The sequence below is a fragment of the Uloborus diversus genome, chromosome 4 (assembly GCF_026930045.1).
Source record: "Uloborus diversus isolate 005 chromosome 4, Udiv.v.3.1, whole genome shotgun sequence".
In the NCBI taxonomy this organism is placed as follows: Eukaryota; Metazoa; Arthropoda; class Arachnida; order Araneae; family Uloboridae; genus Uloborus; species Uloborus diversus.
The window spans coordinates 42,310,125-42,382,213 of NC_072734.1; the positions used below are offsets into that span (position 1 = coordinate 42,310,125).

Sequence of the window (72,089 nt, forward strand, 5' to 3'; positions counted from 1 at the left end):
CAAAGTAAAAAGATCATTTAGTTAATCTGAGACAGTTCTCTGAAAGGTAATTTTAAAGATTATTCTTTAACCGACGTCAGATCTAGCTTTACAGATTAATGTACACTGGCCTCAAAAAGTTAAAGTACAACATGTTTTGGAAGCACATCATTAAAAAAATGGCAGTAACAATAAAATGCATAGTTTGCATGAATGATAATAACGAACTTTAAAACCATTTATCAAAAAACGATAGCAGCTACTTTTATTTTGTAGAAAAGAACATATCTTAATGAGTGAGAAAAAAAGAAAAAAAAAGGAAAATCAAGCTTTCGTACTTTTGTGTGTAAGTTGTGTTGATTTTCAACAGTTCTTGGCAGTTTCGGTGACAATAGTAGAGTTTAGAAAATGTCTTAGACATTTCTAAGACGTCGTTTGCTTGATTCGTTAAGGTGGCGGTCAGTTGGATGGTTGGCAATGGGAATGTCTCAGGCTGATGCTGCTAGATGTCTCAATGTGTCTCGTAGTGTTGTTCAGCGACTTAGGGATCAATACCAATCAGAAGATTCTGTGTCCAAATGACCTATTCCAGGCCGACCACGAGCTACAACACCTGTAGAAGATCGTTTTCTAGTTCTTTCGGCTCGAAAGAGAAGAACTTTTACTGTACCGCAGCTCGTTTCAAACTACTTTGTAGCATCAGGAAGAAGAATCTCTGTTACTAGGATGCGAAATCGTCTTCACAAAGCAGGTCCCTATTCAAGAAGACCAGTTGTGTGTGTTCTGCTCAACGGACCACAGAGAAGGATCCGCTTATTCTGTGCAAGAGACCATGTTTCCTGGACCAGCAGCAATGGACTTCTATGCTGTTCACAGACGAGTCCCGATTTACATTGGAGAGTGATTCAGGGCGTCTACTGATCTGGAGGCAGTGTTGGGCATCAACTAAAAAAATCAACTAAATTTGCAATTGATTGATTAGTTGACTAAAGTAATCCGACTCCCATTTAGTTCAGACTAATATTTTAAAAATTTAATTCAATTGCAGACGAAGATTAACGTTAGTTTAAACTAACTCGTTAGTTGACTAAAAAAACTAATTTAGTTCAGATTGATTTAGTTCAGATTAAATTAATCAGATTGAATTTAGTCAGACTAAAAGTAATCAGATTAAAAGTAATCAAATTGATTTGATTACTTTTTTAATTCAGATTACATTCGTAAAATATAAATATCACATGAACAGAGGCACATTTGTATTTCTACGTGTATATATATATATTTATGCAAGCATACACGAGTTAATGCATGTACATACGACTACGTGCGGGTATATACGTATATAAACGTGTTATCCCGCGTATGTTCGTGTACGGAGGTATATTTGAAATTTTAAGTAAATATACATATTTATGTGTGCATACACCAGTAAATACGTGTATATACGAGTATGTACGTGTATATACGAGTATGTACGTGTATATAAGAGTATGTACGTGTACACATAAGAATATGCATTTAGATATGTGTTACCCCGAGTATACTCGTGTAAAATGGTACATTTGTATTTCTACGTCATATTCCAGCGTGCGTATACGAGAAAGTACGTGTATGTACAAGTATGTTCGTGCACACATGAGAATATGCTTATAGATATGTGTTACCCCGAATTTACTCGTGTAAAGAGGTACATTTCTATTTAAACGTGTATATACATATTTATGCAGGCATATACGAGAAAATACGTGTATATACGAGTAAGTACGTGCACACACGACAATAGGCTTATAGATACGTGTTTAACCCGAGTATACTCGTGTAAGATGGCACATTTGTATTTCTACGTGTATGTGCATATTTATGCGTTTATAAGCGAGTAAATACGTGTATATACGAGTATGTACGTGTACATACGATTATGCGTATATATACGTGTTACCCCGAGTATACTCGTGTACAGAGGTAAATTTCTATTTAAACGTGTATATACATATTTATGCAGGCATATACGAGAAAATACGTGTATATACGAGTAAGTACGTGCACACATGATAATAGGCTAATAGATACGTGTTTAACCCGAGTATACTCGTGTAACATGGCACATTTGTATTTCTACGTGTATGTGCATATTTATGCGTTTATAAACGAGTAAATACGTGTATATACGAGTATGTACGTGTACACACGATTATGTGTATAGATACGTGTTACCCCGAGTATACTCGTGTACAGAGGTAAATTTGCTTTTAATTGTGTGTTGTTACATCATTTTAAAGTTTCTCCCAAGGTTTTCATGTCACTCTCCTTGCCTAGGAATGAGTTCAATTATTTCTGGTCTTAAAAAAAAAAATGAACCTGTTGTTCTGCAATTGTTTATTCTCGCCATTTTTTTTACAGGGTGGCGACAGGAACGGCGAAAAAAAGTTCCCTGACTTTTCCCTGATTACGTTCACTGAATTTCCCTGATTTACGTTATCATGGATAATGGTTTTCTTCCTTTACCCTACCTGAAAACCATTGCATATTAAATAAAATGCAGTGTTTAAAATGTTTTAAGCTGTTAATTAAAAAATATTTTGAAAATAAGCTTTTTTTTTTAGTAAAAATAGCATATTAAAATATCTACGGAGAAATATTACAGGAAATCTAAAATAAATACTTTACTTCCAATAACCTGTTAACATAAGAATCCTAAGAAATTATTGAAACCACTCTTAAAAACATATCTAATCATGATAAAACTAAAAAACTTTATTTGGAAATAATTTTGAACTGAATTTTCAAGCAGCATAATTGTTGCTGCAAGAATAACAAGTAATTGTGAAAGTATAGAAGTAATGCAGTTTTACTAATGTAAATAATGGACATATTTATGTAAAACAAATTGGAACCTTTTAAACATCCAGTCATATTGAGCTATTCTCTGATCAAGAACTTAGGTTTTAATGACGGAATACAGCATTTTAACTATTAAAAAATAGTAAAAATATTCACCTATGTACACAACTCAACTTCAAATGATTTTATTATTAGTCGAAAAAAAATCTCTTGTAACAAACAACATTAAAATGTAAAAAGCAATAATTAATTTCAAAATCTATAGTGTATAACTTGGTTTTAAAATAAAAACATTTTAAAGTCTGAAAAAAAAAAACCCTTCGTATAATCTAAAGTGACATGGCAAAAAACAAAGTTGCTTTTCATTTAACATTCAATTTTAGCAATTAAATCGAAAATGCCAAGTGAAGTACCTTTTAAGCTCTTAGCAGTATCAATTTAAAAAAAAAAAAGTTTTTTTCTTGAAATTGTGATTACAGGATGCTAGCTACTTCAAGACAATGAGTAAAGGCAATGGAGCAAAGTCTTTAATTGCGGCTTCCTCTTTACCTGTAGGGTTGTTTATTTTGCGCAGCATGGAACGCCTGGCAGAAAAATTCAAACTACGTAAAATAAACAACTTTACAGACACAAAAGCTTAGGAAGTTTATCCTGTGGTTAATAAATCAAGATTCAGTACTTTGACCTTAAGGGGAAAAAATGCACAAACATGTGTCAGTGTATAATCGCACCTCAATAATTTTACTTTTTTTTAACAAATATTTGGTGGAAAATGCATAGGAAACAAAGGTATTTAATTTTGCAATGCAAAAAAAAAAAAAAAATTGTCTTCATTTGATCAATTTTCCCTGAATTTTTTCGAAATTCCCTGATATTTCCCTGATCAATAAAGTTCCCTGACTTTTCCCTGATCTCCCTGATCTGTCGCCACCCTGTTTTACATTCCTAGAGTATTTTGTAGAGAGATGCATACATTTTACCCCTAATCTGCAAAATTTGTTAAGTAGTATGTATGTTCAAGAACTCAAAATCCATGACTCCTTATCTATTTCCATGATTTTTGAACACTTTTTGATGAAAGTCAGTACTTTCCATGATAATTTTTGTAATCCATGACTTTCCACAGGTGCGTGAATACCTTGCATAACTTAAAATTTATGTTAGTATTTGATCTTTGTATTTTCTATAACTGTTTTTTTTTTAACATTCCTGAAGTGTTGGATCTTCGATTTTTCAGACAACGGGCAAAAACTTGAAACGGCCGCCCTTACCAGGGGGTACAGTGAACTCAAGTACAATTTTCTGAAGACTGAAATTTTTTGAAGTTCGACTCCCCCCGCCCATAAAAACTCTTCAAATATGTGTACAAAAATCATTGGAATCATTGAAAAAAGCATTTTTAAGAATATTTTCTTTTTTTTAAATTTAACTTTTCAGTTTTAGAATGTTGCCAGACTAAAATTTTCGGAAACGTTGCAAATTTCGTATCACAATTACTCCTGCCCTTAACTATCTTCCTTTTACATAAAAAGTAGTCGAAAACTTTGTACTGCATAGTGAATAAAATATGACAACGTATATAAAGTACAAATTCAGAATGAAAAAAGGTTAAAAAAAACCAGCAAACAGCTGTTTCGGCACTCTAAAATAGAAGTGCCATCATCAGTGCAATTAAAAACGAAGACAGGTTCAACCCGACTAAAACACAGTCGAGGCGAACATTGGAATGAGAGACAAGTTGTAAAAGATATGAGAGCAGTACCGGAAACGATGACGTCAAGGTTACGTCAGAACTACAGAGGACAGTTGCACTCAGGAGAAAACGTCACAGACAAAAAATAAATCAAATAACAGACTTCCAAACCTTAGGAAAAGGGGGAGGGCTAGACAAATCAATGACGATTAAATTAGCATTTTTCCATATCAGGGTGGCGACAGGAACTGTGAAAAAAAGTTCCCTGACTTTTCCCTGATTTCCCTGATTAGGTTCATCGAATTTCCCTGATTTACGTTACCAATGATAATGGTTTCCTTTCTTTGCTCTACTTGAAATTCATTGTATGTTTGTACAAAACGCAGTATTTTAAACTTTTTAAGTTTTGTAAAGTTGTTGAACTAAAGATATAATTTTAAAAAGATGCTGTTTTTTTAATAAAATGTTTAAAAAAAGCATATCAAGTCAATTTGTTTGGAAAAAACCTTACAAAACAGTACAATAAATTTTTCTATATGGAAATTTATATAAAATTTAAAAAAAAAAAACTTTACTTCCAGTAACCACTTAGCATAAGAATTTTTAGAAACTATAAAAATCACTCTTAAAAACATGTGTATTTATGATAGAACTAAAAAGTAATTGAAATTATTTTGAACTAAGTTTTCAAACAGTATAATAATTGTTGCAAGAATAACAAGTAATAGTGAAAGAATAGAAGTAATGTAGTTATTCTTATATCACTAATTGACATATTTAGGCAAAACAAATGAAACCTTTTGACATCCATTCATAGGGAGTTTTTCTCTAATCAAGAACATAGATTTTAATGAATGGTTACAGCATTTTAACAATAAAAAATAAAGATATTTACTTAAGTGCACAAGTTATTTCAAATGATTTCAGTATGTATCAAAAAAAAAATTTAGGTTGCTTTTGTAACGAACAGCTTTAAAATGTAAGGGGGGAAAAACAATTGGTTAATTTCAAAATATATAAAAGAATGGTTTTAAAATAAAAGAATCATTTAAGCCTGAAAAAGAAAACCTTTCTATTTCTAATCTGTGGTGACAGCAAATAGTATAACGGCAAAAAAACAAAGTTTTTTTGATTCAATGTTCAATTTTAGTAATTACATTGAAAACGAGAAGAAGTAATAACTTTTAAGCTTTTATCAGTATTAATTCTAAAAACAAAGAGTTCTTCTTGAAATCTTGATTACAATACGCTTAAGGCATTAATGACAGTTTCCTCTTTGCCTGTAGGGTTGTTTATTTTACGTAGCATTGAAAGCGTGAAAGCAAACTTCAACCTAGGTAAAATAAACAACTTTACAGACACAGAAGCAATCTTGCATCCTGTGGTTAATAAGTAAGATGCAATACTTTGACATAGAGGAAAAAAGATGCACAAATATGCGGCAGTGTATAATCGCACCTCATTAATTTTAACTTTTTTTTTTTGAACAGATAATTGCCAGAAATTGCGTAGAGAATTAGGAGACTTAATTTTGCAAAGCAAAGAAAAAAATTTTTTTCTTCATAAAATCAATTTTCCCTGATTGTTTGTTATTTTTTCAAAATTCCCTGATATTTCTCTGACTTTTCCCTGATTAATAAAGTTCCCTGACTTTTCCCTGATCTCCCTGATCTGTCGCCACCCTGCATATGTAATATGACTCCCAAAAATCTAAATCATGAATGGACGAACACTCGTGAATAACTTTGGCGGAAGAAAAAATAAAATTATGACCGCAAGACCAAAAATGTTGAGCAATAGAGGAACGTTTGAGATCCTGTTCTTCCTTTTGATTTTATATGGAGGTACAACGGGGAAAAAAAAAGAAACACAGAAGTAGGGTGAATTTGCTGCACCTAGAAGTTGGCAAGGCAACTAAGGAGCAAGCCAGCTTACCCATAGATCTGGCACTGCAACTCCTGTATTCATGCCAAGTAGGTACAAATTAATTTAATAAGCATTTTCTGTTTTCTTATTTCAAAGCATGTATCAATTGCTGAAAATAAAGAATGTCCTTTCGTTTGGTGTCAGCCACTGACCTAAGGTCTCTATGTAATAAGGTAAAATTTTCACATTAATTTTATTAATCTAATTCTTGTTGTATCATAATAGTTGAGAAGTTTCACTTAGGATAAGTTCACGCCAAGCTTAAAAAACAGAAAAAATAAATCTTTGAAGTATCAACTGCTGGTGGTTTTACCTTACAGCCTAATGTAAGCACTTCAAGGTAAGATTTTTTTTTTTTCAGAAAACAGGAAAATGAAATTAAATGGATTTTACCATTATTGTATTACAGTGAAACCTGTGTAAGTTGACCACTTGTGGTGCACTACTTTAGTGGTCAACTTATAGAGGTTGAATTATATGGTATAGATCTAATTCTGTGCCTAAAAACAGCGGTCAACTTAGACAGGTGGTCAACTTTACACGTTTTTCTGTATTAATTATTGATGTTCATTGTTTAGAAATAACTCAACAAACAGGATTTGTGAAGTAGAAAATTGTGAGGGAAACTGGTATATTCTAAGTTAGTATTTCAGCATGAGTAAAATCTTTTAAAGCCACCAGTATTTCTTGAACACTTAATGTACAAGAAGGCTCTGCCATGATTTGAGAATGCTCTGCTTTACAATGGTGTAGGTTCAATGGCATTTGTTCTAGAAAAATAGTTGATTCACAAGTATATCAACATGCATGCAGTATTTATTGATATGTGCTTTTAATACTGATGTTTTGTTAGTGTTAGTAGTATAAGAGTATCTGTGTGTAAGTATCTTGTGCACACATATTTGTAAAAGCTTAAATAAACCATTTTCAAGTACAGCTAACATTTATAAAAGTTAGAATTTTTGCTACTAAATATATTTACTACTTCCTTATTTTTTAGTAGTTTTTGAGCTAACTTTGAAGTTATACATTTTTTTTACATTAATGAGTTATTATATGATAATACATTTAAACTGTTTGAAATACAATGCAATGAATCACAACATTGAGATCTAAAGTTGGCAATGCATCATGATGCAGAAATTCTAACATTGCCCAGTCCTGGTACATATGGCTTTTTCTTTCTCTTTTTTTTTAAAACAAGTGTTTATATAGTGGAAACCCCCTACCATAACATTCCACTGGTCATAGCAAACCTTTTAAATAGTCAAAACTGAAAACATATGTCATACATGAAATTTCTGACGCTTGTAACAATCCTCAAATGTTAGAGAATCGGCTATAGCGATCCAAAATTTTCAAGCTTTTCGTCATCAGTTCTGATCTATAAAGGGAATTTACTCAAGCAAATTTAATTGGACAGAATTTTTTATTTGGAAGATGTACAAAGAAAATTTTCTACTTTTAATAGCTTTGATATTTTTTGATCAATTCAGAAACCTTTCATGAGAACAACTTCACTGTTGACTCAAACTCTGATATTGATGAAGAAAAAGAATTTGTTAGTCAAGGATTTTCAATTTCAGCTCCAAAGGATGCTGTCAATGTTTTGAAGTTTTTTTTTTTTTTAACAGATTGTGGATTTGTTTACAATAGTAATAGTTGACTAAAAAGTTGGCGAAATGCATATAAAATCCAAAAGCTTGCAACCGAAAACTTTGTTCTTCCAAAAAAAAAGGTAAATTTTTGCTAATTATTGAGTACAATATAGTTAAAACATCTCACTTTGCCCTAAATACTAATAGAAACATCATGTAATTAAGGGGTCACAGTAGCTTTCAAACATTTTTTTTAAATTTAAGTAAATTTTATGTTTCTTTGAAACCATAACATGCATACTTATTTCTTAATCAATAATTTATTTTCAAAATTTAAAAATATTGCCTACTTTTTTAAAAATTCAAAAAATTGAGGAAAATTTCAATTTTTAAAAATTTCTAAGTTTTTTTTATTTTTGCACTAATTAAAACATTTTTTTGCTAAACGATCACTATAATCATCTCTAAAAATCTGTGATTCATTTGCTTATGAGTTTATTAGAAAAGTTTCTGCGATTAATTATGTAAAAAATCAAAATTAAAAAAAACAAAATTGGTTTTTAAAGGTTTAACTTGCTTTAAACATGAGTAGTTTATAAAATGCTTATCCAATGCACAGTTTTGTCAAATATGTTATGCCAATTGCAAAAAGTATTACAGGGTGGCGACAGGAACTGGAAAAAAAAGTTCCCTGACTTTTCCCTGATTAAGTTCACCAATTTCCCTGATTTACGTTATCAATGATAATGGTTTCCTTTCTCTGCCCTACCTGAAAAGCATTGCATATTAAATAAAATGCAGAGTTTAGAACGGTTTAAGCTGTTAAATAAAAATATATTTCGAAAAGATGCTGCTTTTTTTTTTGGTAAAAATAGTGCATTCAATTATCGACAAAGAAATATTGTAGGAAATATAAAACAAATACTTTACTTCCATGAACCAGTTAACATAAGAATTCTAAGAAATTATTAAACCACTCTAAAAGAAATATCTAATCATGATACGACTAAAACATTTAAATGGAAATAATCTTGAACTGAATTTTCAAGCAGTATAATTGTTGCTGCAAGAATAACAAGTGATAGTTAAAGTATAGAAGTTATGTAGTTTTACTAACGTAAATATGGCCGTGTGCAGGTAAACGGCAGTATCTGCAGAAATTAGTTTTCAAGATATTTGAAGAAATGTGTGGTAGATTCAATACCAACAATAAGAAAATGTTGGAATAGGCCTTTTTTTTTTTTTTTTCGCGCCCCTTTTTCAGCGGAAACCAAATAAGCGAGCATGTACAGTAAAGATAACGTACAATAGATGACAAAAATGAAAAAAAAAAAAAAAGAACGAAAAATGTGCTTACTTGCACACGGCAGAATGGACATATTTATGCAAAACAAATTGAAATCTTTCAACAACCAGTCATATTGAGCTATTCTCTAATCAAGAACTTAGGTTTTAATGAATGAATACAGTATTTTAACTATTAAAAAATAATAAAAATATTTACTTATGTACCCAACTCAATTTCAAATGATTTCATTAGTTGTCGAAAAAAAAACCTTACATTACTTTTTAGTAACAAACAACATTGAAATTCAAAAAGGATTATTAATTTCAAAATGTATATGGTTTTAAAATAAGAGTTTTAAAGTCTGAAAAAAAACCCCTTTGCGTAATCTGAAGTAACAGCGAATAATACCATGGCAAAAAAAAAAGATTTTCAGTCAAAATTCAATTTTAGCAATTAAATTATACACGCCAAGTGATAACTTTTAAGATTTTTTCAGCATTAATTTTAAAAACAAAGATTTTTTCTTGAAATCGTGATAACAGTATGCTAATTACTTCAAGACAATGAGTAAAGGCAAGGGAATAAAGTCATTAACGACAACTTCCTCTTTGTCTGTAGGGTTGTTTATTTTACGTAGCTTGGAATGCTTGGAAGGAAAATTCAAGCAAGGTAAAATAAACAACTTTACAGACACAAATGCAATCTTAGGAAGCTCATCCAAAGATTGAATACTTTGACCTTGAAGAAAAAAGATGTTCAAATGTGCAGCACTGTATAATTGCACCTCATTAATTTTACTTTTTTAAAACAAATAATTGGCGGAAAATTCGTAGGGAATCAATCAAAGTACTTCATTTTGCAAGGGGAAAAAAATTTTTTTTTTCTTCATTTAATCAATTTTCCCTGAATTTTTGTTATGTTTTCAAAATTCCCTGATATTTCCCTGATTTTTCCCTGAGTGATAAAGTTCCCTGACTTTTCCCTGATCTCCCTGATCTGTCGCCACCCTGTATTACTTTAAACCTGTATCTTTAATAGAAAAAAACCCTTAGGGATTCTAATGACATAAAAACACAAAAAAACCATCATCGAGAAAAAGCAATTTAAAGTTTTTTTTTTTTTTTTTGCATAAGAACACATAGCGAGCATAACCTAAAACCACTCATAACTTTTTATATATTTGAACTAAAGCAATGAAACCTGAATTTTCCATGTGTTCAGAATAGTTTTTAGATTTGAAATAAGCAATAAACATTTTTTTGACCATTTTATCATTTTTGAGGTACTGTAACCCCTTAAGATGTTCATTATGGAAGTATCTTAGCAAATTTAGACTTTTTTATAACTTAAACATCGGATGTAGCAACAAGCGATCTCTCAAGTCGGTCAGTTGAGGGTTCGTAACAGCAGGGTTTGACTGCACTTTCTATTTTTAACCTTAAAGTTTGCTTTGTTCGTTTATGAGATTTTTCTTTTGCATTTTACTAGAACTTTTTTTTGCAAAAAGAATTTAAGGGCTTGGGATTCATTACTTCACATATTTTTCAGTTTTGTTACTTTTATTTTTGCAGTTTTCATAATGCACAAACTGAGTGAAATGATGAAAATGTTGGCTAAGAATTGAACACAGTGAAAGATAAATAAGCAGGTAGCCAACAAAATAACATCAATAAGTTTACACAAACTAGAAAAAAATACAGCTAAATTTATGAAAATTAGAATATTTATTGTTCGAAAAATTATACTGGACAGGAAATACATACAGAAGTTCTCAGAAGCATAGAAGCACATTCAAAAGCCACATTTAGAGCATTGATTTTACAACTAAGTTCATCCAAAATCACAGAATTGGTCTTTTTGTCACCTACATCTTCATTTATAAAATTTGGGCTACTGTCACAAGCTGTATAATTAAAAACTTTCCACATAGTCTGATCAACTGATTCAGCAGAGTATTTACCACACATGCACTTGATATTTCCGTTTGGAAATTCGCCATTTGGCTGTATTTTCCATAAATGCTTAAATTTCATTTCAGTAACAAAATTGAGTAGAGATCCTTGATGATAGGAGAGTGATAAATTGTAAACACTTTGCAAAAATGTTTTGAGTACATGCAGCACTTGTGCAGTACTGCATCTCATCTCTTCAGACAGTTCAATTAATTTTGCTTTTACCTGCAAAAAATTTGCCAAGAATAAGAAAAAGTTTCAAAAGGAAATAGTAGTTTTCGAATTAGCAAAAGAAAATTTTTGAACATATTGCAAGATTGAGATGAATTTTTTTTATTGAAGATCATTGTTCTTAATATAGTAGAATCTGTTACAACGAACTTCATTCGACTTCAAACTTTGTTCGTAGTAGCAGAAATTTCATTGTATCAGTATTTTTTGTAATAGAATTTTATTGTAATAAAATATTGAAGTAAAAAGAAATTCCCTTTGCTTTATAGCTTTGCTCCATAATGAAAACCTCAAATACATTAACTCTATTGGAATCATATGACAAGTTCAAATTTGACTTCATTGGGTGTGAATCTTCAACGCAATGCAAAACTTTACGAATTCGAAATACTTATTCAAAAAGTCTTCAAGTCAAACATTTTCTTAATTCAGAAATATCATGGTTATGTTAAACAAAAGTTGTAAAAAGTTTAAATTTGGATATTAAAAGGACCATTTTTTAAAGAATGAATTTTGTGAAGGGTATATTTTTATAATAGAAGATTGCATGAAAGATCTGTCCTTCCATGGCTTTTATTGGTGATCCAATATTCCAACCAGAGTAAGTTCCTTCTAATCCCTATGAAACAAAAATTCTTTGATTTTTTAGGTTTTGGCACAAATTTATTTTCCCCAACTTTTCTATTACTTTTCATTGATATATATATTTTCGTGACTTTACCAGATTCTCCAGGAGCTTAAGAACCGTGTAAAAGAGTTAACTGATCAGAAACTGAAAAGTTGAATTTTGTTTGTAGCCCAGTCTCATCCCTCTAATAACCTGCCAGATAAAAAAGTTAAAATCTATGCCACTGAAATCTAGATTCATAAATCATCTGATATTGTCACAAGATATCTTCTTGGTGGTGCCCACATACCACCAAATTTGTCACTAAACACTAGAGACGTGCCGAGTAGTACTTTAGTACTTTGGCCAAGTAGCCGAGTACTTGGCCTTTCACTACTCAGACGAGTACCGAGTTCCAATAATGCTTTAAGAAGAACCACCGACACACACATGATGAATTTCGAACTTATTGGAATGGTAGTATAGACTTTCATGTACATATAATAGTTTTTAAAACCAAATTCTAGCTGAAATTTAATTATGCATTATGTAAAAGATTTTGTTTGTGTCAAAAATTTTATAAAAAGGTAATTTTCAAAATTAAAAATACACAAATGAATAATAAGTATGATTAATCAAGTTGGAATTAAAACAAATTATATCAATCTATTTTTGTTTTAGTCGGGGGTATGCACAGAAATTTTGGGGCCCGTCACAAATGACTTTTCTGGTTCCTCCTCCATATTGTTTACCTCTATATTTCATGCATAATTAAAAAAATAATGGGCTCTCTTCAGGCTCAGGTCAACAGGTGTCCCTCCCCCTCCCCTGTGCATGCCTCTGGTTCTAGTTTGCAAAACATAATAATTAAAAAATTTCATATTTTTCACACTGCTTCATTTTTAATAAGTTTTATTAACCTTACAGACAATAAAAAGATTTACTCCATTGAAGAATAACAAACTTCATTATTCTCAAAATTTAAATGTAACTTGTAAATTTGAACTGTTAATGATTGCAGTATATTATACGGTTGCACTCTTTCATTAATTCTAAAATCTGTCTTAACAATATTCCATTTTTTACAACTACTCGGTATTGGCCGAGTATCTGATCAAAATTTGGCCAAGTATCGAGTACTCAGCAAATTGGCTGAATACTTGGTACATCTCTACTAAATACCAGTCAGAAACTAAATTTTGGTCTCCAACAAATTCGTGCGGAGAGAAGAGGCTCTTGAACAACCGTTATTTTTTTAGGTGGTGACCAGAGGCTGCTGTGCAAAAGGGCACAAATCCTCCATTTACCATTAAAAATCATTTACACACACAAAAAAAAAAGAATCATTACCTGCATTTCTACAATGTGACAAATGAAAATTTCTGTACAGCCAGCTCCACAGCAAACTTTTTGACTCTTTAGTAATCGAAACAAAGCGTTAATAATCTGCTTGCAGACAGCCTGGATAATTCAAACAAAGGCTTCATAAGTAAAGTAAAATAACAAACTATGATACAATGTTTTAATTGTGAACTAAACAGGGCTTTAACCATAACACTGCAATTTCTGAAAATAAATTTATTATACCATATATTTTAAATATAACGTAACAAAAACAACTGCAGTACCTTTAAACTGCCGATCTATATCACACACAAATATTCAGAAACAAACAATAAGTTCTAGAGTTAAAAATAAAAACCTATTTCTGTATTGGAAACATAACAGCATTCTTTGCAAATTTGAGATTTTGAAACTGTTCTCATGTTTCCACTATAATTCAAAGCTTTTAAAAGCAAATGAGTCGCTCAGAAGCCAATGCGGTTAAGTCCATTGTTTTTTTTTTAAATTTTTGAAATTTTGATGACATAAATAATAATCTTCTTAGTTATTAAAGGATTTACTCATAGGTTACTTTTTTCTAGGTTAGACAGCTCTTTTTTTAATAGCTTCTGAATATATTGTATAATAATTTCAGAATCCATTGTGAATAAGTCCTCCTTTTATCAATATTTTTTACATAAACTTTGAAATAAAAAATTAATTCTTCTTCTTCTTTCGATATTTGTTGGCAACACTGAAAAACAAGATATTCATTGTAACTGTAACCGTTACCTTCTAATTAGAATCGTTTGAGTTTTATGCATGTGCATCAGAACACAAATATTACGTTGAAGTGTTTGCGAAAATTATTGTGTTATCAAAAAATTAAATAAATTTTCTTTAATAACTGTAAAAACTCTGACTTTTTAAAATAATTAAAAAGATTTATTGTAAGGGTATAAAAACTAAAAATGTCAATGGAAATAGGACACAGTGAAAGTGATACGATATTTCATTCTAATTCAAGGAGAGTTAACCGTTTAGTATGGCTAACATCGTATAGTATGGCTAATGATCGACTAAGAGCTTCAGACGAAATATACGGGTTTAGTTTTGATTTAGAAAAAGCATTACCATTTCCAAAACTATCCACATCAGTAACTTATTAAAAGAGAAACTTATATGTATACAATCTTGGTTGCCATGATTTAAAGACTAACGAGGGCTACATGTATGTTTGGCTATAACCCAAGCATCACAGGGTTCACAAGAAGTGTCATCGTGTTTAATTAAACACATTAAATTGTACGCAAAGGATTTTCAAAAAATTATAATGTATTCAGATTCATGTTCAGGACAGAATCGAAATATAAAAACTGTGTTAAGTTTCCTGAAATTGGTTCAGAGTGAAGATATAAAAGCTGAATCAATTGAGCTTACACTTTTATTAAGTGGGCACAGTTATTTGCCCAATGATGCTGATTTTGCAGTTATAGAAGCTTATGCAAAAAAAATTCCGTATATTCATAACCCTAGTGACTGGTATCATATAATACAAAAGAGCAAAAAAAAAAAAAAAAAAACGAAGCCTTTCAGAGTTGCCGAAATGAATCCACAAGAATTTCTATCCGCAAAAGCATTGGAAGAAGCTGTTACCAACAGAAAAAAAATCAACAAGTGGACTAACAGTCAATTGGGTTAATATGAGATGGATAAAATTGGAAAGATCAAACCCAAGCAGCATTAAGTTTAAACATAATTTTGACGAGGATACCTTTCATGTAATTGATATAAAAAAAATAAGTAGGCCAGTAAATTTAAAAAAACATAACTTAGCCTATATTATATCCTAATGGCAGAACAATTTCAAGAGAAACAAAAAAGACATCATGTGTTTATGTAAGTATATACCTCCAATTAAACACAGGGTTCATACTCTATTTGGAGAAAAAATTCCATGACTTTTCCAAGACTTTTTCATGACTTCAATGAAAATTTTCATGACCTCATTACACGAAGAGAATAGCACTATTTAATCTCAAACTTGGTAATATTTGGAAATGAGCATTAGCAAAACCTTTATATGAATGCCACAGCCTCATTGAAGCACTTACTCATAATGGAAAAAATATAAGTGCACACTTAAAAAACTAAACTATTCTTATTTGTCTTCATCATATAAATTTAAGTAAAGTAAAAATGCGGTGAAGGGAATATGATGATGCTTAAATGTCATATTAAGATATATATTTTTGATATTTTTTTTAAAACAGGCAGAATGATATAGAAATTGACAAAGGTTGAATGAATCATCACTAAGTTTCAATAAATTTGCTTCAAAAGTTAACTTTCAGTGCCAACAGTGCCTTTAATCATCCACGTAACTTGACAGTAGTTTGGTTCTTTAAAGTAAAGCCACATAGTTTAGTTCTTCATGTTTCTAAACCAGATCTTTTCAGAAAAAACCATTCAGTAATGAATCAATCTTCTGATTCAAAAGTATGTTTGTTTTGTTTACAAATTTGCATAATTTCAAATGCATACAAATTAATAGGTTCAGAAATTCCAGAACACTTTTAATTCCCAACATTGAATGTAGCAGTGGGTCGAATGGATTAGTTTTGTGTGCCCTATGTTGGGCACTACTGTGATAAAGCATTAGAATTTCTCTTTTTCTATATTCTATTGCCTGACTTAAGATCTTTATTTTCTAAAAGATTCAACAAATTAAGATAAACTCTGATAAATTTAATAATAAAGTCCTTACGAGTGATGGAATTGAACTCACATGCAATTCAATTGCTTTTTTTTTTTTTTGAGTGGGTGTGGCAAAACTAAGAACGTGAAATTTTGCTACTACAAAATATGAAACATAAGAAGTGTTGAAAATAACAGAAAATTAAAAATAAGTGATGTCCAGGCAGTAAAATCACATTACAAAAAACGACAAGCGGCTGCGACAGAAGTGGATGCAATGAGATTTCGAAATTCAGATTTGATTTTTGGATCATTCCATTTTCCATTTTTAATAGCTTTTATGTCCTATACTGTTAAATCACTCAATTTCAAATGCTCCTTTAACTACAGTTCCTTTCTCTTTGTCCATGACATTTTTCCATGACTTGAAATAAATTTCCATGACTTTCAATGAAAATTTCAATTTTCCATGACTTTTCCAGGTCTGAAATTCTGTTATTTTTTTTCCATGACTTTCCAGGATTTCCATGACCCGTACGAACCCTGTAAACACGACTTTTACAGGACATTAAGGAAAACACGTGGAGATCAAGATTTACATTTAAATAACTCGGAAGAAGATGATGTTTGTTATGATGAATAAACGTAAAACTTATGACAATAATGTTATTTTATTATTTGTACATAAATTTCTGATCTTTTTCAGCTGCCAAAAGGTATAAGTCCTAAAATTTTTAAAATGTTGTCATTATTTAAATAAATACTTACGTTTTTATTTACACATCCTGTACATATCTTGTTTTTTTGCAGAGTTTACACCTCGAAAAAAGACTTTATACACTTTTCTAATTAAATTAATGAATCAAAAATTTTAAAAACTAATGTATTAAAAAACATTAATTTTCTCAATTTTTGTGTTTTGGACTTCACCGCATTGGCTTCTGAGCGGCTCAAATAGTATTCACCCCAAAGCAGAACACTACTGGATTTGCGCGATGTCAAATGTGAGAGGAAAACTCAGACAAATGTTCTGTAGAAATTTTACAAGTTTCTGTAAAATTTCTGCACACACTGCAAGTATTCTACAAATATCTTCCAATTCAAGATAGAATTTTGCAGAAGTTCTGCAGATTTCTTTAAATTAGAAGAAAATCTAAAATTCTTGCAAATTATAACTTGGTGGAAAACTAGGAAGAAATGTCGAATTTGATAAGTAATTTGCAGGAACTTTAGATTTACTTTGAACTTAAAGAAACCTGCAGAATTTGCAAAATTCTATCTTGAGTTGGAAGACGTTATAGAAAATCAGTAGATGTTCTGCAAAAAATTTATGTTCTAAATCTGAAAAGATTAAGATTTTTCTAGTGTTTTCGGTTTCCCTTTTCCTTATTTTTCCCAATTGATTTTCACCCACTGCAATTTCCTCCATAAATGCATGTTTTGGAAGCATGCCAACATTGAAACACCTCCATTGCCGAAAATTGTGAGTCTTGTTTGAGATTTCAACCCTTTTGCATCCTGAAAATATTTCAATTACTTATAAAGTTTTGAAGTGTTTTATTATATGTTACCATAAGTCAACTCATTTCATTTATTATTTTAGTAATTTACTTATTTATTAATATTATTTTAATCACTCTATCATGCCATATAAAGTTGACCAAAAAAGTGGGTTGACACCTAGGTTTGGATTTTAGTAAAACTTTGTATCTTTGCTCTTTCTGTGCATTTTTGAAAGCATATGAAATATCTTTGGATAATCTCAATCGGTTTAGGTTCCACAGAAATGCATAGCAATGGTGAAGTTTTAAACACTGAAAAAAAAAAAGAATAAATAAAAAATCCTGTATGAAACTATTTTGATTCGGTGGCACCCGATTTGTGGAAAAAAAATCACCTTGGGTGCTTGTGTATACAATACTTGAAGTACTTGCAGAACAATTTCGGTCAAATGATTTTATATTGCAGAATATCGTCAAGTATTCTGCTTTGGGGACAGTAACAAATAGTACCAGATTATGGTTGGAAAAGGCAGCTCTGCTATGCAAAATGTTAAGTGCTTTACTATTTAGCCTATTTACAAACTAAATTGAGTATTAAGATTCATGCAATGAATGACAAATTGCAAAATTGGAATCTTAATACTCTATTTGGTTGTAACGTATACTGGTGTGCAAACAATGAATTCTGAATATTATCGAAAAGCTTTGTGAAATGATCTGCTGTAAAAGCACTCAGTTTCACGAGGCTTTAACTTTCTTGTTTCGGCCAGCCCGTCATAATCGCGAAAGTTTAAGAGCCAGTTTTTATAAGAATCGAGCAGAAATAGGATGTTTGTTTATACATTCAGATACACCATTTTTGATTTTGCTCAGATTTTTATGGAGGATTCTTTTAAAGATTTTAGAAGACACGTATTTTTTTCTTTTCCTCCAAAAAAATTTTTGGGGACCTGTAAAAATTCGTAAAGTGCAGCCCGACGTAGAGGTTTTTCCAAATCAGCGTTTTTAAAAATGCGATTATTTCTGTGTACTAAGCATCAGTCAAAAAAAGTTCTTGTGTTCACAATGTGAATTTAGTACCTAAATTGCAATATATCGTAAATTTTGTGGCTGACCTTTAGTGCAGCCTTTCGGGGGTTGCCAAACTTTGTCGAAAAAAATGAAAAAGTGCCATGTTTGAGGCCCTCTGGTTCCCTGAATTCAGGCTCAACTATGGTTTCTAGTTGAGGTGGTTGCTTGGTCAGTAAAAAGCTTCCTGCCAAACTAGATAAACAATTTAAAGGATCTATCCACATTTCTGAGGAGTTGAAGGTGGGAGGAGGTTCTAATGGAAGTAGGTGTGATGAAAGAGAACAGGGGGATGATAGTTTGGCAGATACTTGGCGTTCAAACTAGATATCATGACTTTTTAAGGCTGAGGGTTTTTGGGTTTAGGATGAAGGCTTTCTTTTTTGTGGGGAAGAGTTAAAGGTTTTCTTGGCAGGGAAATTTTAACAACAGGGTTGTTTTTGCTGAGATATCACATCTTTTTGCATTGATATTATTACTTTGTATGTATTTTTAGAATTGAGAATTTCAAGTAAAAAATATTCAATTGAAACAACGTTGTTTTGTATATTTAAGGAACAATAATGGCAAGCTTAATTTTACATCATACTATTTTCTGACCAGTAAGATTCTATGTTCGTTTGGTGAGAGTTGGCCCGTTTAAATTTTATTGCTATCCTTGTATCCTCTCTGCTGCAAAAGTTTTTTTTTAAAAATATTTTACAACTTGCGGTTTATATCAATCTAGCTTTTATTTAATGACTTCTTTTCTTAAATCGCGGATTATTTTACGTTTTATGGGATAATTTTAATTGTTGGATAATTTATCTTCCTTTTGATAGAACTCTTTGTCTTGTTTAATACCTAGTTTTGTTTAAAAGTTCACTAAAAAGACAAAATAACGTATGTTATGACCAAGCAAAAAAAAAAAAAACAAGTCTTTATAAATATTTTAAATTTGAATGAGTCAGAAGATGTACGCAACTGTACTATAGAACTCTTTGTCTTGTTTAATACCTAGTTTTGTTTAAAAGTTCACTAAAAAGACAAAATAACGTATGTTATGACCAAGCAAAAAAAAAAAAAAACAAGTCTTTATAAATATTTTAAATTTGAATGAGTCAGAAGATGTACGCAACTGTACTCTATGTCAAATCACGGATATCACAAATTTGCCACAGCGACTGTGTATGCGCGTGGACTTAGCTCATTTCAAAAGTCTTGCTTAAATTAATTGCAAAAATTTTGTCTGTTAACAAATTACTGCAAAATACGGATATCCACACACATATATCATATATTTCAATTTATAATGTGTTATGTTTGTGAAAATGCATTAATTTAGAAAATAAGCAAACCAATAAAAAGTGCTATTCTTCACTGAAAAACAGGAAAAAAAGAAATTTCGTATTGGCGAAATTGGGGTTGGGGGGAGACTATTCTAATCTTATTCTTTAATGTTTCTCTGCTTAAATATAAACAAGCTACACAGAATCTTAAAACAGAAATCCCGATGAGCTAAGTCTGCGCGCATGCGCAGTCGCTGTGGCAAATTTGTGATATCCGCGATTTAACGTTTAGGATGGACTGTTGGATCTGTTTTATTAGTCTTGATTAAATTTCATTTCCAAAGATGACTTTTGAATAATCATTAGATCTTAGATCTGTTCTAGCCTTGCAATTGCAGTCAAAGATTAACAAACCCTATAAGCTGAGAGTAAGTACATATGAATTTAGGGGAAATTAGGGATTTTCAAACTTTAATTACTCCGGCCCATGATGTCCCTGGGGTTCGAATTTTTGTATATGTCCTCAATGCCCCCCCCCCCCAAGAATATGTATACAAAAAATCATTGCCATAGCCCCCCCCCCGGGGGCTGCTGCAGAACCCCTGGAAGGTACGATTTGTGGGGTAAAAACGAGGGTGGAGGGGGTCAAATGATACAAAAGGCACAGCAGTAGGGCACAAGGAATGTGTGTGCGAAATTTCAGCTTGATTCCTTTTTTCGTCTGGGCTGTAGCCCTGTCAAAGAAAGCGAAAACTTTTTTGAACAGCGATCTTATAACTTTAATACCTCCTACTCCTGATGGTCCAGGGGATTGTATTTTGGTTTACGGCATCAGGGGCTACTAGAGATTGCGCACCAAAAATCAACTCTGGGGGTCTTCATGGGGCTGAGATACAGAGGGGTGAAAAACCCAAAAAACCCCAACTTGTTCTGTCGTGTAAACTTGTTCTTGGTCGCTTTTATTTTCTTTCGTCTTTGGTGGTGGATTTGTTCTGTTGGCTGCTGATGTTTGGTTTAATTGGCAGGGCCCTGCGTCAAGTGACCCCAGTATTACGAATGCTGCTTTTAACCCTGTTCAATTATTACCTCTTTCTATACTGAACATGTTCACAATTGGTACTCTGGAATTCCTATGAAGCAAATTGTAAAGCCTTAAATACCTTCTCAATTTTATCACAATGATTAAAGAATATTAAGAGAGGAAGAAGAAAGATTATTTTCATAGATATTGCTGCATTTCATAAAATCATTCAGCTGAGCAATATGAGCCTGAAGTTTCTGCCACTGAACTGCACATTTCAAGAATTCACCCATTCAAGACCTTTAATGTACGATTAACTACAAGCAATATGCGCTTGAGAATCCCCCATAAACCTTTTCACTCAAACAATTGGTTGATAACATGTACCTTGCATGAGAATACACAATGCAAAAACATATTAAAATTATTCTTTTTTTAGAGGTATTGTACAGATTACTGTATTGCAGTATTTTATAGTTGTTTGTAATGTAAAACGTTTTAAATTAAAATAGAAAGAAATGCAAGAGTTTACGTCCAACTGAGATTAATCAGACATCATCAGCAACCAAACCAAAATTCAGCACCTCTATTTTAATAACTGGTATTGATCACTTGGCAAAGTAATGAACATAGCCCATTAACACAGTAGAATACATATGCATGCATTTCTACATTTCCAGTCTCCCTATAATAACGAACACCCCTATAATCTGAACACTTTTGCTCATTCCCACAAGTGTTCAGAATATAGAGTTCACTGTATAAGTATTTTTTAAATCTCCCACATTTAAATGTTTGTTATGATAAAAAAGCAAAATTTAAGCTTGAAAACTTTCTGCCAGGAAATGCGGAGCAAAAGAACTTCTTTGTGGAGCAGCGGAATTTCGCCATTTTCGTAGAGCAACTCCACAACATGCAGAGCAGTTGGCAACCCTGGCATTATAAAGTTCTGACTGATCATTTCCCATTAATGTAAAACAAGCTTAGGTGCCATAAAAATAAGCTTTAACAATGTGGCATGTCAAACGGATACTATAGTAATCCCAGTGACATCTGGCTCTGACTTCACTACGATTACAATATCAGTTGGATTAGTTGAATACACCACAATGCAACCAATTCCTTATAAGACAAAAAATCAGTAATGACTATTTATCTTACTACATTTTTGTTCCAACACTGCTATTAAATTAAAGGTAGATGTAGCAAGTGCTTTGGGAAAACGAAAGCTTCCAAAATTGTTTTTGGAAGAGTTTACCATAAATACAAGTCCTTCTGATTTAACTGGAGCAGATTCCTAAATTTATTTTCATTTCTACAACTTTACTAATTACTAACGGAAGGCGTTTTGGTGCGGCTAAGTTCTGCACCCTACACCATTCTTCAAAGTTAAAACACTATATGTTGTTGAAGACTTCAGAGTGAGAGGTCAAACTAAATACTAAGTTCATCACATCCTCAAAACATGAAATTTACTACCATTAGTTATTTAACAAGAGCAACCACAAGATTAAGAAATCTACAAAAATGACCAAAATTGATTCATTCCTAAATTTAGTGTGCTTGCATGAGTTGAAACAAAATTAGAAAATAATTAGCATATGGATATAGTTCCTTCTATTGTATCCCAAATCAATCTTAATTTCATATTTTTATAAAAATCCTTATATATTATTTCTGTAGCCTGTTTTTGGTTTCTACGCCAGATTTTCCTCAATCCTTGATCGATTTCTTTGATTTACGCCTTATTTTAAAGCTTATGGTGCTGGCTACTGACGAAAAATAGACCCACGGTCTAAAAATTGTTTTTTTTCCAGCCAAAAAACCCGTTTTAAAGAACCTGAATGAGGTTTTCGGTTAAACTTATAACTTTAATTTGCGCTATGACCGACAGAGCTGAATAGTTTGATCGGCAGAGCGTTCTCTTTGTAACCAGGAGAATTCGTGTTCGGGCCCACGTCCGGACAATCTGCAACAAAAAATTAGAGAAATATCGCGCATTTCATGAATACTTAATTAAGTGCATAACAACTACGAAGAAATAGAATTAATGAGAAGGAAACGCTCCTTGCTGATATGATAACCTGAAGTGACTTTGTGCTAAATTACTTCTGAATCGAACGTTTTTTTTTTCTTTTTAAGCTTTGACTCTGCTAAGAAAATTAAAGCATAATGTAAGCGAAAATATAACTAACAGGTTTAAGATTTCAGACTACAATAGAATTGTTTTTTGTTCAGAAAAAAAATAATAAATCGTATATTGAAATATATATTCTTCTAATGAGTTTTTGACTCTTTGTACAAATAAAAAAATTACTACCTCAATTTGAATGGTAAAATATATATTTTTTCTTCTTTTTGCAAAAAAACAAATAGCTTATCACATTTTTACTACATTCGAAAAGCTACGCTTAAAAAAGAGCATAGTTACATTTATTTTGTATTTTAACCGTGCTGTTAAATGATGAACATGTGTTGCCATCTAAGTTATAACGGTTCAAGCAGCCTGCGGTAACAAATTGTAAAAATTTTCAAGAATAAAAAAATGTTTCTTCAATATCTTATCTTATATATTATTCCCTTCTCATTTTAAAACTTATCAGGCTGGCTAATAAAGAAAAAAAGACTTACGGTCGAAAAATCAAGTTTTCGAAAACGCCCCTTGCTGTTTGAAAACCTTAATGCAGCCTGTAGTTCTTATGCATTTTTTTTTTTGCAAAGTTCTAATGCAGTTTTCCAATTTTTTACGTCGCTTTCGGCAAAAAAAAAAAAAAAAAAAAAAAATAGCCTGTGTATGTGTTCATATTTTAATAAAGCTTAAAAGCACTGAACTTAGTTGTTCGGTTAAATTGATAATTTTTTTTTTCGGTAGAGCGTGCGGCTATAAATATATCGTATCATGCTGGTTAATGACAAAACATAGAAGCATGGTCTTATTATTATTATTATTATTTTTTTTGGCAAAAAGGTTTTTTGCTGTTTTTTACTACGCATTCCTTCAATGAATAGCTTTCGAAAAGGAAGGCGCAATTGCTAGGTTTGTTGGGGTGTCGGGCTGTTAATCAGAATGGCGCCAATTCGAATCCATGCCAATAAATATCTCTTTAATGTTTCTTTTTTTCCCGTCAGACTCACATGGGCAGGACTGTATTTGCCACAACCTGTTTTTTTTACATGCACAATTATTGCTTTTTCACGAGTCACTACTCAGCCACTTTTAATGATATTTATGTTTGAATTGAAAATATGTACGACCAAAAGGTGAGCGATGATCAAATTATCACAACCAAATTATCACAACGTTGTATTTAACGAGGTTTTGTTACTGATGTCTTTAAATTACATGCCTTCTCTTCTGCGCTTACTTTTTTTCGGTTCTTCTTCATAATGTTCTTCCTTTGAAATTCTTAAACAGCGAAATGCCTTATGAAACGATTCGAAGCACAGTGCGGAGTTCTGCACGGGACGACTAGTAGATATTTATTTTTCTTCGTAATGCTGGCTTTTTTCAAAATGTTCATTTTTTTACGAGACAGGTTGACCACATAGATTATATTCAAAACCTATGAAACTTCATGTTCATACTCTTTTCGACTATTTAGAATAAAACTAATGCAGGGACAAGCAATTTTTAGAAAAAGAAATACAAACATAAAAGTTTTGATACACCCTAATATATATATATACACAGACAATCTACGTAATACAAGCAAAAGGTTAAACAAATTTAAAGATAAAAGCAACTGTCTCATACCTTTGTTTCTAACACAGTTTCTTCATTATAATTGCAAATAAGTATTGTTGAAAATGGCTTTTCTTTATTTTTCAGCAATAAAAAGAAAGACTTTCCAATTTTCTCTTCAGAAACAGAAACAATGCCATATTTTACTTCTGCTGAGGGGACAGTATGAGAAATTGCAGGTACTCCTGAAGAAAAAAAATCGGATGTTTAAAAGAGAAGATAGTTCCTCAGTTTGACAAAAAGTTTTGAAAATGTCCACTTTGGCACACAAATAAATTGAATATCAGGAATAATTTTGAAATTATTTAAAATAATTCTAAAGACAACCATGGAGTAAAAATTCTTCTTGCGAGAAATATGCCTGTTGTTAATATGCCTCCCACAGTTTGCTGTTTAAGCAAACAACTCCATTATCCAGAAAACTCAGGGTTGAACTTACAAGTTTCCATACTTAGGGCCCTTTCAGTTTTTCTTGCCCCCTCTGAATGCTCAATTAACTTTACATGGTTAGTTTGTCATTACTGGTTATTCTAACTTGGCATTATGAAAAGTTATAAGCAGTTATAATCAATACTAACTGAATTCATCACATTAACCTTTAGATAAATCGTCGAGTCAGAGCAACAGTAGGATATCGTAGTATTATTCCTGGGATTAAATGTCTTAGTGTTGCTCTGAGGGGACGACATACCTATTTCATAACACATCATGCATTCAAAGAGTGACGTTTCGAAAATTGAGGTTTTCTAGAAAACAAAAGCATTTTCATATAGTGAAGAAAAATTTCCTGCCCCTCAGGAATACCATGGCACAAGCCCCCAAGTGCCTGTGCAATAATTTGGGCCTGATTGGGATAATCCATGAAATCAGAGCATATGTGCAAAAATTAAACATGTTGAATGGTGGATATTTAGTTCATTTTTAGTCTTAAAATGTTTTTTAAATCATCCATGAAACAAAAAATAATTCTCGCAGTTTATATGTCTCACAGAAATATTTCTTGCAGTGTATATGTCTCACAGTGTATATGCCTCACTTCCGATGCAGGCCTAAGTCAAAAATAAGAGAGAGCCTAATTAAACTCTAGGCATCAAATCAAAACTTTGGCCTCAAAATGAGACTAACTGCTTATTTTCAACATTGTTTAAAGCACTTTTAAATTCAAAAGCATTCAAATAAGAAAACTAATCATAATTACTTCTACTTCATTACATATTCATGTTAAAAAAAGAATAAAAAATTCAATTAACTGCATTATTGATAGCACAATAATGCTCAAAGTTCACAACAATAAATCACATTAAATTTCCAATGCATTATCTGTCTTCTGTAATACTTAGTGAAAAATTTACCGCATTAGCCGGCATGCCGGAAAAAGGCGAGGTTGACCAGCATGCCGGGAAATGTGAATTTTCCAGCATGTCGGATAATTTGAGGTTTATTTTGCAACAAAACATAAGTTCACTTTTTCATTCAGTTTCATAATCAGAAAGCAAATTACTGAAGCAAACTACGGTAAGAAAAATAAATAAATAAATCCCGAAAATAAGACTTGTTTTAAAAAAAAAATCGTGTATTACATAAATATGTGCTTGTTATTTATGGTAGGTCATTATTAACGGATTTAATTATATGCCTATAAAGTAATCAATTACGAAGTAATCATTGTTACTGTGATTCGTTCATATTTTTTTTAAATAACTTATTTTAGGTTCCTTTTAGAAAGGTAAGAATAATTTTTATTTTTAAATAGCTATGGCAAATGCTTTAGCACTGGTTTAGGGGCTGTAACTTACTGTTAATTAAACTGTTTATTAATGCTAATAAGATATGATAGAACTTATATTCATTTTTAAGCAGAACATATATATTTTAACAGTATTAAATTTTTTCCTAACCTCGATTTCTCTGGCAAGTCGGAAAGGACCAGGCAAGTGTTATTGAAAATCTGGTAAACCCTGAATTTTGTGGCATGCTGGCTGATGTGGGGTAATACCGTAAGTGTTTGTAACTATGATTTGGTAGAATTTTGCAAATATGTATGTGCTAGAATGCAGAGTTAAAATTTCAACAATTTCTTACTAGCCATTTGAGTATCTATCCTACTTTTATACAGAAAATATGACTCATCGAATGTGATCTGATACTGATCACTTACGTTAATCAACGTTCTACTGTATGAGTATTAGGATAATTGAAAAATCATAAATAATAACAGTACTAAGAAAATAAATTACCAAGCAATTGTAAATTTCTTGACACTTCGGATCCAAGCCTTTCTAAAACTAATATGTTATTATCTTCCAGAATTTTTCTCAGTTTTGGATGAATAACTTTTTGGCAAGCAACAACATTGATATCTATACGCATGAGAATTTCAATGAAACTCTGCAAATATTTAAGAGTCATTTCCCAAACCGATACCTCACAATCCGTTTCAATAGAAGTTGTTGGAAAATCAAAATCACTTGATAGAGAAAAAGTTAGTAATACAACTTTCAAATTCTCGGTTGTTTTTAATTTCTGCAGTATAACATGAGAAGCTTCAAATTTTACTAGCAAGCCAGCAAACAGTCTGGACTGCATAGCATGAACGCCTTCTAAAGTAACAAAATGAATATATTAGCATAAACTGTAGATCCTGAACTTGGTATTGTACTCAAAAATGCTTTTAACAATAACGTACAAATATGCCTCTCGTTATCTTCTGTCAATAAGCATCCAGGTTTTGTATTTAGAATGGAATATATAAAAGATTGTAAATGTGATAAATTAGATAAGTTCAAGTCCCATAGACTGCCATTAGCTAAATTCAAGCAATCGATATAAAGTTTTCCAAACATCTGATAAAGCTTTCCAACTAAAGGCAAAGAGTAAGTTGAATGAATAGAATTTTGAATCAGTTCAAGAATCAACAAAGTGCAAGTTAAACCAGCATTGCCATATATTTTTAAATGTGATTTTACAGAGGATACTATTAATTTGAGAATTGTATTTTTTATGGATAAACTTTGGAAAAGTCGTTGAGATGAGGAAGTTACGATCACGTGGCCTCCATCAGCATTTTGCATAATCTTGAGCTTGCCATGAGGACCAATAGAAGATTTAATAATTTTTGACAATGCCTTGAATGCAGCAATGCTGGTGTCACTCCGCAAAGGATCAAACAGGATTACTGATGAAGTTGCTTGGGTAAGAGCTTCCATGACCTATTTAAGAAAACGATTATTATTAGTATAAGGAACAAAAGAGTAAAAATAGAAAAAACTGAAAGTTGCATCTGGAATCCCCTTAATTAGAACAATGAAAATTTGTTAAATTCTTTTAATTAGCAGATAATGCTTTTATTTTGTTAATTTTTCAGCTTTAGGGAAGTAAACTGCTATGGGAAGGTAATGGGCAGTATCTACAAAAAGGAGTTTTTGGAATAATTTGAAGAAATGCATTTTGGATTCCATACTAACAATAGGGAAACTTTGGAATTCTAAGTTTTTTTGTGCTTTATTTTTAGCAGAAATCAAATAAGAAAACTTGTACCATAAAGCAAAATTACAACAGACGAGGGATGACAGCAACCTTAACTGTTCCTTTCCTCGTGGTTTAGTTGCAGTTCGACAGTCGAAGCGCTTGCGTGTGTTGCTGCATTGCAGCCTCTCTCGCGGACATGGGACGGGCGTTTGGCCCTTTTTTTCCTTTGTCTTTTTTATTTATTTTAAGCAGTTTATAGCTCCTGCTTCTTGTTCTTGGGGCTCCCCTCCGGCTTAGTCAAGTTTTCTTGGTATTCTTTCCCCCTTTTTGGTTATGCTATTGCAAGTAGCTGAGACAAGGTTGTTGCTGTCTTTTACTTGTGTGGTGGGTACTCTCGCTCAGGTAAGGTAGCTTTTATTTACTTTTCCAGTTCTTGGATTTTCTTGTTACAGTGTCATTTACCTGCTATCAATCTCATGGCAGGAATGGAGGACCTTAAATTTTTTTTTTCAAAGTATGTCTGATAATCCAACGACCACTGATGCCATTGCTAGCAACCTGGCATTTTTGCATCCTTCATAAAGTTAAGGACAAATCCACAGTCGGTCTCCCCCCGTAACAAACCCTTGGTAATCAAAAAGAGTTTCAAGAATCTATCATAAACTACAACCTAGATTGCTGGGCTCCCAACACATTTTAGCCATAGAAAAGGGTAAAAAAGGACCAGTTTGAATCAAAAAGGGGACCAAAGAGGACCAGTTAGGATTAAAAAGAGGACCTTGGGAGGACCATTCATAGTTAAACCCAGGGAAGCACCAAAAGGCAAATTAGCTGCCTGGCACTAAATACGTAAAGATAATTCGTTAATTAACCATAATAATGATTTTTAATGATAAATCCTTATCACCTTCTGTACAACTGAACTTTTTATCCATTGAATTATCTTATTTACACAAACATTTGGAGGGGGGGGGTATTAGAAATGACGTTCCAATAGTGATCTTTGAAGTGAACTGAAGAGGAACCTTGCTAAACGCAAACCAAAACTGTAAACTGAAACGCAAACTTTCAAATCCAAACCAAAACTTTTTCATTTTTGTTCCGCGTTCGCGTCCATATTGTAAAACAGTCAGTCTCTCTCGAACCACCGTAGTGTGTAGATATGTGATGTAACGTTAGCTAATAAACGTATTTAATTTCTTTATTAGTTAAATTATTGAGCAGTGACTACATAAAGCATGTAATAATGACAACACTACACAATTAAAGGGAATATAAAATGATTATAGAGAGAAGGCCCAACGTGAACAACAGATGAACAAATGAAGGTAAGCTCTTTGCTTATCTATTATCAATCTTGTTTTATTTAAATTGATTTCATATAAATGGATAATTATTATTAAAATGGCCTACCGAGTCAAAACAGGGGGGGGGGGTCAGAAGCAAGTATGTAACTGACCATCTTACAGAGTAACTTTAATTGTAAAGTAAATTTTCTACTAATTAACAGGTAAAAACTGGCTTATTAAAAATAATCACCTAAGTGACCGATAATCAGTGCATACTTAAATTATTACAGTAAACACCTTGGCACATAGTAGTTTACAAAAATTTTCACATAACCAGTTTAAACATAATTCATTTTGATATAAGGTACCGCAAGACAAGAAGATATAGTTTAGAGGCCAGAAGGTCCCCCTCCCCTCCACAGCCCTTGGTTTTTTACACATATTTCCAACCTAAATATGGTAAGTTTATATATATATGAGAGTTCATAACCAAACACACACACCATAGCAGGAGGTAATTTCTGGCTACGCTACTGACTAAGTTCAAAAATATTAGAGATTTGCCAAATGATTTATTAGTATGCTAAGTATCCAAATCATTTCTTCATATGTATGTATTAGTTGTTCGGACACCAAAAAATATTGTAACTGTCTTCAAGTATATATAAAAATTAGTGAAAAAGAAAATTTTTTATTAAAGTCACCACACCCAAAAATATACAAACACTGCTTAAGCGATAAATACAATGAGTGTAAATTTGAGCCTGCTTTTACTGGATAACTTAATGTAATAAATAAATGTGTAAGTTCAGATTCATAGAGCTATACTTTTAAATTGAAAATACTCATTATGAGTATTTAAAAAAAAAATAAAAATAAGGATACAAAGTTTTAGTTTTTAAAAATAAAATTAAATTATATAATTTGAGGTAGCACATGTCGAAACAGTTTCCAATTTCCAAAAATGTTAAAATAATGTGCAATGCTGCTATGGTTCCAAAAATAACTAAGTTTATAATCTATTAAAATTAAACAAAAAAAGCTAATCTATGGTGGCGTATGTCAAAATAACTTTCGATTGCAAAAAATATCAAAACATTAACAAGATGCAAAAAGATTGAAATCTCAAACACAAGCAATTTTCCGCGAAGTGCGAGTAAGTTCAATGGTGCCATGGTTTTGAAAAAAAAAGTAGTTTATTATCTATTAAAATTCAACAAAAAATAAGCTAATCTATGGTGGAGTATGTCAAAATAACTTCTGATTGACAAAAATATCAAATTATTTACAAGATGCAAAAAGATTGAAATCTCAAAGACGTTAAGCACTTTCCGCGAAGTGCGAGAAAGTTCAATGTTGCTATGGTTCCAAAAATAAAAAAGTTAATTGTATATTAAATTTAAGCGAAACATAAGCTAATCTAAGGAGGTGTTATGGTAAAATAACTTCCGATTGCCAAAAATATCAAAATATTTACAAGATGCAAAGAGATTGAAATCTCAAAACCCAGCAAGCAATTTTCGGCGAAGTCCAAGAAAGTTTGAAGTCAACATGGTTCCGAAAAAAGAAGTAGTTTTTTATCTATTGTAATTAAACATAAAATAAGCTAATCTAAGTTAATGAATGTTAAAACAACTTCTGATTCTCAAAAACATCAAAATATTAACAAGATGCAAAAAGATTGAACTCGCAAACACAGGGAAAGTAATTTTTCGAGATGTTACATATCGAACACAAGTTCAAAAAATTGCACTGATGAAACATTCTTTCTTTTTACAAGGGCGTACAAACTCGTGAGAAATATTGATAGCAAAATGCTTTGATCTGATGCCATAAACTCCTCCCCCAAACCTCTCCATTTGCTAGATTTCAGATGTTACAGCGGTCGAAGGAGGAGTAATGACGTCAATCTGAAGCGAAATAATACTAGAAAGTCAGGTTCAATAGAAAAACGGCGCCGCGGCCGCATATTCGGGCATAACAAACGTCAACACACAGTATCTTTTAATGTATTGAAAATTTTTTAAATCTGATTTTTGAGTAAAAACAATATAAAAGCGGACTAAACGGACCAAAATGTTAAAAAGCGGTCTAAAGCGGACCATTTGGGAGCCCTGAGATTGAGTCAATCGATTTCACCTGCGCTAACCATATGATCGTGAAAACTTACAGTGCAGCATGCACTAAAGAACTGCTAGCTAAAAAGGAAATCTTCAACATTATGACAGAATGTTCACTCTTGAATGATGGAACTGCTACTCGGTTCCTTTTCTATAACATCCTAATTGAAGTCAGTCTCAATGATTTAGCCACCGAAGTATACAAACAAGGAGCATATAGCAAAGAACTTCGTAGATTTTCTTACCTTAAAGAAGGAGTCAAACATCAAAGTGAATCAGTCCTAGTCACCATCTATGGTACCAACCTCCCTTCTACAATCAAACTGTGGTGTACCAACCACAATGTTGAACTGTATCTATATAGACCAAGGGCACCCAATGCAATCAGTATAATCACAGCACCAAGAGTTGTAAATCAGAAATTGTATGTGGCTGCTGTGCTGAACATCATACATTTGCCTCTTGCGAGAGTGCTACCAAAAGGTGCACACTTTGTCAGGGGGATCACTTGGCTTCAGACAAATCATGCCCTATAAGTACATTGAAGAAATGAATTTCTTAAATATCAAATGTGTTAATTGTTTATCATTTCCCGAAGCCAAGAGTAGATACCGCAAAGAACAAAATTATTCCTTTGCCCCAGTTGTCAGGATAGAAGGAGTCCCAAACCACCAGGAACAGTTAAAGATTAAAGTTGAAAGTGTCCTGAGGCCCTGGAGAGGATAGAGGAAAGATTCAACAAAGTTGTCGAAATTCAATCTAAAATCTTCAAACAAGCCATGAATAACTCTTTCTAGTATCTAAAACATGCTCACCAACGTCTTTTCAAAATTGCCCCTTAGCCCTGAACGTCCTAGGAAAGTCCCTAACGCTCCTAATTCCTCTCCAGCAGTTTTTCTCATGTCGAATCTCTCAGCTCTTTCCCACCCAACCCGGCTCATCCTCTTTCTCCCTCCTCTTTGGTCCTCGGTGACATTGGGCCACTTTTTTCGGGCCCTCCCCCTTTTTTTTGGCTCATTTCCTCCCCTTGGTCTGGTGGGCGTTTTTTTTTGTCTTTTCTTTTTTTTTCGCTGAAGTTGCGTCAATTGTCCAATGGAATTGTGGTAGTATCATGAATAAGCGCCTGTACTTCAAGCAGACCCCCCTTTTAGGTAACAACATTTTTGCTATCCAAAAGACCTTTCTGAAAAATAACCACTTTACCTTTTCCAACTCCATTATTTATCATAAAGATCAAGGAGTGGGCGCTGAGGGATGCCTTATGACAATTATCCCCAGGGCCTTCCTCTCTGCCGAAATCAACCTCGACTGTTTTCACTCCCCACATACTGAAATTCTCGGCGTCAGCATTTGGAACAACAACAAACAAATAAACATCATCAATATTTATTCCCCAAAAGGCAAAATTCAAACTGATTGGCTCGTTGACTTCAATTTTCATCATAACTACTGGGGCAGTTTCTTCAACTCTTTACGATGTTGACTCTCTCACTAATTTCACTATCAACAACAATGTCTGCATTATCAACAATAGCTCCCCCACTCATTGGGCCCCCTCTGGTGTTCACTCCCTTATTGATATTTCACTTTGCTCGATGGACCCCTTCCCCTTCTAAAAATTTTACTTCCACCCTGATCTCTTTGATTTAGATCATTACCCCACCAATATCGTTTTCTCCCAGATTTCAACCTCCAACACCTCCACAACCTACGAGACCTACCAGAAGAATAGCCATAATTGGAAACATGTCATAAACCACATCAAAAGCAACTTCCAGGATAACATTGAATTTCATGATCTTCAAAATCTTTTTACTACATCTCTCAACACCAACAAAAAGACTCACTCAGAACAGAAATCCAAATACCCTCTCTGGTGGACTCAAAAATGCAGTTCCCTTCTCAGTCAAAAACGTAATACCTCCGAAAAGCAAAACTGAAATGTCTTTCTCAACGACTGGCTTAAATACAAATATTTCTTAGCCAACCTCCGAAAAGAGATAAAAAAAGTCTCTCGTAACTATTGGAACAATCTATGCAAAAACCTAGACTCCAGCAAAAATGCCTATCGCATGATCAGAGCCATTGTATCTAAAAGATCCAAGAGGAATACAGAGTCTAACACCATCTTTAAAATTGGAAACACTTGTGCCTCCTCCGTGCTGGACCAAGCCAATGCTTTCTGCATCTACTACTGTTCCCGCCCGTCTCTCCCTGGCATCCCCTGACTCGAATTCAATTCCAATCATTGCAACAATCTCGATAAAAACTTCAGCATACAAGAACTGAACATAGCAATTAATCACATGAACTCTTCTCTCGGTGAAGACGGGATCCCTGCAAAAATCTTTAACTCATACCCGACAATGTTAAAGCCTAGTGTTCCCGCTAGGTCGTTTTTGAAGGGCGCAGCGCCCTGCTCTTTTCCATATCAGCAGAATGCGCCCTGCCCTTCTTTTAGGTCGCGAAATGCGCCCCTACCTTTTCAAAAATAAGAAATTGCAACCTGTGTTTTTAAAAAGATGCCTCAAGCATCCTTTGGACCTGCCGCGAGATCGGGGCAATTTTATTTGTCTAACGATTGTCCGCAAAAACGCCCATGTCTTATCATTGTTCTCAGAATTTCACCCTGAAAACGGCCCCATAATCAAAAGGGGAAGCAAATACCTAGGCAAAGAGGGGATGAGATTCTCAGAATTCAAACAGGCTTATCAGTAGAAAACAAAGGCATGTTCTTTCTTCTACTGAGGGTGGGTTTTTGAAAGGTTGTGGGAAGGAGTAGGGTCCTCTGTTAATGGAGAGATCATTGTTTCATTCCTTCCCATTCTTGGTCTTCTGAGAATCAACAATGAGAGGGAGAATAGGACATTTTCCTAACATTTCAGCCCTTTGTGTCCGTTTTTCGTATGCACGTGGAAATTAGGCTTAGCTAATTTTAGCTCATTGCTATTGATTGTGTAGCAATCTTTTCACATCTGTTTCTGGAAAGTTAACTTTCTGATTGTTTCCTAGGAAGAACATAGTACAAAGCTTACTGAGCTAAAAGGCAAAGGTATTTTTTAAATATCTTAAATTTTTTACCCCTGCCCCCTCCCCCCAAATAGTGTTTGATGTGGAAACATATTGCTTTGACAGGGCGTTCATACAATTCTTTCCTTTTTGCTAAGCATTTTTATTATCTTTGTATATGTGTGTGTGTGTGTTGTTTGATTCATATAACGCCCAATCCAAAGTTGCGGGTGTGACATTTACACCAACTAAATTAGTCATCAGCAAAAATATTTTAGAGTATAGGTTTCAATTTTTATATTTTTCAATAAAGATCACTTGCAGGTACATTGATGCCAATTTGCAAGTTGATTGATATTTTATTTATTTTTAAAAAAATTAATTTCTACCCGTTGCGGGTGTGACATAAAAAGGACATGCATTTTCACCTTGCGATCAAAACATTCAAAACTCTGTGAATTATATCAACTGATCGAACTGTTTTTTTTTTATGTTAGACATTAATACTTAACTAATTATTCTATACAAAAATTTCGATACTCACTCAATTAGTTTCACTGTAAAAAATATTCAAAGTTGCCGTTGCGGGTGTGACACCCCGTTGCGGGTGTGACTTGTGTGGCTAATAAAATAACAACATACACAAATAGTTATCAATCAGACATTTTATGATTAGCACAGTAATAAATAAGAGAAATTGCAAATAACTAAGGAAATTTTTTTTACATAAATCTCATTTCCAATCTAAAATTGATGATTTCAGGGGGTGTTAGTTTTCTTATTACAATGTTCTGTTTCTCCCATGATATGTCTGACTGATTGGGCCAGATGTATACATGTTGTGAAGGTTTTTTTTTTCCAAGTATTCTACTTGTATGTCTTCTCCATCTATTTGCTTGATTTGACCTTTTTTTTTTTTTTTTTTTTTTTTTTTTGAGGTATTAAACAAAACTAATTCTACAAAATCTCCAATAGCATTTATATTACCGAGGGAGATCGTTTCCGACTGAGGCAGCAATGAAACTATCTTCAGTGCACTTTCTGCAGTTAGTGCCTGCCACTTGAATTGTACCCATATCGATCGGTACAACATGGTGTACCGATTGTAAGTTTGGTATAGCTTTGTACAAGGCAGCAGTGTGCGTAAAGCATTTTTGCAACATCTTTTGTGATGTCGCTCTCCGCAGAATAAAGTACTCTGATTTTTTTAAGAGCCTTTTCTGCTCAAATAGCAAAATCCGATGCAGAATTGACTGTTGCTCTACGCTGTAGAACGGCAAGTGACACCATTTTTTTTTGTTACCGCACCAACACCATCCACAGCTCCTTATCTATAAGTCCTTGCAAAGTATGACCATGCAATTTTAATGTTGTAGTCTTTATGGTTGTATGACATTAACAGAAGATTGTACCTGTCTATGGATTGCATTACCAAAGGTTTGAGCTCTTCAAAAAATTGCCATCGACTCTGCTTCTACAGCTGGAGATGGTGTGACCCCTTTTGTCGAAGATTTCTTTCTCTCCCTCTACACTTTCTCTGCCTCTCGTTCTGGTTTTGCCTCTACATTTTCTTTTTTTTCATGGCCACAGATGTAATTTTTTAAAGTAGTTTCTTCGTAATTTCTATTCTTGCTTTGTTTCTTTCCCTTTCTTTTAGAAAATATTCCGAGTATTTAGCTGAGTTTTCTTTCATCTTTTTACGATGATTTCGGAATCTTTCAGTGCTGTTCATTCTTCTGCAAAAAAAAAAAAAAAAAATGTGTAAAGTGAATAAATATAGCACTACAAGTCCCAAAATACATTGTTGAACATGTTTTTTTTTTTTTTTTTTTTAAGTTTCTTGAATTTTTTAACCCCAAATGAAATTAAAAACATTAAGTTTTGATTCATTTAAAACTTTAACTGACAGAATTTTATACAAGGTTTTTTTAATAAATATTTTAATAAAAGTTTTATTACTATTTTTATTATTTCTTTATATTTGTTTTGAATTTGAAGTAAAAAATAATCTGTCCCTAATATTACATTATTTGTTTTAAAAAGTAAAAGGGGAAAAAGTGAAATGCTGAAAGCAAAATTATACATTTTTACACATATTAAAAAAGATAAAATATTGTTTTGGTTTTTTAAAGTTTTATTAAAAAAAAAAAATCTTACCTTATTGAATAGTTGCCTTAATTATAAATCAAGAAATACAAAAATGTTTCTTAGGAGAACCAATAATATAGAATACCAAACTAAATAAATCAACTGCACATGCTCTAAAGATACTAGTTTTGAATTAACTGGGGTCTAGACAAATAAGTCAAAGGCCAAAGGTTAGGTCAAATGTTAAAACATAAGTGCTGTCATCTACATGCATTCCAGAATTACATTTGTGTTTAATTTAAAAAGATGTTGCGGGTGTGACTTTAACTAAATGTCACACCCGCAACAGGAACATGTCACACCCGCAACGCTTAATAACTCCAATTAAAACATTAATTAATTTTTTTTCTGTTTGTTATTCAAAGTGCTTTAGTAAACTATTTTAGAATACAAAGTTTCAAAACTTTTAGGCAAATAAATTTTTCTGTGGAAATATAAATGCATTTTTTTGTTGCGGGTGTGACACAATAATTAAGAATAATTAAATATGCTTACCTTTTGTAGTGAAGATTAGTAGAAATTTCTCTTCAGGAAAAAACTGTTGCTAATGAATGTCAGATTATGTGTGAAACTTTATAGATTTCTAGAATTATTTGTTCAGCTGTAATAGACCATGCAACATGAGCAGTTTTGGTGCAGTCTAGTTCGCACTGATATAGTTCCACTTTAGTAATTAAAATAAGAATGTTAATGACATAAATGAAATTTTTTTTCAATAAAATATGAAATAGTATACTTTTAACAGTGTGTATGCAAAATTTCAACCATATTGAATGAAATTTGAATTTTCATCCTCATGTCCACTTTTTTTTGGATTGGGCGATAACAGATTATTTAAAACACTTATTGACATAATAGAAAGCATACTTTTGACATGCTGGTGCTTTTTCCAACTAAAATGATCTTGCACTGCTTCTTTTTCTTTTATACATATTATAAAATTGATTTTTAAAGAAATCATAAAATTAAAATGCCGGCATATTAAATTTTCACAAAATATTGTCTTAGATAAAAATCTTGGCTTGGCCCAAGCTGCTTATGCCATTGCATTTTAGCAACGCATACATCTGCAAACACATTTGTGTTATGAATTTGAACGACTCCAAGACTAGGAAATAGAACTTTAATAAAGTCTTTTTTGTTTTGCACCTTGCTACAACTGCATTTATGAAGCACTGCATACAGTATTTTAATTTAATTATTCTATTTGAAGTGTAATATATTTAAAGAAAGAGAAATTACACTCATATTGATTTTGATGTCTACTAAAATAATTAATGGCACAATGCACATTACTAGGCAGTTTCTTAGGTAGGAAGGCGTGATCAGTAATTAAATACTGTTCTTCTTAAATTAAAATTCAAAGGATTCTGAAATGCCTACATTTTTTAACTCTAATAGGTAGTTAAAATTATGACCTAAAAAGTATTGGAAAACAGCTAAAGCCCGGTAATCAAAATTATGGCCTGAAAAGTGTTGAAAAACACCAAAAGCCAAGTTTCAGCATAAGCTAAATGTTCCTATGGAGTGTGGAAAATGTGCTTAGCTTATTTGGCATTTGTGTGTGTGGGGGGGGGAGTGGGGGAGCTAACCCTATTCTGAAGACAAGTGCGTTTTCTGGTAAAATCATATTTAATACTAAAGTCAGTGGTGACGGCGATTGAGGGGGAGGGTGCATGGTGCAGACTAGACTGTTTGAATTTTTGCAAGGTGTTTTAAGTGTTATTTCTCCTCTTAATTTTTTTTAGGGGGGGGGACTCAGTGCTTTTTGAGTGGTGCATCATTGGTCTTGGGTGGGGGCAGACTTGCATAATATAGACGAACGGTGTTCGCAGAAAATTTTTGGCTCTGCAGAAATTTATTTTAATTGCTAACATTAATTTAATTTCTTTCTTTTTCTTTTTTTTTTCTTTTTTTTTAAAGAGAAATTTTAAAATTCCTGTAAATTTCTGTTGAAGCCTTTTTTTGAAAACCTTTTAAAGCACACGTGTGAAAAAATAATGGTTTGCGCAGTTTTCTTCTGTTGATGAAAGATAAGCATAAACTATATGCTAATTATAAAAAAAAAAATTTAAAACCTTTTCTTTTTTTTTTTTAATGTTTGAATATAAATTTAACTCTTTAGTCAAGGGTCAATTAGGCAAAATAATTATTTGCAGAAAATTTTCCAGTTAGGATTTGTGTCCGCAGAAAGTTTTTCATTTTATCTAAGTCTGAGTGGGGGGACACCATGTTGAAATAGTGCCCCTTTCAAATGCCAGCACCCTGCCCTTTTTTTTTCTAGAGTGAACACTACTAAAACCAATGACTTTTTGTTTGTTTTGTTTTGTTTTCCAACAATTTATACAAACATTTTAACTATGTAAGAATTTACATGTAAATAAACTAATTGTTTTTTCTCCAAAAAGTCTGATATGATACAATCTTCCAATCATTAAAAAATAAAAATTGAAAAAGTTCAACTTTAAAATGGCTTTCCAAAGTAAAAGAATGTTCAAACTTATGGGAATAATGATATAAAACTACTGGTGAGAAGCTAATTCTTATGTTGGTTTTTTCACATTAATTTCTTTGAATTTCAAATTTTTTTTATTGAAAAACAAATAAAAAATTTATAAAAGTTAGTAGTTTTCTAAAAAAAAAAATGCAACAGTAACTTAATTAGTAAAACTAAGTTTACAATAAATTAAATAAATAATCAGAATAAACAATACAACATAATAATTACCCTAATCCTGATCACCAAAAAATTGGAAAAACTTCTAGAATGTACCAAACTCCAGTTCAAGGTCACAAAACTAATAAGCTATTGGGAAATTCTTTTCAATCAGATTAAGTCTAAAATCGAGGTGTGCCTCTTTCCATGTACGTCCCTTGCTATTTATTAAAATACATGATGAATGGCATTTTTTCTCTAAAAGGGTTTTACACACCAAACAATGAGCATTCCTCTTCTTATCCTATTTGGTGTCTCGTCAGATGGCCGGTTGGTTACTTTTTTGTTGGTTCACAGGATTCTTTTCTATAATTCTTACCAATCCTAAAATTTTGGTGATTTGCAACAACTGTAATTTGAAACCAACCCTTTGTGTAATTTGCAACATTTTTGTACTTATTAAAAATTTAACCAATAAAATTTCTGTAATTTCCATATTCTCTCACTAATCTAAAAATATTGTAATTCTTGAAACCAATTTTGCTTTCTAAAATCTTCAGACACTCGGGAAAAGATAATTATTATGAATCAGCTCAGAGGCAAATAAATTACAATTTTCAAATGATTGAAGACAAAGTTATAGCACAGGTTCCCAATCACACAATAAGACATAAGAAGAGTGTTTAAAATTAAAATAATGAAAAACAAAAAAATAATAAACAAAATAAAAAATGTTGAAATGACAGAAATTTGATAATAAAGATTGCAGTAGAGAAAAACAGGCAAGTTTTATAGAAGCAGATGCAATGACATTTTGAAATGTGCAAAAAAATTGGGATTAATGCAAAGCGTAAATGGATAAGAAACAGCAAAAATATTATGTTACTCATCTTGTGAAATTCAGTAGTAAGTATGCATGCTCTAGAGTTTAAATTCTGCGACCAAGACTGCATTTGCATACCTCGACCGGTAGCTACTGGTCGGTTAATCACATGACAGCTAATGACGTCAAAGCATACTCTAAAGCATTTTAGATAATAAGGGCAGATGTCATGTGATCAACCGAGCGGTAGCTACCAGTCAAGTAGGCAAACGCAGCCCCATTGTCAATTTTCCAGTTTTATGAGCATTTTTTACTGAAAATCATGATCTTTTATGACCATCTTCGATCATAACAAAAATCTATAACTGTCTATGATTTTTCCTGCCTTGCCTGGTTTGCGGATACCCTTTATATCCTAACATCCCTAATAAATGCAGTATTGCCTAATTTACAAAACAAAATTTCAATATGCAAATTTTTGACATTTATGTGGAGTCCATAACGTGTCCTTTTTTTGCCATAACTTTTTAATTTACCATTTGATTAGTATATATTATTTTATTTTGAGCTTTTCCTACCAACACACCAACTTATATTAAAATAACTTGAAAATCAAGCAGTAAATTAAAAAGTTATGGCAAAAAAAAAAAAAAAAAGTCACGTTACGGACTCTACACAGATTTTAAAAAATACCGTCAAATGACCCAGGACTGAAACGGATCCGCAAAATTAGCCATTGTTTTGACAACATATTTATATTCAATATTTAGTTAGCAATTTTATTCTCAGTTGCAATTTAAATTAATTTAGAAAATCGGAAAAAAAAATGCAAATGCTTACTATTATAAGTCCTGATCTTCCAATTCCAGTTTTCTCTCGTGTTCTTCAACTTTCTTCAAAATTTCCAAATATTCATGAGCTTTAATTTTTGGAGGAATTATGTCTTTCAGAAATTCCAAATTCTCAATATCTTCAACAATTTTAGATAAATCGGAATAATCAACCAGCATTTTATTGTCACTTGCTTTCAAAGCTTGCCGGACAAGAAAAGCAACAAAACCTTCGGCAGCTTTTGCAAGGAGAAAAATCGATTCAGGACTCAAATTTGATACCTCGGGAGAACTTTTCATTATCATCTTTATTCGTGATAAAGGCAAAAGAGCAAGTTTTGACTGTTTATCAGCCATTTTTATAGAAAACAAAAAACTGCGATTGTTATTTACATTCAAAATTTCAGAAATCCTCTGTCCAAGCGAATTTTCAGTTGCGATGACAGTGAAAATCAGTTATTCATACTTGGATAACCTTGGCTGTGTTCGAACAGAGCAACCCACTAACCGAAGATTAACAACAATGGCGCTGTAAATAGGATGAAAACATGTCTGAGACTCTATGCTTGAGTTCGACTCGAGTCCCTATATGAAAACGTGAGAGCTACCGGTAACTGGCTGCTTCCGATGTCGTTTTATGAGCCTCACCGGTTGATCTACCGGTCGACCGCAACTCTAGCTGGTTGATTGGTTGATGGAACCACGTGACAATTTTAACCAATTATACGTATTTTTCACCTGCGTGTTATTCGTCTGCGGCATATCTGCGCAAGTAAGTGTTCCCATGAAGCATTAGTTCGTGAATAACCGGTTAGTAACCGCTGACGTCATTACTGTCATGTGATTAACCAACCGGTCGCTACCAATCGTGCTCGTCGAACGTAAGCTATGATTTGCTACTGTCTTCTAGTGATGGGTATAATCGAGATCTCGGGAATCGAGTCTTTGGGTACATTCGGAAACAAGGATCGGTCGCCTCGGTGCAACCGCAAGCGTTCGGAAACGCTTGCGGTGGAACCGGTGACGTCACTTAACCGCGTTCGGAAACGCTGCGGTTGTTTTCTGGCGGTCGACTTGGTAGCTCAATGGTAGCAACCTGTGGCACCGCCGTCTGGAAGCGGTTAGCGAGATCACAAACGTCACAAAGTCTGTGTTGGCCAATCCGGTCGTGTTTCATGTTTTGATCGTAACGCACGTGACTTTCCCCATTACGAAAGTTATGCTTTGATTGGAGCGTCGTTTGCTGCTGAACTAGAACTACCGCGGTTTAACCACGAGCGTTCGGAAACACAGCTGTTCTACCGGGCTTCCTAGAAAAATTCCAAATACGTCATAACCACACCGGTCTAACCACGCGGTGTAACCGGTGGATCGTTTCCGAACGCAGCCTTTCCCACATAGCACAGTCACATCTCGGCAACGTAGCAAATACGTCGCACTGCGACGTTTGAAACGTCTCGGGCACGTCACAGCACATTCCAGAAACGTGCCAGAGATGTTCTGGCAACGTGGAATTGTCCGACTTCAGTTACGTCGCAATGCGACGTGTACGGTTCGTCGCAATGTGATGTTGTCATCGCATTGCGACAGCCCAGAGACGTTCTGGAGACGTGGAATTGTCCAACTTCAGTTACGTCGCAATGCGACATGTATGGGTTGTCGCAATGCGACAGCCCAGAGACGTTCTAGAGACGTGGAATTGTCCAACTTCAGTTACGTCGCAATGCGACATGAATGAGTTGTCGCAATGCGACAGCCCAGAGACGTTCTGGAGACGTGGAATTGTCCAACTTCAGTTACGTCACAATGCGACATGCATGGGTTGTCGCAACGCGACAGCCCAGAGACGTTCTGGAGACGTGGAATTGTCCAACTTCAGTTACGTCACAATGCGACATGTATGGGTTGTCGCAATGCGACAGCCCAGGGATGTTCTGAAGACGTGGAATTAACCAACTTCAGTTACGTCGTAACGCGACATGTATGAGTTGTTGCAATGTGACAGCCCAGGGATGTTTTGGCATCGTGGAATTGTCCAACTTCTGTTATATTGCAATGAAACATGTATGGTTTGTCGCAGTGTGATGTTTTCATCCCAATGCGACAGCCGAGAGATGTTCTGGACTTGTGGAACTGTCCAACTTCAGTTACATGCACATTCATTGGGCTTGTGATATTGATGAGGAAATGTGACAGCTCTCAGCTAAAAATTTCTGAAATCTTTTCTTATTTATTGGGAAAAAACAAAAATTTTGTATTTTTCATCAAGTAACATTCACATTAATTCTAAATGTTTGCTAAAATTGTATAGCTAACCATTCAAACAAAATGTTTAAATTCCCACATAACACAAACAATTCGTACAAGTTAGTATGCACTAACTTAAGAAGTACAAAAGAAAAAAAAACTCAGATTAGTTATTGCCAGGGGCATGCAAAGGGGGGGGGGGAGGACGCCTGTTGGCAAAATATTTTTTAAACTACGGATGAAAATAGGGATAAACATAAAGGGAAGGGTAACGGGAAAGTCATTTGTGATGGGCCCCAAAATTTTTGTGCATGCCCCTGGTTGTTGAATACGAATAGTGATTGTTCAATTTAAAAAATAGAAAATAACATCGCAAGAGAATATTGTCGCCTCAGAGCAACAGTAAGAAATCTAATCCCAGCAATAACACTAAGATATCCTACTATTGCTCTGAGGTGACGATATATATATTTTAGTAGCATTTAGACCCAATAATAAAATATTAATGCAAAAATATTGTTAAATTCCCAATATTCACGGTTGATACAAAATCTCGGTTAAAATGAATATTTTCTTAGTTAAGTTGGTTTGAAACAATCATGGAACCAAGCAAAAATGTTTGGATTATGAACGTGTTCTTTATAGGAGAAAATTGGATAATGCACATGTATTCTGGGACTATCTTGTGTTCCGCCCTCCCAAAAATTTATGTTTCAGGCCAGTGCTCACTTTAGCGAGTGTTCAGATAGGGTCCACTATATATAATTAGTGGTGCCCCCTAGGGTATACTCCATATAGTACGAGTATACTCTCAAATGTTTTTAAAACATACATCCTATACCCTCAAGCTTAAAAAATTTTCATATTATGCATATGATCGCATACACATATTGTGCATAATTGATTACTGGGAGTATACTCTCAGAAAAAATGATAGGAACATCACTGTACATAATTAAATTGAAAATCTTATGCACAATAGGTGCATTCAAATGAAAGTTTAGGCTAAGACAAACAAAAATTTTTGACCCCTCCTCTGAAAACTTTTGCTGATGAATGCCATTTTTTTTGTCGAAATTATACATCATTTTGTAAGACTAAAAAGTTAACCATACGTTAAATATTTTTGTATGGAGCATAAAGCCCTTATACCTGTTGTCTGTGGACATTTCTCGGAACTTTCTATGTGTCAATGCGGATTATCACTTGTTCCTCCACTGTTTAGCATCCTTCTTTTCAAAAAATGGAAAATCTTAATAACTAACAGATACGTTCATACCGTAATAATGAATAGTAGTAATTCATTTTTTTAAAGACAATACTCATTTGTTTTTTTTCACTATTTCACTTATTTATGCAACTGTTATAAATAACAGCTAATCGAACAAATTGTGGAGTTTCTGGCATTTCACATTAACTAAGTTCAACTGTACAGTAAACTCCCGATTATATGAGGAATTAAGAGGCACAAGTGCAGTGGATATCGAAAATCGCGGCCAAACCACTAAAAGGCTATAGAGAGGGCCAACCAAAGGTAAAAATATTCTTGGTGACAAACATGGCTTTATTGATACATAGTATTTTGTTTTGTGAAAATATATGCAGCACAATAAAAATGTTTTTATATTTTTGCACAACAGAACTGAACATCAATAAATAACAAGGGCATGCGGGATGAAGAAAGTGTAAAAAATAACCAAATCAATAAATAATAAAACATAAACAACTATGAGTTTAAATCTGCAATTTTTCGAGAAGAAAACAGCCATTGACTTAAGCTTCTTGCTTCGAAAATACATGTTCTTGATTGTTGAATGACTCGCGGATAATCAGGAGTTTACTGTATATAATTAGAAGGAAATATTACTATTAGTTCACAAAACTCATCTTCAATATCAAGGTAATTGGAAATAATTTCTACTTTTTTAGATTGCACAGGGTGGGTCAGTTTACAAGATTTGTCAACATAGATAGATAATATAGACGCACGCTTGCATGGGTACATTTTGATGCTGTGCAGATACATTTGCTGCTGATATGTACATCAGGGTTCATACTCATTTTTAAAAGTGAAAATTAAGGATTTTTTAAGGACTCTCAAAATTTTTTTAAGTTTGCATCGGAAATGATTATATAACTTAAGGTACACCATTTCAACATTTTCCAGAATGTATATGGTGGGGGGAAGGCAGGAGTACTTGATACATAAGCATATGATACAAGCAAGCATATTACACTAAGTAATGCCTGTTTAATTTTGTATGTCTCTCTCCTAAGCACCCATTTGATTTTTCGTCCTTTGTTAGATCAATCCAAACAAGCATCTGCAATTGAAAAGTTTAGTTTGCAAACTAAATGAAGGGCACAAATATAGGATTTTATTTTTTTAAATGATGAAATGAAATTTATTTTTTTGTTTACTCAAATGAATATCATTTAGCAATTACTTGAGTTATTGAAGAAGCTTTTAAGTTTTTGCCGGTTTTTACCAGTTTCTGCTAATGGCATGGCAAAAACTGGTTTCTGCCAGCAGAAAGCCTACCCTGTGTGTAGTAGAGCATTTTTCTGTGCATTGTTTCAAAATCTTGAAAGTATATGCATATTTTATTTAAAATCACAACAAATAAGAAAGATAGACCATGAATAAAATAAGTCGTATAAATGAGTAAAATGTTTATTAAGTACAGCAAATATTAAACATGAAATTAATTCAAAGCTACCTATTTTGAGCAATAATTTTACTATTTTGAATCTTTAATTTGAAAAGTTAATGCCGTTCACAATAGACAAATTGGGGAAACCTCAACTATGTTTTAAAAATATGGTTTAAATCTTTATTTTTCTGAATGAAAATAACTTTATGGATTACGTAATCTTGCGTGAGTCTGATTATTTTTAAAGTTATGTACAATTTTGTGCAATTATTAGGACTTCATCTTGTATGTCAGTCATTACACTGAAATTATCTCGAGTAACTTGAAGATTTTTTTAAAACTATATTTGACACAATCATATAAGCTTTTTAAAAGAGATACATGAAAATAAAGAGAATTTTAAAGATATTAAGGTTTACTTTTAAATTTAATATCTGCAAGTCAGCATGACTTGGTAGAGGATCTAGCAATAGATGGAATCACAGCACAATACAGAGATATAGATCAATACTATTCATACTTACTTAGTCTGAATTCATGACATTTATAATGAATGCTTTATCATTCTAAGTTTATTGTACCAACTATAATTAGTTAACTGCTGACAAAAGGAATGGGACTGCTTAAGAAGACAGAAAAAGATACAACGGCAGAGAGAGTAAGAAAATACACTACTACCCTCTTTCGCTATCCATTTCTGAATTGAATTGTATTGCGCAGAAAAGTTAATATTTAATGTGTGCTTAAATATTGAAGACTAAGCAAATACACATTGGAGAGTAATTGTTTTCATCATATGTTATGCAAATAAAGTAATGAATATAAAATTTAACATAACTCATAAATAAAGTCTTAAGCAAGAAAAGCCATAGATGAATGTATAGAATATTTAAAATAAGAATTTTGAGTTCTGTAAACATAGTACTTTTAAAAAATCAAGAAAAATAATAGTGAAAGCAAATAACAATAATTATATTTAACGAACAACATGATGTAGAATAAAATAGCAAGAATTCTATAAACCAACAATTCATTCATTCAAATTCTATTAGCTAACGTTTTTTATGGATCGAAGACGATCCATCACCTACTAAAACTCAAAATTTTAAAATCAAATGTTTGATGAGAAGCTTAACCGCTTAAGTTTAAAATAAACCAGCACACGTGCGACAACATTAAAACACAAGGCATAGAAAAATTTAATATCCTTCCATAACAAAGCTATAAATTTAGATTTTTTAAGTATTATTCAAAAAAATTCTTTGCAGTAAATTAGAGAATAGTACAATTAGTTTACGAACTTTCTCGTTTAATCAGTAATCATAGCGGAAAACCACAGAAAAACAAACACATTGGAATCGATCAGTTAAAAAATTTACAGTCACAGTTAATCAGCACTCGCTAGCAAAGTTCTTCATTTTGCGCATGCGTGTACTAGTTCGGAGAGAGGGGGAAACGTCTCAAGCATGTCGCATCAAGATGTTGCAGCTACGTTTGCTTGTAACATCGCAGCGACGTACTGTTAATAGCGCAGTGTGATGTGACGTGAATGGGACATTGCGACGTCGCTGGAACATCGCTCAGACGAAGTGTGCTATATGGGTTCTGATAATCGAGTGACTGATAATCGAGATTTTTTCAAATCGATCACTCGAGTGATTGGTATTCGAGATCTTCAGAAATCGAGAACTAGAGCGATTGATATTTGAGATCTTTTAAAAATCGAACTGTAAAGCGATTGATAATCGCAGGGCCGATCCTAGCAGGTGCGCAGCATGTGCACCGCACACGGGCGGCCAAAGCAAGGGGCGGTCGCAGTTCGCATACAATTTTAATGAAGCAAAATTTATCAAGAATTTCTCACAATATAAGTCGAATATATATGCTGAACTAAAAGTTATTTTTGAAACATCAAAGTAGGTCTCAATTTTTCGACAACACAGCAAAGTTTAAGAAAACTATAATTCTAGAGAACAGTGTGTTGATCGATTGTCTATTAATATCTTTTCTTTGCATGCATGCTTCATTTGATTGCAAAATTTGAGGGAGAGTTGGAAATCAGGCACGGATTGGGAAATGAGGGCAATAGCCGTCTCCTGAAGTATTAAAGGGTGCCTTCTAAAAAGAGTGCCGAGGGCGGCCACAAATCCCCCCCTCAAGCTTTTGTAGACCCTAAACCAGTGCTTCTCAACCTTTTTTACTCTACGACACACTAGAGGATTAGCTCAATCCTTGCGGCACACTGAACTAAATTTCATATGTCAATATGAAGAATGCTTTCATCATTCACTAGTCAAAGCAAGATAGTGAAAAAAAAAAAAAAAAAAAGCAGCGTTTTCATATGGATACAACAATTAATCTTTTGAATATGCAAAATATTTTTTTAATAGTACAGATTCTTTAAAAACTGAATTAAAATTTATCAAGAATTTTAATGCTTATTACAACCAGAAAGTCCTAAATTTTCACTGAACACGACTTGAGGTAAAGTGGCAGAGTAGCACTTTCTATTCAGCATTATATTGTGAAGAACTACTCGAAGTTTTTGAATCGAGGATCTTATGATATTTTGTTGTTCTCTTGAATAGTGTCAATGCTAATACCCTTTATGCTGTCTTTAAAAGGGTAACAGTAACTGTTCATGCATAACGTAAACGGAGATTTTTTGGGTTTTTGTTTAATAACTGCCAATATATGCGTCCAAATAGGCATTTTGGTAAACCTTAGTTTTAAGGAGTGGTCGCTCCTGAGGTCTATTAATTTTTCTCATGCTTTGAAAGTTCCTTGCTGATGCCTTAACGGATCACGAACCCAGTCATATGCCAATCAACTATTAGTAGTAGACTACTTGAACTTGAATCAGGACCAAATGTTTTGCCACTCCAATTGATTTAAACACTTGAAATACGATTTTTTGCATTCTATACGGACCCTTAGCTTCGACATTTCTCGTCATTACAACTGCTCTATCACTGCAAGTGCATGAGCAAGCCGTTGCCTTTTATTTATGTAGCTAACACGGAAAATTTCCTTACCAATTGCAAGCTAAGAAAGTTCTTTTCAGAAAGTATGTTGATCGTGAATACTGTCCAGGACTAGTTCACTTTTACCTTGTGCTGATGCATCAGCTTGAAATAAAATTTTAACACCTATTTTTAGTTTATCAACCAACGTTTTTTTTTTTTTTTTAATGTCACTCGTCATCTCATTAATTCGTTGCTTGATTTAATATCGTCTGGAATTGGCGCACGATTTCTTTACACGCTGGTAAAATAAATGTGTCACCGTTGGCACGCAGTTTTCGATGCAATTTGGCAATTAATTAAACTAGCAACGTATCTAAACTCTTGAGCAGGTAAAATACATCTCTATTAGGCAGTAAATTACAACCCTAAGCCAGAGCTAAGGCAGAATTACATGATAAAATGAGATCTGGCTCCAGCTCGGTTATTCCCTATTCCAAACTGATGAGTTCTTAACAAGACGAAACTACGTTTTGTGGATGGGATAACCAAGCTGTTGATATATTCATTATAAAATGTCTTCCATTTTCTACGGCACACCAGTGTGCCGAGACACACCGGTTGAGTAGCACTGCCCTAAGCAATGAAGACAAATTTTAGTAAGAAAAAACTATTCTGATAAGATACGTTCGCTAGCATTTCAAACAGTTCTGTGTTCAACTAGCGATCGTGGATACACGTACACGGGAAGACAATAGACAGTTGTCACTCACCTGAAAGTCAAATACGTATAAATAGCGTATTTTTTTTACATTCCCCACAGTAATTTTTATTCTGATAGTTAAAATAACGATTGAACTGCCCGATTCAGATCTGATTGGAGGACAGAGCCCATACCTCGGGTAGCAAAGTTAAGTGCGGTTCTTAAATGCAAATTTAAAAGGAGGCCATTCCCCCCCCCCCTGAAGAGACAGAGAGCTTAAATTTGCGTTTTTAGGACATCAATGTCGGAAAATTTTGCTGATTGAATCACTGATCTTAAGAACCTGATCTCAGTCTCTTATTCAACCCTTCTGCCTTAACTTGACCAAATATAACCTAAAATGTTTTAACCAATTTTAGACAATTTACTTTCATCCATGTCTGAAGACCTCAAAGAGGGCTCCAAATTCCAAAATGCGTTTTCTGGGGACCATCTCAAAACCCTGATCCTTCTCCCAACATCATCAAATTATACTTATCAAATCATTGCTTAAAAGTATTTTTAGGACTTCAATTTTGTAAATGTTGCAAAGAAGGGCCCCGGAACCCATTCTCTAACATTACTATCAATGATAATGAGTCTGATTTAGCGTCTTTAGAGGTCTCACGGCCTAAACGTCTTCAAAAGCTGGCGAAAATTTCCGATTTTCAAACATGTTTCAAAGAGCTTTCGGGGAAAGGTCACCGGATCACCCCGCTCTCCAATGTAATCAATGATAACTTAAAATTTCGTTTTTAATCGGTCCCGTGAAACCACCAAACCTTTCCTTCACAAAACTGGCCTAAAATTGACTTCAGTTTTAAAAAATTGTTCGCGAGGGTACACCGAACCCCTGCCTGTTCTTTGTCCTATCGTTATCTATGCTAAATGTCCTATCGGGTCATTCCATGTCAAGTGATCCAAAGTTTTTTCTCTCACCTTTTTGTATTTCTTTGAAATTTGGCTCATCTATTGTACCCTTTGAGGTAATCAAAAGTCCAAATTTTTAGATTTTTATCGCTATTATTTTTTTATTTATGACACTTTGATTTTTCGAAAAACCCTCTTTTTTTCATGGATGTTTGAACATAAAATGGACAATAACTCAGCACTAAATATAGATAGAAAGATTTGGTAAAAAGCATTTTGAAGTACATTAGTTGCTGTTTAATTGGATATGCAACATGACTAATTTCAGAAAATTTTTAGTTTTTAAAAAATGAAATTTAACTTTTAAATTTAAATTTCTTAGAAAAGGTATAATGAATTTTTTTGAAAAAATTCTCAAAAATTTGTGTGTATTTTATCTTTATTTGTGCAAAGTTTCAAGTTGGGATCTCAATTGGATCATATTTTTATGAATTTTTAAATAAAATTTGACTTATGAAATAATGACATTTTTCAGATTCTAACTAGTTAAATATAGGATTCTCTTACTAAGGATGGTTTAGTAAGTAGTAATTGATCATGACTATGCTTGAAATGAGCTGACATGAATTTGTTGATTGGTACCCCCCCCCCTGCCACACAACCACTTTTTATCTTTTTTTTTTTCAAAACTGTATTAAAAAAAAAAAAGCTGGCACGTAAGAGTTATAATCATAATAAACTGGGATGCACGCTGCTGAACATCAGCAGTGACTAAGGCTTATAAATGGGGGGGGGGGGGGGGTCATAAAAACTAAAAGTCAGAAAAACTTTAACAGACAAATAGAACCACTCATTTGCAGCTTTTTTTTTTTCTTTCGAAAAGTGGGACGATAGGGGGAGGGGGAAGAGCAATCTGGAATGAAGCTTAACAACATGGAAGGTTATGCTCAAATTAGCAAAATTTGTTTGATCTATAACTGCTTTTAATATATGCATAAATAGATCTCGCTGCATTGCTCTCCTTTACAACTGAAACTAAAAAGAAAACTAGCATTAAAGAAAAGAAGACCGCCGCACTCCAAATTTTGTAGAAAGACAGTTTTATGCGGATATACATATGATCTGATACTTAGATTGATTTTTAGTTTAGTGTGAAAAGAATGAAACAAAATGGGGGGGGGGGGGGGGAAACACTCCTGTTTTGCTATGATCTTGGGGCAAACTTTTTCTTTCCTCCCTCCAAAATTGAAAGTTGGCGCAGGGGTAGGGGATGAAATGAATCATAACTTTCCTTATCAGATAGTGAATTAATCAAGTAAATTTTGTGAAGTTCGGATTGAAAAAGAAACACTTGGTCCGAAAAAAAAAGCGTCAGGTGAGGCGTGATACTATTATAGTGTTAATCGTATGTGTGGGTGGGTGGGGTGAATGTACTTCGTCTTGCTTTAAAGAAGAACATTTACCGAGCTTTTTATATGCTTTCTATTCATTTTGTTTTATTTTATTAATTAATTTATTTTTTTGCGTTTAGAAAATAGTTTTGAAAAAAAAAAAAATAAAAGTGGTGGTGCTGGGGGTGGGACTTTTTCTTGCTTTAAAGAAGATTATTTACCAACTTTTAATAAGTTTTACTATTTATTTTGTTTTATTTTATTTATTTATTTAATTTTAATTTTCGAAATGTTTTGAAAAAAAAAATTAAAAGTGGTGGGGGGGGGGGGGGCTTACCAATCTACAAATTCATGTCAGCTCATTTCAAGCATAATCATGATCAATTACTACTTACTAGACCATCCCCAGTAAGAAAACCCCATATTTAACTAGTTAGAATCTGAAAAATGTCATTATTTCATAAGTCAAATTTTATTTAAAAATTCATAAAAGTATGATCCCATTGAGATCCCAACTTGAAACTTTGCACAAATAAAGATGAAAAACACACAAATTTTTGAGAATTTTTAAAAGAAAATTCATTATACCTTTTCTAAGAAATTTAAATTTAAAATTTAAATCTCATTTTTTAAAAATTAAAAATTTTCTGAAATTCGTCATGTTGCATATCCAATTAAACAGCAACTAATGTACTTTAAAATGCTTTTTACCAAATCTTTCTATCTATATTTGGTGCTGAGTTTATCGTCCATTTTATGTTCAAACATCCATGAAAAAAAGAGGGTTTTTCGAAAAAATCAAAGTGTCATAAATAAAAAAATAATAGAGATAAAAATCTAAAAATTTGGACTTTTGATTACCTCGAAGGGTACAATCGATGAGCCAAATTTCAAAGAAATACAAAAGGGTGAGGGAAAAAATTACCCAAATTTTGGATCACTTGACATGGATCACTTGACATAACGATAACTCACCCTATCGTTATCGTTATCTAATGCTAAAATACAATTTGAGGCTTCAATTTCTAAAACTTTTCAGAGGAAAATTGCCTAGCTTTTGTAACTTTTCGGGAAGTTAAGGCATCCCCCTAACGTCGCTAAAGATATTCTATAATTGTATTTTTCAGATATCAATGTTGTTGAAAAACATCCAGAAAGATCCACCTACGCTTTCCGCGCGTCAGCAAAGATATTATCAAATTAGGCTTTTAGAAGTATTTGGCTGGAAGAGAGACTCCAAACTCTCTCTTACCAAAAATAGGATAAAACTGATTTAAATTTCAAAAATTATTTCGGTTGGAAATTTCCTTACGTGCTTCCTCTTATCGTTATCAAATATAGCCAAAAATAAGTTTTTGAAACTAGTGCCGAGAAATTTTCGGCGGAAAAGCAGCCGGATCCCCTATCGTCGCCAAAGACAGCCACAATATGCGTTTTAGACTTCAATTTTGAAAACTTTCGTTAGGAGACTACCGAACCTTCCTCTCTCCAGCAACGTAAACGAAACAATTTATTGCAACCCAAAATTGCATGTTTAAAACTTGAGTTTCGGAACATCTTCTGGATGAGCGGCGATCGTTCCGAAGCTAAGTTCATAAAAAATAGCTTCAAGTTTGAAAGAACCTCAGGAAAGGAACCCAACATTACTTTTCCCGAAAGTTTTGAAAAACGATTTAATAATCGTTCGTCCTAAAATTACGATTTTTTATGTCAATTTTGAAAATTTCTACTTGGATTTTAAATATCCCTGACTCTTGAAAATATTGTTAATACGACTATTGCGAAAAGAGCGCTTTAGTTCTTACTTTAGGAGGTTCTCGTTCTGGGGGTTCTCCGTCGCATTTGAGGGCGGGGTGTCATCGCCCTTAGGAGGATGACTACCCCTGCATTATAAACACATGACGTTTAAACGTTACATAAACGTTTTAACATGGTTGCCACAGCGTTAACAACCGATTTAAAGTGCATGCTCTACGGAGTGTACTATCTGGGTAACCTCATTCGAAAAAGGCAACTGAAAAGCAATTTTGCGATTCTAATACCAATGATGACAGGAGTGTCCGTTCCTCCCCGTAAGCAATGGCATCCCCCTAGAGACAGTCACTCCCCCTCCCCTCCTTTTCAAGAACGATAGTCCAGTGGCGTAACTAAGGGGGGGGGGGGCGGAGGGGGCGGTCCGCCCCGGGCGGCATTTTTCTAGGGGCGGCAAATTGACCCTTTTGATGTGGAAAAATTAAATGTATTTTCCAAATAAGGAAATTATGTTTTTAATCTATTACTGCAGGCAAGAAAATCTCTTCTTAAAGCACTCAAAAGGACAAAATAACTTTTCGAGGCATAATGGACAGTTTAAGTATTCCTGTAGTTTTCAACTATTCCAAGAAAGTGACACCACAAATGATGAAAAGAGCGCTCAAGTCATTTCAAACCAAACTTTCCCAGAAAATTATGCGTGTTTCAATACTCAAATTTGTGATCGGAAACTCGATAATAATAAGATATTATATACCTAACTTGAGTCGCTCTTTTCTTCGTTTGCGGTGTCATTTTATTGGAATAATTGAAAACTAAAGTAATACTTAAATATTCCGTTCTGATCCAGAAAAGTTATTTTCTCTTTTTCAGTGCATTATGAAAAGTGCATAGTATTTTTTTTAAAATCTGTTATTTAGACTGTAGAGGTTAACTTCCGGAAGACGAAAACGATGAACTGTTCCAATTTTTGTTTTAAGAAAAAGCTAATACAGGATTTTAGTTTAGAGTTTCTTGAAAGCCTGCTCGTGAAACCAAAATTTTCTTTGTTTTTTACTTCAGGAAAATGGTGACAAGAGTAAGAAAAAGAGGAGGAGATGTAAAATGTTACACGAAACAATTTATTGCTCATCTCACTTCATATGTATCAGAGTTTGCTTTGATTTCCCACTCTTTACAAGAGTTCTCTTCTTTAAACAAAGTTTAAAGCGATTTCCGTTTCCTCGCTTTTGAGAGTAGATAATCTATTCGACAATTTTAGATCACATGTCAATCTGTCCCTTATGGAAGGTTAGCGAATTTCATTTTTCAACATTTGGGTTGTACCCTCAACTTATCCAAACATAGTCGAAATGCGTTTTAAAGTATTCAGTTTCAAATAATTCCGGTTGGGAACATCTCCCACCCCCAATCTGTAGTTCAACAGTGCGAAAATGTTTATATCACCAAAGGTAGTTTGGGAATACGTTTTTAGACCTCAATGTTGAAAAATTTCTAGGCAGAGCGCCTAAGCCTACCGTTTTCTCTTACGTAGCAAACACAGCCAAAAAGTATATATTTAGGCATTTAATTCTGAAAACTTTCCAGGAGAAAACTCCCACCCTCTCTTCTAAAGTCTCAACATCTAGCTTAAAATTACGTTTTTAAAGCTTGGATACTTCAATATGAATTTGTGAAAACAGCATTTGAACCCTGACTGTCCTTGATCTCCTAAAGTGATCAAACATAGCCTATAATACGTTTTTAGAACTTCAATTTTGGAATTTTTCCAAGACAGATATCTTGGTCGCCCTCCCCTCTCACCTAACGTCTCCAAAGATTAAAACTGCGTTTTTAAAACTTCAATTTTGAAAAATTTCCGAGGAAAGAACACTTCACCCCTTTTCCTTACGTCCCAAAGATAGCCCAAATTTTTTTTCTAAGAAATTTGCGTGAGTAGGACAGCTCGCTAACCCTTCCTTCTGACAGATAGTCTAAAAATAGTATTCAGCTTTAAGAATGATTTTTAGAGGGAAACCTCTCTCTGTCGGACGTCAATTACGGACATTTTTCAGGAGAGAACTGCTTGGCTTCGCAACATTTTTTAAGACATTAGGGAACTTCTCAACGTCACCAAAGACAGACTAGAATTCTGTTTTTGAGACTTCGGTACCGAAAAATTTTTAAAGAAAGAACCCGAACCTTCCCCTTTCAACCAAACCACCAAAGATACCCTTAAAATTGATTTCAATTTAAAAAACATTTCAGTAAGAAACTTCAGTGCTTGTCTCTCCCCTAACGCCTACAACTGCGTAAGTATACGCATGCAATTGCGTTGCCGAAGATAGCCTAAAATTGCATTTTTCAGAGCTTAAAATTTTCGCATTGAGTTTCCGACCATTCCCGATTTCCTTGACTTCTTCTACGTAACCTAAGCTGCATTTTAAAATGTCGTAAAATTTCCTTTCGTTGCCCACCGATCCCCTAGCGTCAACAAAGAAACATTACAAAAGACTAATTTTGAAAAAAAAAAAAAAAAAAAAAAAAATTGGGAGCAAACCCAACGCGCTCTTTCTAATAACTTAACTAAAATTTCGGTTTTTGACTTAAATTTAGCAATTTTCTCTAAGTGTGGGCCCTTATCCCCCCCCCTTTTTTTCCCTTTGAAAGTATTTAGAGAATAATAAGGTCTTATTTTTTTCTTCAATTAAATTTCTAGTTTTAATTTAAACACGTTTGTCAGTTTTGTGCATTAGCTATTTCACAACGAAAGGGCGGCAAACACTGTAGCTACGCCACTGCGATAGTCCCAAAAAGAGCCCCCCTAAAACTCAAAAATTTCCATTACCTGGTTTGTGCCGTATCGTCTCCCCCCTCGCGAGCACCACTTCAAATGAATCACTTGAAAAGTAAACCACTCTAGAGGTTTGTTAAATTTCTCTGTGGTGCAGTTGGGGTGGGGGGGGGGGGCGTAGGATGATAGTGTGCCCTCAGATTTTATTGCTAAAGTTTTCCCTTTTTTAGTTCAAATATATTTTTAATCAAATCAACTTTCAAGTTCAAACCTTTTAGTGTCGCCCGAGGACTTGCCCATATTATCATTGTCCCTCACATTTTAATGAAAAAATATATATTTGATCTTTTATTTGTCAAAACAATATGGTAAGCGTTTCTCTACCTTTTATTTCCACTATCACCACCGGAGCACACACTTTTCACTTGTCACTCCAGAGTCCCCCGTACCTGCCACTATTTGTGGCTTAGTTGGATGGGACCATGAAAACAGCTCTGATCTTTGAACCAGACCAGAAACCGAGCAATCCCTGGTCCAGCAACCCCAGAGGTATCGTTTCACTTGGAGAACTTTGTGACCACGAGCATATTTAACGTTCCCCAGCCACCATTAATGAAGATTGTGTATTTTCGACCAGCGAGGATCGAACCCGGGATCCTCCGGGCGCAAGTCCGAAGCCTTATATTACCGATCAGGGTACCACGGCTCCCCACCGAAGCACAACGACCTCCACACCCTATATCTGCTCATATTATTCCTTAATAATTTTCGTTCGTAAATATATCGTTTGATAATCAAGGAATCTCTCGATAATCGAAAATTCGACATTCAGTTATAACCCCATTCAAATAACGCACGCAAGAAGCAATCATTCGATTTTAAAACCATTCCAAATCGGTTTCTCTCAAGAGCGATAATGTACCACCTACGAAGCTCTCCCTCAATTGCAATACTCCCAAAAGAAACAAAATTCCCGAAAATCTACAATCCCGCAGGTTGCGTCATAACTCCCCCCTCTTTTTTTTGTCACCCCCTACGAATAAATTACATGAGAAATGAACCACTTGTTTTATTAAGAAATTAATAAACACTTTTGTACCGAAAAGTAACAGGAAATATCCAACTTTTGTAACACAAATATAAAATTAACTACAGACAAATCTTTCGGGGTTCATTACCCAATGGTATGGTCGAAAGTGGACGCAAGGAGGATGAGGTCCCCTCAGGTTTTCAACTAAAGTATTCACCCATTTAACATAAAATTAAATTTTAGTTTTAATACCTCTGAAGTTAGAACCTTATTAGCGTTTCCAACCTTTACTTCTACCATCGGGACACACAGCCCATGTCACCCTCAGACCCATCCATCATTCATTAACACATTTCACTCAAAACATATCATTGGGCTACCAAATCATCCTAAAGAATCATTCGATAATCTAGCATTCAATAGCACACATTCAATAATAACATGATTCGAATGGAACATTCGAGAGGCTTTTATTTGATCATCACATCATTTAAATCACAGCGGTATCTATTCCTCAAATGTGCTGGGGCACTTTTTCACCCTGGCGGACCGTCCCCCCCCCAAAGAAGGATATTCCTTAAAAATAGACCAATATCCATTAAGATTTTCAAGGACGCAGTATGCGCCACCAGGGACCGACTCCCCCCCAACCCCCCCACCGTCATTCCAAATTTTTCTTGGGGGAAAGGTCAAAGGATATACAGTCGATCAGTCGATTCCCGCTAAAACGCGATTCGACCTACGCGAAATGTCTATAACGCGAGGTTTTCAGGAGCAACGAATTTTTGAGCTAAAGCAAATTTCTCGCTCTCAACAACGCAAAAATATTTGGAAAGGAATCGCGATACTATGTTTCGGCTTTGTTATTGACTACTAAACATTGACTTCGTGAATGTACTTTCATCAAAGGTGATAAAATATGGTGGCACCTAGGCACACTGTTTCATCTAAAGTTTGAAGATGAAAACAAAAAGCGAAAGTTTGTGACAATTTAAGAAAAGGTAAAAATACTTGATGCGCTTGAACAACTACAAAGTGGGTCGAAGGTAGCACGACAATTATGTTAGAGTGAATTTTTAATACGTACAAATAAAAGTCAAGAGAAGGCAATCCGTATAGGTCCAGACCTTAGTTTTAATATGAAGCTCGCAGAGTGGTGTTTAAGCAAAATGCAAACAATATGAAACTAGAATCTGCTCTTGTATTGCTGATTATAGAGATTCTGAAAGAAGGGTGTTACCATAGATGTAAATGTTATAAAAGTAAATTCAAAGTCACCGCAGAAAAAAATATATTATAATGACGATCAAATTGCGCAGCATAAATCATCATCTTCAATTTTTAACTTATAAATGTAACTTATTGCATCTACTATATAGTACTCTTACAGTGCAGTGCTTTATTATTAATACATACGGTACGTTCCACAGTACTGTTTTATTTTTATGTCTCTCTCCCTCTCTCATCGATCATTGATTTTGTGCATCGTAACAGTATTTTATGTTAAGTAATGCAGCTTTTTAAAAAATAGATGGTAAAAATTCAGCTCTTTATGCAAGAAACGGTAATATATAGTTAAAAAATGGTCTAAAACAGTTTAAAAAGTGTTTAAAAATGTCTAAAATGATTGGGTTTATTAATAAAAAAATCATATACACAACACTTTTCCACAACGCGAAATTTCGACTTACGCCAGGAGTCACGGAACGCACCACTCGCGTAAGTCGGGATTCGACTGTATACTCAATGCAATTTTTTTCGGAAGAGAACAAAAACCATGCCCGTTCATATGTAAAAACATTAATTTTTCAAAACCAGCCCTCTGACCCCATGAATGACGGATCCGCCCCTGCAAAAGAATCACTTCAGAAGACAACTATTGAGAGGTTCATTCGATTATCAAATCGATCCAGAAATACAGTGCTCGAGTGATAGACATCTCGAGAACTCAACATCTCGAGAAGTTCACAGAGAACTCGAGCAGTTGATCTCTCGAGTACACGGAAAGTGATAATCGAGAACTCGAGCAGTCCATCGCTTGAGAACTCGGATAGAGATAATCGAGATTTCGAGATGTGTTAATCGAGAACTCGAGATGTGATAATCGAGAAATCTAGTACGCTAATCGGGAACTCGAGTTGTGATAATCGAGAACTCGAGCTCTGATAATAGAGAACTCGTAATAATCGAGTTCTCGAATGAACCTTAATAATCGAGTGATTCGATTATGAGAACTCGATTATGACCATCACTACTGTCTACTGTTATGTTGGTTGCTATAACAATAGATTTATAGATTTTCTTTTCATATTTTGATTTCTTCTTTTGTATTATTATTTGTGCTTGCATGTTCATTCTCTTGCTCTCTCTCTTTTACTGTTTACAACCATTTGATATCTTTTTACTATTTCTGCTATTTTTCCTTTTTCACTTCAGGTGCTTATTTGCATAAATGTTTTTAAACAAATTCGTAGATAATTGAAATGTTTTTTATCTGGTACCTTCAAAAATAAAGACGGAAAATTATCAAGCAAGTGATGTTGCTTGTTACCTATCTATCGTATTATTAGGTAACCTAAGGGAATGTCCAGAAATGATGTCACGATTTGAGGGAAGGGGCGGGTTCGTAATATTGTGACAGTTTGTGACAAGGGGGAGGAAAGATGTAACGAGATGTGTGACATCACGCCTTTTTTATATGAATAGGTTGATGAAAAATAACATCATGTGATAAATGGAGGAGGGAGTAAGGTGTAGTATGGCACTTTATGACAAATTGAGAGAGGGGACAGGAGCGTCCTGATGTGAGGTCACTGAGACCTTCCAAAAATTTCCTTATTCAGCAAATTTTATCTGAATCTTGTTGTTCGGCAAAACTATTATCATTGGGCAAAATTTGAAGTTCTTTTAAGCAAATTGAAATTGACGCTCTCCTAAAAATGTAAGTTCGGAGCTCTCTGAGAGACGAAGGGGGGGGGGGGGGGTCAAAAACGGTGAAAAAAAAAGTATGAGATCATTTACAGACAGCCCCTAAAGTCAAAAGTATGTTTCGAACGATCGGCGTTATCGGAAACAGCCCCTGCTGTACTAAGTTGATCCAAGCAGCGCGTTAGCTCTATCGCCCTCGTATTGGGTTATCGGTGAGAAATTCGTCTGTTTCTTGAGGCGTTTCTCGGGGCTCAGCTCCCAGTAGAACTCTCAGACATTAATCAATCCGGTTCGCCGGACTGCAATGCAATCACCCAACAATATTATTTGAGTCATTCTTCAAGAGGAGTAATGATACTGATGCACAGCGGTATTCATAACATTTCGGACGAATCACGTGAATATTTCCATTTGATTACAATTTGTAGGTCATGGTTTTTCGCAGCCAAAAGAAAAGATATAGTTTATGGTTATTGTACAGTTTAACCACGAATCATATGTAATTTGGTGATCGGCCAAGTGCGGGAATTGTTAAACCATTTTATTCTAAAAAGTATTGTCAATTCTAAAAAATATTTTCACCAGTGTTTAGCAATTCCGTTCTTATGAAAATTAGAATTACACGGATCTACATTGTTTCTGAAAATTCGATTTCAGAGTTTTAAGATTTTTTCCCAGAAATCAGTTTATGATTTTAGATTTTGAAAAGTATATGAGGAATAGTGTCAAAGACGAATCTAAGCAAATAAAAGGATCTTTAATATCACAGAAGATATTTGTTAATGTTAGTCCCATATGGCTTTTATAAATAGATATTTTTAATCTCTTATAGTGTAATCATGTGTATAGTGTATTCATGTAATTATTTGATCTTTTAACATCCCCCCCCCAAAGGATATTTTTGACGAGCGACTTCAAGTTCCAAAAATCTTGTGTCATGACCCTCTAAATATGGGGGAAAAGGTTACAAAATTAAATATTTGTGTCTTAAGATCACGGATGCTCATTAAAGTTGAAAAAAAAAAGTCAAATTTCAAAAATTTTTATCAAAATGCAAATTTGTAATGTCTGTGTCTTAAAAAGATTCAAATGTTTCTTTCTAGTGATGTTCCGGATATCCGAGGGAAAATAAAGATCTATATCCGTATCCGTATCCGTTACTTTTTTTGACGGATCTTAAACGGACCATTTCTATTCTAAAAAATTTTAAATGTTTGAATCTTAAATATTATTATTAATATTAAATATTTGACTTTAAATTCCGTTTAACTTAGGTTTATTCCCTATTTAAATTATAAGGTATCATTTCAGAAGCCAATTTGTATCCCCCCCCCCGTTGCAAAAAGGAAGGGGAAATAAGTTTTAAAAGTGTGTATCAGTGTGTCTTTTTGTGGCATCGTAGTTCCTAAACAGATGAATCGATTTTGTTAGTTTATTTTTCGTTCAAAGGGGACTTGATCGAAAGCGTTCTTAGCTTGGCCTCGTTTTCCTAAAACTTTAATTACCGGAGACATTAATTAAAAAACCGACTTAACGTTTTTCACAGTTATGGTAGCATAAATTTATCCGTACGTTAAAAATGTTGGCCCTAATTGAAAGAACGAAGTTTTCTGCGTTTGATATTTATTTGAAATTTTCAACTTATATGCAGTAGTAGTAAGAGCTATAATCTTGTAAACTAAATTTAAAATGCAATTCTAAGCCTGTATAAGTGTGATTGGTAGCGATTCCATAGTCGGAAGATAAGTAGAAAAAGCTCAATGATTTAAAAATTTTTCCTGCTATCAATTCATATTTGTTGACAAATGTGTAATCTGACCCGCGAAATTAATCTTAATATGAGGTCGGCTCTCTGGGACATGTTATGTTTTTTTAATTTTTAATTTAATATTAGTTTTTGTTATTGATTTGGTGTTTCTGTTACTCTTCATTTTTGTTTTTCTCAGCATCCTTCAAAAAAAAGGTGGGACTAAATTCTCTATTTACTGTTTGTAAAGGTGTTCCCATCTCTGTATTTCGTCGGTTGGAGTAAGTTCGGTGGAATGGGTCAGCGCTGCATTTATGCTGAAAATAAAATGCGAAAAATTATTTCTAGCTTGTCCAGTAGCAGCTTTACACTCTTGCTCCTGTACCCTACATCTACCGAGTAAGCTAGAAATAATTTTTCACATTCCATCTAAGCATTAATGCAGCGCTGGCCCATTCCTTCCAACTCTGCCTCAATTTTAACGGAGATTTCTTTAGAGTAAACCGTAGTCTTGATTATATTTTTGCCGCAGTTGACATTTTTTGAAGAAACTGTCATTGTTCTGACGGGAATTCTTTCCGTAACAAATTTTACACTTGGATAGTTGAATTGGGTTAAGAAAAATGAGATCCGTATTCGCATCCGTATCCGCAGATCTAGACACTAAAGATCCGTATCCACGGATCTACTTTTTTAACGATCCGGAACATCACTACTTCTTTCTAATATTCTTTTTATGTATCCTTAACCTTAAATATGTTTACATTTCTTTATAAGCTTTAATTCGTGCATAAACCGTACAGATTCGTGAAGAAAATGACCAAAATTCGATTTTTTTTTGCACATTGCAGAGCATTTGTTTAGATTCCAGTTTTAAATTTTTTGCAATAAATACGCTCGTTGCAGCTACTTGCTGGTAAGGCAATATTATTTTACTACTTTAACAGCCCAGAACCTACCACGAGAAGATGGCTGCAGTACATATTCCGCCCTCCTCTTTCAATCTACTCAGGCTAGAACACAGCATTCATGCATTTACAATATAAATGTATTCATAACTACTATGTGATTTCAAACAAGTTTCTACTTTTGGATCAAGGTTGGAAGTTGGTTCTGGGACTCATTTTCGGCAATTAAGATAAAGTTGTTCATACAAATTCATCTCCTCCCTCTTTTCTCTACACCCATTTTGCCGACTAACTACCCAGTTTCACAATCTTTTCAACATACTAAGAGAAATTTTCCAGGATTATTGAAAAACCCTTAACTGCCTTTGAAAAGTTAAATGCATTTAACTTAGTGAGAATTCAATCGTAAGAAATCCAAGTTTCAGATTCTGAATTAAAAAAGTATTTGTTTGATATAGTCAGTGGTGTTAAATAATAAAAGGGACAGATGGCGTTGAAGTCAACTAGTTCATACGACTAAGGACTATAAATTTTAGACATGTGATTCGCATATCGGGGTAAGCACTCAGACTGCTTGATCTCCCTTCTAAATGAATCATATAGGGGAAAGTGGGGTAAAACCGGGAAGTCGGGGGCAAACTGGTTACCCTCTTCTAGCCTCTGTAAACGCTGCAATCACGTGGACAAGAGAGGAACTGCCTTCCACCTTGATGAAGGAGCAGTGACCATTAAATTAGAACGCAATAGACTCGCTTCTTGCGTACCTGTGAAGAAAATTCTGTTTGAGTAGTTTTTGCTTAAAATTTTTGAGCAAAACTATACCGATTATACTACGTTCCTGTTTCGGCAACAGTAAAGGTATGTAGCTCTCTTTATACAACATTTAGTCACGTTCATTATCATTCTAAGTAATTGTCTGTAGCGTTCTGTATAGCCATATGACGGCATTTTTTTAATGAAAGCTGTACGTACGGGGCAAAACCAGGTACTAACCGAGAGGAAAAACCGGGTACCTCCCCCCATACTCTGAGAGAAAAACGCAGCCGAAGGAGGACAAGAGAAAAGGAAAAACTGTCATTTTGGCGGGCTTTCCATACAAGCTTCATCTTCGGGAAACATTAGAAGAAAAGATATAGGAAAATGATGGAAAGAAGACCTAAGATATGGACGGAAGAAAAAAAAAAAACCGAAGGAGCAAATGAGGGATGCGTCCAGTGAAGAGGATGACAATACTGCCTGCATTTATTGCAATGAGCTTTATTCGGACTCCAAGGGTAGTGAGGAATGGATCCAATGCATCCAATGTCGTCGTTGGGCCCATGAAAGCTGCTTTGGGGCCGAAGAGGAAGATAACTATTTTCTTGCGACCTGTGTCAATAGGCCTTCTATTGCAACAAAAAATTACAGATAAAGACAGTTAAATTTACTGACAACTCATCAATATGTGTCCTTTTATACTTATTATATTATCTTATGACAATAGTTAACATATGTTACTAAACAAAACTTGAATTTTGTAGAAACTTTTAAAAATTTTTTTTCCACAGCAATGACATGTCTACCCGGTTTTATTTCACTAGTGGGGCAAACCGGATAAAACAGCTTTTTTCACCAAAAACTCAAAAAAAAAAAAAAAAAAAAAAAAACACTTATGTTTTTGAAACTGTGGTTGCATAAATAGATAAGTAATGCATACTTTTGCAAAATTTTGTTCCTATGTGCTGAAAACTGTGGTTTCTGAAAGCCTGCAAATCTTATGGTCCCGGTTTCACCCCACTTTCCCCTATCCCTAAATTCATAATTAAAACTCGAAGGAAGTTAAAATCGCGTGGTCATTATTATAGTATTTGCGCTAGCCGCTTCCTTTCTAGGCCCATTCAGGATGTCTCAACTGAAATAAAATTCAAGTAAGCGCAAATTTTGATTCGATCTCAGTTGAATGCTTTTCCTTCTTCTGAAAAATTCTTGAAGTCGAATTTTGCATAAATTACAATTCAAGTGCAATACAGAATAAAAATATGATTCCAAACTCGTAGTCAAAAATCCAGGACCTTCAGATCTGTAATGTTGGTGTTGGTTACTGTATGCTGATAGAATCCAGTTATGTAATTTTCAAACTGAATAACTAACCGGATAATGATATTTGTGAGTTATATTTAAAAAAAAGCTGCATTGCGGAACAGTACGTAAAATCCTACTAGGACCGTATAACAAGGACCTTTTAAACTTTTTGAAAGTTATCTACTATTTCTCGAATGATCTCACACACATCATAGATCCAGTGGTTCAAAGAAATGCTTATACCGCCCAACCCTGAGGACTTGTTATTAGCCATGGCAATAGACGACAATCTTTTTACTAATAATAAAGCAAAAAGTCTCTCTGTAGGGATCTTTGTCTGTCAGGATCTCTCTCTGTCAGAATCTCTGTGACGCGCATAGCGTCTAGACCGTTCGGCCGATTTTCATGAAATTTGCCACAAAGTTAGTTTGTAGCATGGGGGTGTGCACCTCGAAGCGATTTTTTCGAAAATTCGATTTCGAAATTCGAATTGTTTCGAAATTTCGAAAATTCGATGTTCGGTTCTTTTTTTATTTGAATTTTAAGAACAAAAATATAATAAGACGGACGAGTAAATTACGAAAATATCATAACGCGGAACCGTAACATAGGCACAAGCCAATTGGCGAGATACGAAATTATCATAACGTGGAACCGTAACATGGGCACAAATCAATTGGCGAGAAAATTCACCATACATTATTTGTAAATATACAGGCGAACCAAAAGACCTTTTAATTTTTTTATTACGGGCAAAGCCGTGCGGGTACCACTAATCAGTATATAAAGGAATTAGATTAGAGATGAACACTGAAGGCAAGAGATCAATCATCAGGAACTACTTCTTAAGATAATTTCTTCCACCAATATTAAGATATGAAGCTTCGAACCTTAAGAGCTGACTTGTCAACGTATTCACTGTCTTACCTTTTAGTAATGCGAAATATAAAAATAGTTTGTCATTTCTAGAAACTAAACAAATTCCAATGTTTGCGTTCTTAAAATTCTTGTACCACACTCAAGCTGTTGAAAAAATTATGGGATTGGTCACAGTGAATTTGCAGGTAAGATATTTGGTGTGGACATAAGATACAGGTTAAAAAGAAAGAGTAAGAAAAGTGAAGAAAAGTCTGAAACGTTATTGTAAGAAAAGCAAATATATTTTTCCCGACGATTATTAATAATATTTTACTTAAACGTCTGGCATTTTTTAAAGCTTTAAAAGAGATTTTCGAGTCAGTGAACGCATTTTCAAATTGTTTTATAGTTCCGCCTAACTGTTTGGTTTCATAACTGTAATATCAATCATCTCCCTTTTTGTTGAATTACTTTTCAGAAAAGTATTGAGAAAACACACTTTAACTCTGGGCATGAATCGAACATATTAAAGAGATTTCGTGATTCGTTGCAGAATATTTCGATCAATAACTCTTGATGAACGATATGTGTCAAGAATGAACGATTGGCATTTAATTAGGTGCTGCGATTTAATAAAGCGCTTCAAGAATTAAGATTTATTACTCAAACCGAGCAACATTAATTTTGATGTTTCTAAATAAGTGCACATTTATACCAAACAACAACGTTAGACTTCTATTGTGAATCATATCAATGATGTTATGTTTAATGCTTTTAAGGAGTTTTAGCTTTATTATTTTAAACAAACATTTGCGGGCCCTGCCCCCTGTTCACTAACGCTCACCATCCCTTGAAGATTGTCTCGCGATTTTATTTGGCAACTAAATCGTCTTTTAGGAAGAATCAGAAGAAACTACGCGTTGTGATTAGAGAAGAATAAACATTTTGGTTATTAAATTTTACTTAGTTACTAATCGTCTTTTAGGAAGAATCAGATTAAACTATGCGTTGTGATTAGAGCAAAATAAAACTCCTGCTCCCCCCTCCCGTAGAAAATAGAATGTAATTACAGAGCTCAGTATAGCTAGAACAGTCTGAAAATACCGCTCACACCTGGTTGAAAAAGACGATTAAAATTTATTTATTTCTCAAATGGCAGAGAACGTGAATGGCAGAGATGATGAAAATACCATAGACTAATAATAAGAATAGACCGAGCTATGGCAACCCTTTTGCTGCTCATAAACCAAACCATGTGACTAGTGGATATCCTAGCAACAGCGGGAGTTGATCGTAGCAGACGATCAACGGTCGCGAGAAATAAAATAAATAGAATTGATGGAACACGGAAGAATGATATTTTATGGAGTCCGACTTGTAAATTTGTTATTCTAGGCTGTAAATATTTTGTTAATATAGTGAGTTTCTCGTTTAGATGTACTGTGCCTTTTCTTTAGTCAATTTTAATAACTCTCTAAGCAATTAAAGATGCAAGCGCCCAAAAAGAATCGGCAAACGGTAAGATTTTTACTTACAATTTCAATTTAAGATACCGATCAGTACATTTTTGCGTTAACGCAAAACGTCTACGCTATTACGTTCACGCCAACGCTGACGTAGCAGTTCCAAATGAAATAAAAGAAACTGAAAACTGTGATCAAAAACTAATTACTAATGTCAAAATAATGCATAACTAAAAGTAAAACAGTTCAATCTCTGCACCTGGAAAAAATTGTAATAATGAAAACACATTACGTCTTAAAATATATGTCGAGTGCCAAACTATAGATAATGTTGCCATCTAGCAATCATGCTGCCAAAGTTTTCGCTAAGCCTCCCACTAGTCACATGATGTATCCATGAACCAATATTTTCATCAGCAAGTCTGTGAAAGCTCGGTCTACTCTTATTATTAGTCTATAGAAAATACGGATTACAAAATCTTTATACATAAATGGCTACTTCTGTATGTATGTATGTAGATCCGGAGTAATCTTCAAAACTACTGGACCGATTTTAACAATTTTTTCACCATAGATAGTTACATCATCAAGGAGCAACATAGGCTATAATTTATTTCTAAAAAACTTAGTTTTAAAACGTTATGATGAAAAACAGTAAATGTCATGTAATCTCCCCATTAAATGATTGAATATTAAACCCATTGTTACGAAAATTCGTTGCCTAACAACAGCAATATTAAAAGTAATCATAATGAAAATTTTGAATCAAGGCTTCTCTGGAACAAGCATGACATTTATTGCTTTCTGAGGATTTTTATCCTCATCTATATACATAAATGGCTATTTATGTATGTAAGGATGTCCGGGGTAATCTTCAAAACTACTGTGTGTGTGTGTGGACGAATTTTAACCATTTCTTCACCATGGATAGCTACATTATCGGAAAGCAACTTAGGTTATAATGTATTCATAAGAAACTTAGTTTAAAAAAGTTATGATGGAAAATAGTAAATTTCATGTAATTTAACTATTAAATGATTAAATATTAAACCCATTGTTACAAAAATTCGTTGCCTTACAACAGCAATATTAATAGTAATTATATTGAAAATTTTGAATCAAGGTTTTTCAGGTGCAAACATTAATTTAAAGTCATTTAAATATTCGAAAACTCTTCTTTTTGAACACTTAGGGAAGCATAGCAGAAAGCTTCCTTTTTGTATGTGTCTGTGAGGGATTGTGTGTACTATTTTTTTAATAAATAAAGCGCACGGTATTTTGGTGATCTTTGCTTTCTTAGTTCATATTTTGGAAATTCTTCACATTTTTATATGGTTAAGTGTCGTGCTTTCGTTTCTAACTAAATACTATTTCCTTCTTCATACTTATTGCAATTTTACTTTTATGGGTAAGGAAGAACCTCAATTTTAATCACGTCAAAACGTTGTGTTTTGAGTTCTTTTAGTTAAAAATAGAATATGAATGAAAGCAGCGATTGTTTCTCACAATTATTACTGATCCAGGCAACGCCGGATATTTTTTCTAGTTATTATATAAGCAAAAAAAAAAAAAAAAAACCGTTTCGTTGTACGCCCCTCTTCAACAGCCCAAACTAACTTGTACTATGGGGCTCCTGAACTTGGAAAAAAGGCCATTTTGTATGCTTGAAAAGTCGTGTTCAAATTCGCGGCCTCCAGTAAGATTTTGCTCTGAAACTCCGAGCTTGAATTGAGCCTAAGATTTTCGCTAAATTAGAAACCTTCATAACCCGTGTTTTATTTAAGTGAGACAATTTGAACAAACTTCATCTTGTGAAGACAAAAAACTTTTTCGAACGACGTAGAATGTAAATGGGCTTGGAAACAATTTGCGCAATTTATGCGTAAAAAATTAATTGCCAAGTTCAACTTTGATTTCGTGTATGTGTTTGTATGAGCGTATGTATCTCAACTATTATATATCATAATATAACGCGTAAACGTTTCTAAGACTATTCGTAACGAAATATAAATAGATTGTAACTCACTATCTAGCAATCACAAAACGATTAAAAAGAGTTTATCTAAGTCAACGGTAAAGTAAATAAACAATCTTGATTTCTTGGAAAAAAAATGCGATGGAATTAGAAACGCGAAGAAAATTTTTAAAACTCTGTACTTAGAATACATATAGGGTAATACGTGCGCGTGTACTTGTGTATGAGTGTGTGTGTGTGCACGACTGTGGGCATAGTTAACTATAAATTTATTGTAAATGTAATATGTTCCAAGTTTATTTTAGATGGTTTAATGAAAAATAGAATGTCAGAATGTAGACTGTAACTCCGAAATTTCTTTATCTAAATAATAAAAAAATACTATTTCTGTCGCTTATATTCATAAATCGGGAAAATTCATTCAGCAAAAAAAAAGTATAGAACGGAAATTTAATTTCCTCCGTCACTTTGATGTCAAGGCACGTCAGCGCATATAACTTCAAGAATGTAGCTTCTTCCCCTGATGAAAGACCGAGTTTAAATATTTGACAAGCTGTGTTTCTAGGATGAAATTTAAAACGTCAGAGAAATTGTTCTTGAACAGTTCTGAATAAATTAAACTCATTACTGCATTTGATTTGGTGACAAACTAGAAAGTCAAATATTTCCCACAGAAAGTTCAGACAACACCAAATAAGATGAAGCATTTTCTTTAACAAAATAACATAGAATCAACATAATTGCAAATAGTATGACGAATGTTTTACGCAAGATTCCTATGGGAATTAATCGTTCGAATGGTATTTAAATGAATACATGTAATTTTGAAATTTCTTTGTTGGGTTTCTCTAAGGAGAGTGTAAGATTTTAAAAATTTTACTTATTTATTTCTACTTGAATCTGTTTCTTGTTCCGTATAAAGCCACTAGTAATAGTAAAAGTTTAATGAAGAAGCTTGTGATGCTAAACGTGTATAGTACGTGTCGACTATTTCTGTAGAGGTTTTAAAAATATTTTTTACACATTTTCTACTTAATTAAAACGTTGAAAATTATACTCTGTTCGGGGCAAAAAATTGTTTTCATGACAAGTTTGTTTTTGATTCAGACAGATTTTTCGTTTTAGTAGGAATACTAAAATTTTGACTTTTCAGTGAACTTAATACTTGGGTATTTGGTGATTCTGTCTCGCTACTCATGTACAATGATGACGTTATGGCAATAATTTCTACAGACAAATTAAAAGAAACAAATCAAAGTTTCTTTAAAAGATACCTTTGGGAACCAGGACCAGAGGACGATCTAGAAAGAGATGGTTGGATGATGTTCTTGCAAACCTGGAAACAATGAAGATCTGCAGATGGAGGGAGAAGGTCGGTCAAAAAGCGGTCTGGAGCAAAATTGTGGATCAGACCAGGTCCCATAACGGGCTGTAGTGCCACTTGAAGAAGAAGAAGAAGAGAAGAAAGAGATATCGCGAATTGATCGTATTGCTGCGTCGCGTCGTCTAAAAATGACAAGATGATGTTGAAATTAGAAAAACCACTGCCAGTGACACAGCCAGAAAAAGATTTTAAGAGGATTTTTTAAAATTGAAAATTGTTGCTTTCTTTTTTATTCATTTATGATGAGGAACTATTATTAAATGTATTTTACCAAACAGTTTCGATGGTCCAATGAATATTCATTTATATTACTTGCTTAAAATAATTAAGAATTCATAAACTCGTATTGACATAAAACTGATTTTTTAAGAAGATAAAAGGGAGAAATAAGAAAAGAAGCATATTATATTGATAATTACCTTTACTTTGATCTTATATCCATTTTTCGTGGATATTTTCATGGGATTAATCAAAACAGCCTCTTCAGATACATCAATGTTTTAAGATTGTACATAAGAGCTAGGCCAGTCACTGCAAAAACAATTCAAAAACTTTCCTTTAAAATAATGGACAGCTAATGTGCCAAATTTCCGTCAGAAACATTTCTTGCAAAAAACCGGAACGCTTTACGCAAAAAGTCAGTAACCTTCTTTAAATTACCGTGGAATTTTTCTGAAGAATTCAGAAAAACTCCCGCTTGAAGCCATTCCTGCCTCTGGAACAAATCAGAAATTTTCAGAGAGAACTTAAATAGGTATAAAATAATAACTTGGCACCTTCCTGATTTAACAGGAAAGCTCTTAAAGCATTATGACAACCATGGCCAAAGCTAAGACAGAGTTGCAGGTAAGTACCAAGCATCGTACTTGCTTAAAATTCTGGCAAAACTACGGAATACAGACTTATACTCTGCCCCCCGCCCTGGGAGCTAAGTCAATCTGGACGGGTCATAATCGAACTTAATAAATAAGTTCAGTTAGTCTTTAAACTAGGTTTTTTTTTTCCACAACAGTAAGAAGTCTGCCTTCGTGCACTTTGTAGCAATTCAGGAAACCTTTTGACAAAGATACGTGATTTTCACAGGAAATTGATGGAAACCTGTGAAATCACGGAATGTTTCCCGAAACTAATCTGTGACGTTTCGAAATTTTCTTAGTGTATAATCATTCTTCAAAAATCGCTGTACAGAAGTTCAATATTGAAGGAAAAGCCGGCTGGTGGAGAGTATTTTGCAGTACTATCTACAAATGAATCACAAATCTGA

General features: G+C 33.6%; 1 protein-coding gene across 1 annotated transcript; it reads right to left on the bottom strand.

Moving 5' to 3' along the window:
- Positions 1 to 11,037: 11,037 nt before the first annotated feature.
- Positions 11,038 to 27,939, bottom strand: LOC129220170 (molecular chaperone MKKS-like). The gene is made up of 4 exons (XM_054854524.1): positions 26,974 to 27,939; positions 24,749 to 24,921; positions 13,466 to 13,576; positions 11,038 to 11,502 (listed from the first exon to the last, which is right to left on the bottom strand). Exons 1-4 carry the CDS (start codon positions 27,320 to 27,322, stop codon positions 11,065 to 11,067), a joined length of 1,071 nt encoding a protein of 356 aa, XP_054710499.1. The 5' UTR covers positions 27,323 to 27,939; the 3' UTR covers positions 11,038 to 11,064.
- Between the last annotated feature and the right edge of the window lie 44,150 nt (positions 27,940 to 72,089).

Coding starts and splice junctions, on each gene's coding strand:
- LOC129220170 (XM_054854524.1), bottom strand. CDS start 27,322: ATGCAGTCCAGACTGTTTGCTGGCTTGCTAGTAAAATTTGAAGCTTCT. Junction 13,577..24,748: donor AAACTGTGTTAGAAACAAAG/GTATGAGACAGT, acceptor TGAATTATCCAG/GCTGTCTGCAAGCAGATTAT. Junction 11,503..13,465: donor GTCACATTGTAGAAATGCAG/GTAATGATTCTT, acceptor AATTTTTTGCAG/GTAAAAGCAAAATTAATTGA.